This window comes from Zingiber officinale, chromosome 2A, assembly GCF_018446385.1.
Source record: "Zingiber officinale cultivar Zhangliang chromosome 2A, Zo_v1.1, whole genome shotgun sequence".
Classification (NCBI taxonomy): Eukaryota; Viridiplantae; Streptophyta; class Magnoliopsida; order Zingiberales; family Zingiberaceae; genus Zingiber; species Zingiber officinale.
This window is the reverse complement of record NC_055988.1, coordinates 178,100,004-178,171,935: the sequence shown is the minus strand read 5'-3', so window position 1 is coordinate 178,171,935 and position 71,932 is coordinate 178,100,004. Positions and strand designations below refer to the sequence as shown.

The window sequence follows — 71,932 nt, the reverse complement described above, 5'->3', positions numbered from 1 at the left end:
TATCTAAATTGTTTACTTAACGTTCATTTTCTAGTATTATTATATTTTCGAGCGATTGTAATTTTTAATTATTGTATTTCTCATTTTGATTAATATGATTTTTAATTATTATAATTTTGTAAAATAGTCGTTATAAACAAGTCGTTGGAAACTACCTGTTACAACTAGCTATTGGAAACTAGCTGTTACATCTAGTCGTTGGAAACTAACCGTTGCAAACTAGGCGTTACAAACTTACCGTTGCAATTAGCCGTTGCAACGCAACGTTGCATACTAGCCATTGCAAACTAGTAGTTGCTTGAGAAAAACAATATATATAGACCATCATACCATTTCTCAAACACATATACTAAAACGTGTTTCCTCCAAAAATGTCTCATTCTACAGGCAGCTCTAGCTCAAGTTCCAGCTCGACAAGCGAAGACGAAGTCCATGTTGAAATCGATGAGCAAGCTTATGATCCGGGTGAAGAACTGATGTTATTGGTTCTTCAACAACACCAACAACTTATGGAAGCATATCAGAGGAGGGACACGCGCAGAAGAAGGTTCGTCCAAAGAAATCGTGAAGCTGGGCATGAGAGACTCGTCAATGATTATTTCTCTATAACCCCGGTGTATCACGATGAAATATTTCGAAGACGATTTCAAATGCAAAGAGAGTTATTCCTCCGCATAGTGAATGCATTAGAAAATCATTCAGCATTTTTTCAACAAAGGGATGATGTTGTACGAAGAAAAGGGTTGTCACCACTACAAAAATGCACCGCTGCGTTTCGTCAACTGGCTTACGGAGTCCCCGCCAATCATCTTGACGAGTACCTACGTATGGGTGAATCAACTGCCATCAGGTGTCTTTTCAAGTTCTGCGAATACGTTGTTGAAATATTTGGTGATAGGTACTTGAGAAGGCCAAATGCTGATGATGTTCAACGTCTTCTTCAAATGCATGATGAGAGACATGACTTTCCTGGCATGTTAGGTAGCCTTGATTGTATGCACTGGAAATGGAAAAAATTGTCCAGTTGCTTAGAAAGGTCAATTTACAAGGGGACATGGGTCACCAACAATCGTACTTGAAGCGGTCGCGTCTCATGACTTGTGGATATGACATGCAATTTTTGGGGTCGCCGGTTCACGCAACGATATTAACGTGTTATATGAATCTCCCATATTCAACAACGTCTTGCAAGGAAATATGCCGGAAATTAATTTCACGGTGAACGACACTGCATATACGAAGGGCTATTATCTAACAGATGGAATATATCCTGAGTTGGCTACTTTTGTTAAGGCTTTTCCTTGCCCGGATGATCCCAAGAGGAAGTTGTTTAAGGAAAGACAGGAGTCTGCAAGAAAAGATGTTGAACGTGTATTTGGGGTGCTCCAACCTCGATGGGCGATTGTCAGAAGTCCAGCTCGGTATTGGTATAGGAAAAAGTTAAAACAAATCATGTTAGCATGCATTATTTTGCATAATATGATTGTTGAGGATGCGGGAGGGCACGTGACAAATTGGTACAACGAAGAAGGTGACGAACCCGCAAAACCTATCCATGGCTCAAACCGAGGAATTCAGGATTATCTTCGAACAAATTCGGAGCTATGTGACACTCAAGTTCATCACCAACTTCGCGCCGACTTAGTTGTGCATTAAAATATCTAGGGGCAATACAACAACAATCCGTGAATTAATATTTCATATATTATTTTTAATGACAATAGTATGATTTATTTAAGTTATTGTTGCATTTCAATTTCATAATTACATGGTAATTTAAAATAAATTTTGTTTACCCAACTTTGTAATTTTAGTCGCTCAGTTGTAATTTTCGTTTTCCCAACTTTATACTTTCGTTTTCCTAACATTGGAATTTCGTTTTCTCACAAACATCTATTTTATTTAATATATATATTTAAAAAATTAATATTATTTTTGAAAAATAATAAAATTATATTTTTAAATGTAAGATTATTATTAAAAATAATAATAATAATTTAAATATTTTAAAATATATTTAAAATATATTTATTTAATATGATATAATTTTAAGATGAGTGAGTGGATGGTGGAACTCATGAATAATGAACATTAATATTAAAAGGGATGTGGATGAAAGAAAAATGTTGTTATAACCACTAACGTTACAAGGGATGTTGTTCAGACAAGTTGCTCATCCCCAAAATACCAAAATTTGACAACTTCCAACCCACAAAAGGATTCCAGGCAAAACGTACCGTAACATTAAAGCAAAAGGCAGACGAAAATTTGCATTTCACATAGATTTATTCTACCAAAAGAAAGCACGATCAAGAACCATCAGCCTTGGTTGATGAGAATGGCTAAATATATGTTCAGATATGTGCGTGCAGACATGATTCATCAGCAATGTTCATTTGCCCTACGGCTTGACGTAGTTGATATTTACATCTGTGGTTGCTCTAATAGATCTTGTGGTCAATTTTCAGTAGGTGCAAAATATCTTATTAGTTCATGACCTTCTCATGCAAAGGACTGTTGTGTTAGGACAAATATAAAGGGCTGCCCTTCTAGAGAGTAGGACCACCCTGGAGGGGTTGCATGCTAAGATGACAGCTTCACCTTTTGCAACAATCACCAATGTTCATCTGTAAAATACTGAAAATAGGCGAATCTTAATAAGGGAATTTTTCGGAATTTTTGGAAAATTTTCGGGAATTTTTCGGAGCTCGTACGGACGAGTTAACGGGGATAAAAACGGGGTCCGAAAAAACCTGTTTAGGCTACCCTGTTTTAATGAGGAAAAGTTTTATTTTTATTTTTCTTTTCTTATTTATTTCCTCTCGTCACTGTGCTTCTTCCCCCATGCCTTTCCTCCCGAGCCCTCCTCGCGACACCGATCTGCCCTAACCGCTACATTGCGGTTTTCATCTCTTCGCCGAACATGAAATCCCTCAGCCACTTCTTCTCCTCCTTCTCATTTCTTCTTCCCGAGCTCTGCCCTAATCTCCTTGGAGTCCGCCGCACGGAGGAGCGACGACGCCTCCTTCCTCTCGCGTCTCCCGATCGCCACGACCGATGCCGACGCTGTGAGAGCCATCACTAGCCGATTCTCTGTGTCGGCACCCGAGCCCTAGCGCCGACGCCGCCTCCCGATTCCTCTCCCCTCCTCTGGTCCGACGAGACATCGCCGGCCCCTCCTCTGTGGTTGTGCCCTAGCAAGCCAGACACCACTTCCTTGCCACTGTCGCTACACCCTTTGCCCCAGTGCCGAACCGACCCTTTCTTCTGCCCTAGCCGAGCCTCACACTTGTGTGAGTTGTTGTCCTGAGTTCTACCAAGCCTTGGGTTTAGGGTAAGCTGTTGGTTTAAAATTGTGGAGGTAATGTTAGAGTTTACTTCATGTATTGACTACAAATTTTGGGTGTTTGATGTGTAGGTCAGTGGCTCACTCTAGCTACGGCCACAGTTCCGGCAGCAGGTGCTCCATCGACAAATTTACAATGAAGTATATGAATTTGGGTGAGTTTGGATTGAGGTAAATGCATTGTTGTGAGTATAATTGATTTAGGTTTAAATTATTAATCTAATGGGTTGATTAGGGATTAGGTAACTAACCCTAATTAACTGTTGGATTTAATTAAGGTAGGTTGAGGTTTATGGTTTAGGGTTTTGCCCTAAATTGTTCGTAAGGATTTTATTTAGCTATTTATAGGAGTGTAGCTAAATAAAATTTATATATATTCGTGACTCAGGGTTTTGACGCGAAACGAGCATCTCGACGTCATATTTGGACTAGATTTGGATCCTTTCTTTTGGAGGTGGGTACTTTGACTTATGTCTTTTGATATGCATAATAATGTGTTTAACATATAGCAATGATTGTGTTCTCCATTTGTTTCAGTTGGTCACTACATGATCTGTTACATGATGCTTGTTTACTTATTATGCACTGCATGTTATTATTTACCTGATCATACATGCTTTAGAGGTAGTGACACAACCATATTATACATTATGTTCAGGACCTAGGGTTTATTTGATACCCTATCTGATCGGTGTACCTTCCATTTAATACATTGTTCTGTGGTACACACTTTGTATTTATTTATATGGTTATTGTTATGCTGTTCATGATATTGCCATGTTTAGTGTCATGCATCATCTTGCATGATTGCATGCTGTGCGATTGTCTACTCCATTATTGTCGAGCACATCGCCAGTTACATGTATCTGTACACACCACCACTCATGGGTTAGTGGTATATCAGACAGGTATGTGGCAGTTCTGCTGTTTGGCTCCGTTGGTCTGGTGACTCAGCGTGGTAGCCGGCAGTTCCGCTCTGTTTGACTCCGTTGGTTTAGTGTAGCAGCGTGGTAGCCGGTAGGCAGTTGGACTTTGTTTGGCTCTGTTGGTCCGCTCATGGGTAGTGTGACACAGCGTGGTAGCCGGCAGAGATTCCTCCCCGTCATCGTGTACCGGGAGGTGAGAGCATTGCACTCCCCCATTTATGATTTGGGGTAGGAGTATGTGTGTACTCCGACAGCATCCCGTCCACTCGGTCACTCATTAGGGGCAGTGATGTCAGAGTGCACGGTTGTCACAGCCCTATCCACTCGAACTCACCATTGTGTGTGAGATGGCTGACTGGCGTCAGGGGTGACCATATCATTGGAATCATATGCATGATGCATTTATTGCTTGTGTTTGCTGCATTTACTTGCTGCATTTATATGGATGCATATGATTGACATGCATACAGGATTATGACACTTTCGGTCTGATGACCTGCTATCATTATACCTTGGTCCTGGTTAGTACAGTTTTCTCCTGTATTCTTCAGTTGCATTTTATCTTTCTTGTATCAGGAGACTGTACGCATGATTAGTGCTAGTTGTTATATTCCTTATTTTGCATATCAGTTATACCTGCTGAGTGTTGGACTCACACCCTCCTCTGTTGCTATTTCAGGTTGATGCTGTCAGGAGAGAGTTCCAGTTGCTAGTCCCCTGCAGACCATGAGGATATTGTTGGTCTTTTGGTTTTCTTAGTTAGATTATGCTAAACTTGTTCTGTTTGATGGTATGAACATTGTATGGATTTTGTGATGTCGATGGATTTGGTTTTGGATTTGCTTTTACTACATGCTTGCCTAGATGGCAGAAGAGGTAAGTTGGTTTTATCGTCGGATTTGAGCTTTACGAGTGTAGTGGAGTAGGAATATGTTTTGAGCTTTATGGGTGTAGTTGAGTAGGGTTGTTTTCGAGTCATCGTACTACTGTTCAGTTTGATTATTATTAAACTGCGTGGTTGTTTCAGCCAGAGGCTGAAATTTATATAAACTGCGTGGTTGTCTGTGTTGTTGTCTATTTATTATTGTTGTTATTCCAGCCGCATGTGGCTGAGGTATATGATGATGTAGTAAAGTTTCAGATTGTCAGTCGTACAGGGGAAATGCTGCCGAAATTTCTTCGGACAGGGACTCCTCTGGGGTGTGACATCATCTACAAAGTCGGCTCTATTCACCATTCAACATGACTATAGTTCACATGGTAGATTTCCAACCAAAATGGTTGATTCACCATTCAAGCAAAAGATCAGTTGATTTGAGTAGTTTCCATGAGGATGATTTCCTTTTTCCATTATCTATGTAGAGATTAAGAAAAAAAAAATTAATCATATTATTGAATTCAAAATTGATACTTCAAAATACAGAATACAAAATTCATATTAACATTCCTTTCTCATCCATAATATTGTTTGCTTGACACAAACCAACCTTGAGAATGGAGTATCAGAGCTGCAAAGCTATGTCTGCCTGCTGAGAGTCCTTGAGAATGCAAGGAGAGTGCAGAACCGGAGATCCAGGAAGTTGGAAACTAATATTTAGATCTGGAGGGCACATATTCTTGCTATGCTTGTTTTCTGCTTGTGGAACCAGACCTTGTCGTGGACTCTGATTTTGAAATCCAGACATATCATTCGTCACTAGCTGAGGAAAGATGACCAATCCCTTGTCACGAACCTGATGCTCCAAACCTACCACCTGGATAGGTTGCCTAAGAGCTTGAGACATAAGAGATTGTAATGGAATCGTTGGAGATCCTGGGGGATGAATTTGGTGCTCTCCATGAGCCAGAAGAAAATGTTGAAACAGATCCATTTGAAGTGTTGCGAGCATCTACTGTATGCTGTGGTGGTTTAGAGTGTGAGGAAGCTCCAGCAGTCATCCACATTTGTGTTGCAACATAATCTGGAACATTTGGTTTTTCTCTGCCGCTTGGTGGAACAACCGATAACCGCCCAATGACTGAGGGTCATTGGCTATGACTCTTGTTTGATGTGGTGAAAGAAATCTCGTGGTATTATCAAGACTATTGCAAGAACCGTTCAAGATTTTTCCACTACTTAATTGTGTTGAGATGAATATCAACCTATGGATAAGAATAAATATATATGGATGAAAGTAATTTTCTCATTAAATGGATAGGATTTAATATATAGAAATTAGAATGTGGTTGGAAGTATTTCTCTCATTCAATATATAGGATTTAACTTATAAGAATAAAATATGTGGTTAGGACTATTTCTCTTATCTAATGGATAGAGATAAAATTTCTTTATAGATATAATTTAGTTTTCTGATCAACTATGTATCTTGCATGGTGAGTACTATAAATACTCCCCTTACATTCATGTTTAATCATCCAACGAGAAATAAAAGTGTAGAGTCTTCAAGTTGAAAGTTGTTTTTCATCTTCATTTTCTTTTTCTCTCTAAAATTATGAGTGATCCTCAAAAGTGTTGCAGTGTCTTTGAAGTGTGGATATAATACAGGTAATTTATTTACTTATTTATAGTCTAATTTTTTTAACAATTGGTATCAGAGCAGAATGATTGTGCTTGGTGGAGTTATCTTGAATCGTGAGAATATTTATGTTGTACAAGGTTGTTAACGAAACTTGTTTGGTATAATCAAAATTCTTTCTGACATGATGGGTGACCTTCAAGTAGTAAGAGTTAAGAAGCTCAACAATAAAAACTACAACACGTGGACAACATGTATAAAGTCATACCTACAAGGTCAGGATCTTTGGGGAGGTTGTTGGTGGTAGTGAAGCCATGCAACCGGACGAAGATGCCAATGGCATCTTGAGAAAATGGAGGATCAAAGCAGGTAAAATATGTTTGCTTTAAAAATCACAATTGAAGAAGAAAATTGGAGCACATCCGAGATGCCAAAACACCAAAGAAAATATGAGATACCTTTGCTATACTCTTTTCAAAGAAGAATGATGCAAGATTGCAACTCCTGGAGAATGAGTTATTAGCAATAGGGCAATGTGATAAAACGATTGCCCAATACTTCCACAAGGTAAAGTCGATATGTCGTAAAATTTCAGAATTAGATCTAACAACTTCTATTGAGGAAACTAGGATAAAAATAATAATTATCCATGGTTTGAAACCAGAATATCGAGGATTTATTACTGCTATACAAGAATGGCTAACACAACCATCACTTCTTGAGTTTGAAAATTTACTTGCAGGCTAAAAAGCTATGACTAAGCAAATGGGAGAAGTCTCGCTAAAGGGTGAGGAGGAATCACTCTATACTAGTAAAAGTAAGGGCAGCTTTAAGCGACACACTGGTGATGGATCTAAAAAGGATGGTGACAAAGTGAAGAGTTATCAAGAAAATGAAGTCCATCATCCAAGAAGAGCCCCAAAGAATAATGTCGATAATAGAAAGTTTATTGACGAATGTTACAATTGTGGGAAGGTGGACCACATGGCAAAAGATGTTGGTGCGGGAAGCATCCGACGATCGAATCTATGTTTTGATTATGTCAAAAGGTTCAAAATTAAGGTGTTTTGTTTTCTAATATGTTGAACAAGTTTGCAGGAAAGTCCTAAGGTTTCTTAGGCAAAATTCCTAGCTGCGGTTAGGCAAGTGGAAAACCCTAGAGGGTGGTAACCCTAGGTCATAGGGGGTGGTAACCCTATGCGGAAAGTCTTGGTAGGTCGAGGGCTTCAGACAAAAGTCCTAGGGGGTGGTAACCCTAAGTGGAAAGTCCTGGTGTCACGAACCAGGTGAAAGACTGGACGGGTCAGGGAGCGGGCGTCCAGAAAAAAGTCCGGAAGCATCGAACACTGAGCAAAAGTCTAGTTGATCTGGAGGATCGCACTGGCAACAGGTAACTCTCCTGAGTGGAGTAGGTGAGGACGCGATCCCCGCAGAGGGAACAGTAGGCATTGGGTCGACCTAAGGTTTCCGGTCGGAAATTCGAAGTCAGACCCGGACAGTCCGGAGATTGTCAATATTTTGGTTACTATGACTATTATGTGCTAACTTTGTTTTGCAGGGTATATGTTTGGAACTAACACATTTTGCAGGAACAAAGGAGCAAGTCACACCTCGGATGAACAGTATCCGAAGCGCCTCCATGGAGCTTGGAGGCGCCTTGGGTGCAAGGCTGAAGCTGGCTGCAAAGTGAAGCTGGAGGCGCCTTCATGGGGATTGAAGGCGCCTTGGATCACTGCTTGAAGGCGCCTTGGAGCGACGTTGAAGGCGCCTTCAGATGGATAACGAGCAGCGAGCAGGCCTTATCGACAACAGTTGAATCGGGATCGATTTTTTGGGTTGGAGGCGCCTTGGAGCTTGATGGAGGCGCCTTGAACACCCTTTATAAGAGGGTCTTGACCAGCAGCTAAAAAACACACCTTCTAAGCGAACCTTTTGTGACAAGCTGCCAACGAGAAGTTCCCGAAGTGCTGTAGCAACATCCCGACGACCTGGAGCTCCAGATTTGATATTCTTATTGTCGGTATTGCTTTCTTTACAGTTCAAATTGTAAGTAGTTTGTAATAACTTTTCGAGCTTATAGTTGTTGTCCACCGGAAGCGATCAACGATTGCGGACCTTGGAGTAGGAGTCGCCACAGGCTCCGAACCAAGTAACTCCTCGTGTCTTTGTGTGTGATTGCCCTTTTAATTTCCGCTGCGTTTATTACTCGAGTTTTACGAATCTGAAACGAGTGAAAGCCATGAGCGCTATTCACTCCCCCTCTAGCGCTTCTCGATCCAACAAAAGATTGCTAGGCCAAGAAAAAGTTTGTCCAGAGTAATACTGCTAACTCCCATTCTAATCCGAATAGCGAAGATGACTGGGATGCCGAAGCCTTGTTCACTGTAGAGAAAAATGAAGTAGCTTTCACAACAATGCTAGACAAGATTAACTACAAAAATGACTAGATCATAGATTCAGACTGCTCAAATCACATGAGGGGTAACAAAGAAAATTTACAAAACTTGACCGAATACAAGGGAGCTCGTATGATGGTGACAGCCAACAACTCAAGATTACTAATAGCTCACATTGGTAAGACAATAATTATGCCTCGATATAATTCTAACCAGGTGTCACTTTAAGATGTCTATTATGTCTCAGGAATGAAGAAAAATTTGTTATCTGTGACTCAATTAACATCATCAGGTCACTATGTTCTATTTGGTCCTCAAAATGTAAAGGTATATCAAAATCTAAAAATATTAGAAACACCGACAATGGAGGGGCAACAACTAGAGCCGGTCTACGTGATGTTAGCAGAGTCTACATATATAGACAAAACAAGGAAAAGAGAAACATCAAATATATAGCATATGAGATTAGGTCATGTTAACTATTCTAAGTTAAACATGATGATGAAGAATTCGATACTTAAGGGGCTCCCTCAACTAGACATATGAACGGTATACACGAGATATCAATATGGTAAAGCACACCAATTACCATATTGAGAGTCAAAGTTTAAAGCAAAGGAACCATTAGAATTAGTCCACTCTAATGTATTCGGGTCCGTTAAGCAACCATCAATTGGTGGTATGTGGTATATGGTGACATTCATTACCGATCTAGCACCTCAAAGGCCAAGAGATCATATGCTAGGGTGGCAAATGATCATGGCAAGGGAGGATCATCTAAGGCTAAGAGAAAGTCTTATGTTAGGGTTGCATATGACTATAGCAAGGATGATGTGTCCAAGGTCAAGAACATAAGGAAATCTTCTAAGAGACATCATTGTGGTTTAGCCACAATAGATGAGTCACCTAAGGAGGTGACTAAGGTTAAGAGCTCTAGGGGGAGTTCAAAGAGTCAAGTTGGGACTCATGGAAAATGGATCTCAAGTGGGTATTACTTGGGAGTTTAGAAGAGCCATGAAATGTGCCAAAGGGTTTTACAGATTGACTTGAGTCTCAAACCTACGGAATTGGCACAATTGGGTTGTGTTTCATGCTTAGAGATATGACATTGGGGTCATATTGCATGATAATTAATTTTGGATGTATAGATGTCATATAAATCAATGCTAGGGATGCATTGTGGGTTGGTATGGACAAACACATCAAGAGGAAGTCAAAACTAGGACTTTAGGTCAAAGTTCAATTGAACTATTTAGCTAATTTTGGATTTTGTGTTAATCTTGGGATTGGTGATAGATTTTTGTAATGTATTTTTCCCAAGTAGACAAGAGTACAATAGACCTCTCCACAAAATTTGAGAATTTTTGGAGGTCTATGGAATTTCTGGTGCATTTCTAAAGTTGGCCAAAAAGGTTGATTTTTACAGAAATAGGGTACCAGTCGACTGGTGCAGATACTAGTCGACTGGTAACAGCATTTTTCGGCCACAGAATACTTCTGTAAGGTTATGTCAAGGGGGCAATCGACTGGTACTTAGGGGAAGTCGACTAATACCAATCTGAAAGTGTTTTTCAGCACTGTTCTTGACCGTGTTAACTCGTTAAGATGTATAAGATCCATGGGGGATAAATACATGAGTTTAGGATCAGTTTGGATGACAAGTTTTCGACAATTGGGATATTGTTGGAGAACTTTTTGGATGTTAGGCAAAGGTCGAGAAGGTTTAGTTGGGAAAATCTTAAGTGTCTTTGCATAGGAGGAGCCTTGTGATAGGTTCTTAAATATCCCTGTGGTAAAATCCTAGCTCATTGGGGAGCTTAGGTATAGGGGGAGCCTTGGGATAGGTTCCAATGCATGTTTGCATTTTGTTTTGGCGGTGTAAGTCCAAGTGTGTAGTTTTGGTAACGTAAGTCCATTCGGCGGTGTAAGTCCAAATGTGTAGCCTTGGCAACGTAAGTCCATTATTTCTTTTTAGCATGTTTATTTGCTATATGTTTTCCCTAACTTAAACGGATTGCCAAACATAAAAAAGGGGGAGATTGTTGGAGCAATCCCAATGGTCCGTGTGACCATGTGTTTTGGTTTTTGGGAAAGGGTTTAAGTTAGAATTATCTTTGTTATTTGATATGTGTATGTGAGTGTGCATGTTTGCATGATACACATATGATTCAGCTTGATGGCTTTGGGTCCAGTGAAGAATGGAGCATCCGAGAAACCGTGGACAAGATAGCAAGGACAAGGGCCGAGGGAAGCGACTTCGAGACATACGCGAAAGATGACATTGAGGAAAAGCCGCGGGCTTGAATGCATCCGAGGGACGACAGCCAAAGGAAGTAGACTTGAAGGCAAGAGGTCAAAGCTGTGAAGAAAAGTCAAGTGAGTCGTGAGGGTCCGAGTGCGAGAGAAATGTACTCGGGAAGGGGAACCCTAGGTTTAGGGTTGTACCAGTCGACTGGTACTGGGATCAGTCGACTGGTGGTGAGCACAGAGAGGTTCTGTGCCCAAAACGGCTGGGATTAGTCGACTGATGACCAATCTGTTGGATCGTGAAGAATCTATAGAGGGGGGGGGGGTGAATATCGATAACAAAAATTTCGAGGCGAGTTAAGCAGCGGAAAAAGAATAAGGAAAAGAATTGCAAGGCTAACACAAGTTCTTTTTACTTGGTTCGGAGCCTTTGACGACTCCTACTCCAAGGCCCATACATAAGGGTGCTTTTGATGGACAATTCACTAATAATTCGTAAAGTGATTACAAGAATTGAGTACAGGAATTATTAGCAAAGAGAATACCGACAGAAAGTAAGAACTGAAAAAAAAGCGCATCATCCGAGAACTTTCGCAGCGTCGCGGGAGCACAGGAGAACAGATCTTGAATTCTGAGTTGTTGTTGGAGCTGCAGCTTTGACCCTCCTTATATAGGAGGTTCGGGGCGCCTGGAACCTTCAGGACACCTCGACCATAACGTAGCCGACCCAACCAGCGAGCTCCACGTGGCACAACAACGTTGGGGATAAAATTCCGCCTCAGGGCGCCCGGGTACCTCCCGGGCGCCCGGACCCAAGTTTCCAACAGACTCCTTCCTGCAAGAAAAACTTTAGTCCGAGGCAATTATATCTCCTGCAAAACTGAACATTCGCACAGTTCATAATTCAATGGAAAGTGTATGACTTAGATTCCGTCTTTTCGAGACCGGAATCTAGTCACGATCTCGACTTAGAGTTCTGAAATGGTTCTAAGTTGGATCGGCGCCTAAGTTCCCTTCCCAGGAATGCGTCCTCTCAGTCACTCAACTCCAGTGACTTACCTTCACTTACCTGTCAGAAGTCCGGTCAACCCTTCGACCCGTCTGGACTTTGCGCCAGCTATCCGGTCAGCCCGTCGACCTAGCTGGACTTCGTGCCAAACGTCCGGTCAGCCCATCGACCCATTTGGACTTTGTGCCAGCTATCCGGTCGGTCCGTCGACGTAGCTAGGCTTTCGTGCCAGACATCCAGTCAGCCCGTCGACCTGTGTGAGCTTCTCCTGCACACTCGATCAGAGTGTTAGATCAGCAATAAAACTAACTTAACATATTTTGTCATTCATCAAAACTTAGGTTAGACCGTTAGTGCTAACCGCACCAACAATTTCCTCCTTTTTGATGGAATGACAACTTGGTTAAGTTAGTGTAAAATGCAAGTGAAACAAGCATTAGTAGGTTTTTAAGTTAGTGTTTTTGTTTTAGCTAACTTAACCACCTAATCCTCCCCCTTTGGCATTCATCAAACACAAACACATTTAAAAAATTGCAATAAGGAGTATGGACAATTGCAAGAACTAGGTCAGATTGACTTGGGGGAGTTAAAATAATTATTTTTCTTTAAAGAGTACCTTTTCAAAATATCTAAATTAGTTAATTTTAGAAAAGTAACTTAGTAATAAGTTTGCAGATTTTCAACATATAGTTTTTGAACCATAAATTTATAAAGGCTAATTTTCAAATATAAGTATATAAGTTCCAAATTTCAAAACTAACTTAATTTTTAAAATAAGTTTTAACTTGAGACATTTTTCAATCGTAAATTTTATAAAAGTAATTTTTCACAAGTAAGATTAAAAAATCAGATTTAATGTTTAAGATCCAATTCTTTATAATTAAGTTTGTGAAATCAAATTTCCAAAACTAAGTTTTTAATTTCTTAAATTAATTTTCAATATTTAAGTTTGAACAGTGCATAGTTTCAAAATTAAGTTTGTAAAATTCGATTTTCAAAACTAGTTTTCAAAGACCAAAAAAGATATAAAACTTGGTTTTACAAAGGTTAGGTTTCTAAAACATTTTTGGAAGAATATTTTCCAAAACCTAATTTCAAAAAAAAAAATTTAAATGTGAAAATAGTTATTGCTCCCCCTGAACCTGACATTGTTGAATTTGTCTAACCAGTTAATTACTTATTGACTATTCAGAAGATAGCAGCTTTCACTAGGTTAGTCAAGTTAAGTCTAAGTATCAGTTAGTGTTTGACTATACTGAATGACTTAATTTGATTAATGTCTGTTTGGTATTTAACGCCTAAACTTATATCGATGCACTGATATAAACATCTTAAGTCCAGGCAATCTGCCTATGCATCTCACCTCTTTCTATGTTTGACAATCACATACAAGGGAGTCCTAGGGTGTTGGTGAGATGCTCAAATACTAACCCTAAGGGTACATGATTTCTAAGGAATTATTCTAGTCTAAGGCTAAAACATTTTTGAAATTTTAAAAATGGGAAGTTTTGAAAACATAAAAGTATTTTACCTTAGAATTTGAAAATCCTTATTTTTTAAAACACTTTTAAAATTCATAGTCTATTAACCAAGTCAGAATTAATTATATTAAGATATACCTAAGTAGGTGAAGTCCAAAATGTCGTAACTCAAGGTCAAGGTACAATGATAAAATATACATAATGGTCGGGATGTCTATCAAGATGAGGAGGAGGGGTGTGATCCGGGTAGTCTAGCTCCGAAGGAATGGAACATCTCGATCAACTCAGCGTGACGGGTCCGGGCATCCTCGCGGGAACTGGATAGATCGTGTCGAAGATCCGCGATATCCTGTCGCACGTCTCGTCGCAGGTCCGAGATGTCCTATCTCGCGTCTCGTCTCAAGTCTGAGACCTCCTGCCGAAGACTCGTCATGGATAGCTCTAGTCTAGCAACTCGATCTCCTAGAGTGCACTGTGCAGGATGGGGTGCTCGCCTGGAGGTGGAGCTGGTGCCAGAGCTGGAGCATCATCGCCGAATAACGCAACCATAAACTCATCATGCTCGGCCGCGTCCTAGGCATCTAGGTCTAGCTGGTGCTGTGCCCCTCTCTGCCAAGACATGACTCCATCACCCTCATCTACGTTGACACCCGCTAATGAAAAACTCCTGGATCCTATGACGTCGAACTCAGTCATGGCCCGAACATTACCTTGGGTGACGTCAATGCGTAGGTGAGCGAAATATGCCGTCAAAATATGACAATATCGCATATGAACTCGAGCGCTGGTGACATATCCAGCTACGTAGATAATGGTCTGAAATATATGTAGACTGATATCTATGTCTAGTCTATGGCAAAGTGCGTACAAAAGAAAGGAGTGGAATGAACGCATCATCGCTATATCGCGAGTGGATAGTGGTACTATGCAGTAAACTAAGACCCTATACAGTGCATAATCATGAACTCGAAGGTCAACTGACTTAAACATAGTCACGGTGGGTATACGCTCTCCTCTGAAAAAATACGAATAAATCGTATCCAGAGTGATGTGTGAGTAAGGATCACTAAATGATAGATCCCTAGGAGGGTAACACTGAAACCGACACATAGATGGTCGTAGGTCTAAAAAATCCTGGATAGTGGTAGGAGATAGTATAATATCTGTACCAACTACCCTAATAACATAAGTGAGATCATCTACTCTAACCAAGTTATTATAAAACTTAGCACATAAATCTATGTTTACTGAATTGGTACAGTAAACAAGGTTTTGCAAGTTATAGTGACTAATAACCTCTATAACTGGAACGCAAGAACGTAAAAAGAACGCTCTATCTAGACACTTAATCCTAAGAGCCATGTAAATAGTCGACTCAAATTTAATCCTAAGTTCGTCAGTAGGGAACCTAGGGTCTATGCTAACAGTTGAGAGTCCAGCACCAGATCTAGAACACTTTCTACATTATAAAAGAAACTATACTTAAGCATATAATTAATGAAATATTTAAAAAAACTTCGGAGAAGAAAGAGATTTATCGAGGCATCGTGAATAAGATTTTAGAAATGACGACCTCGGTTGAGTGGCGGCAACGGAATAACCGCAGAATAAAATTTTATATTTGATCACTCTCGCAGTAAAGCTCGAAAAGAGCCTTAGCAAGTGCGAAGGGAGGGGGTGCAAAAGCTGAGGGCGCCCCTGCCCCCCTATTTATAGGGGCTCCGGGCGCCCGGGGCTGGCTGGGGCGGGGCGCCTGGAGTCCCTTCCGGGCGCCTCGGAAGGGAATACCAGGGGCGCCCGCCCCTGGTTTTTTACCTTTTTTTTTTAAGGAAAAAAATTTAGATTTTTAAAATGACTTTTTGATAAAACAAATTAAGTTTAAAATTTTAAGATAAATTTTTAAGTTTAAAAAGTTTTAAGTTTAATTTTTAAAATAGAATTTTACGTTAAAAAGATTTAATTTTTAAAATAATTTTTTAAGTTAAAAAATATTTAATTTTTAAAATAAATTTTTAAGTTTAAAAAAATTAATTTTAATTTTTAGGATAAATATTTAAGTTAAAAAGGTTTTAAGTTTAATTTTTAAAATATATTTTTTAAAAAAATTTAAGTTTAAAATAAAAATTTTTAAGTTAAAAAAATTTAAGTTTTTTAAAAAATATTTTTTTTTAAAAAAATTATGTTTAATTTTTAAAATAAATTTTTAAGTAAAGATAAAATTTTTAAGTTAAAAAATAAATTTTTGAGTAAAAAAAATTTAAGTTTATTTTTTAAAATAAATTTTTAAGTTAAAATAAAATTTTTAAGTTAAAAAAATAAATTTTTACGTTGAAACAATTTAAGTTTAATAAATGTTTAAGTTACAAAAATTTAAAATTTTAAGTTTAAAAAATTAAGTTTAATTTTAAGATAAATTAAGTTTAATTTTAAACTAAATTTTTAGGTTTTAATTTTAATTTAATTTAATTTTACTTAATTTAATTTTAATTTTAATTTAATTTAATTTAATTTAATTTTAATTAAGTTTAATTTTAGTTTAATTTTAATTTAATTTAATTTTAATTAAGTTTTAATTATAATTTTAATTTAATTATAATTGAGTCCTTAGTCATCTCACCCGATCTATGTTTTCAATTAGGAAATCCTATAATTTTGTGAGATGAATTAGGTTCGATTTAGAGTTTAGTTTTAACTTGTGTTAGATTCAGGTTTAGCTTTGGATTCAACAGATAGACATTTTATGGATAAATTTCTGGGCTATGATGAGTCACTTGGACATCATTAGAGTAACCATGCCTTCGAGGTTTTCCAAATAGTCCTATTCACTGAACTTAGTACAAAACCTTGGTCTAATTAGTTAGGATCCATAAAGGGTAGCTTCGGTCAGTTCCATAACGTATTATCATCCAAAACTTCACCAGTACTATTTTTCAAGTTAAACTTGAATCCTTTTCTAATTAATCCTAAGTACCCTGCCGGGTAGATTAGTTTGAGTTACCCTTGCGGGTACGTTAGTTTTGGAGGTGCCAGCTATTCTGGAGCCTCCCCTTGAATTATTGGCCTTTAATTTAATTTTTCGTTCTAGGTTTATGTCTATTTCTTTTATAGTTATAATTTACTTGATGATAGTCTGAGTTTTGGTGAGTTTTAAAATATTTAGTTTTTGATTTTTTTTTTTTGTCTAGGTTTGCATTCTAATTTTGGATTTGATTTATTTGACTTTACGTAATAGATTTTGTCTTTAGGTATATAATATTGGTTAAGTCCTACTTGCGTGGTTAAGTACGTTTTCGGGACTCAAGCTTTACTAGTTGGTTTGTGTTGGATTATTAACGATTTAAATGTTTGTTTGAACTTGACTTATAGCCAAGTCCAATTTTGTTGTAGGTTGCTTTTTGATTATTTAAGATTAAATTTAAATTTTTTGATCGTGTAGTAAATTTTTCTAACATATTTTTTAATTTATTAATTTCTAATTTTAGTATCCAATTTTCCTCCTCAATTGTCTGATCTTGAGTTGGATTATTATTTGTGATTTATTCTTTGAAGTTTTGATTTTCCTCAAGGAGCAATTTGTTTTCATTTTCTAATTTGACTAATTTATTATTTAAACAAGAAATAATTTTAAAGAACTTTCTATTTAGATTTAGGTATACCTCTTTGGAACATTCGGAAATGAGTACAGACTCGTGGCTCGATTCGAGTTCGGACTCGTCTTCCAATTCGTCCTCCGGCTCTGCTTCACGGGCCATCAGCGCGAGGTAACTCTGGTTCTTGTGATCTTCGTCCTTCGATTCTTCCGAAGACGAGTCATCCCACGTTACCTTGAGGGCCTTCTTTTTGGTCGGCTTCGTTTTGTCGTTCTTCGATCTCGAACACTCATTCTTGTAGTGCCCCTTTTTGATGCATCCGAAGCACGTCATGTTCTTTGATTCCATTGGAGAATTGATCTTCTGAAGATCCTTCTTGCTGAAGCTCCTTTTCCTCCTGGTGAGCATCTTCCTTACCAGGTTCACCAGGTGCTCTTCATCTTCAGAGTTCTGGTCAGAATCTTCTTCAGGTTCAGGCTTGTTCTTCTTTTCTTTGGAGGAACCTGCAAACAAAGCAATACCTTTCTCAGATCTAGCATTAGTTTGTTCGTGTAGTTCTAATTCACTAAAAAGTTCGTCTAATTTTAATTTAGATATTTTTTTTGAGATTTTGTAGGCATCTACGATAAATGCCCACAAACTATTACGCGGAAAAGCGTTTAATGTGTACCTTATCAAATCCCTGTTTTCCATCTGGTGGCCTATTGCGTGGAGCCTGTTGAGGATGTCCTTGATCTTCGCGTGGAGCTGACTAGCCGTTTCTCCTTCCTGCATTTTTACATTAAATATTCTATGTAATAAAAGGTCTCGTTTCGTTACCTTAGCGTCGCTGGTTCCTTCGTGCAGTTCAATCAACTTATCCCATAGCTCTTTAGCGTTCTGGTGCGGTCCCACCCGATTCAGCTCTTCCCTTGTCAGTCTGCATTGTAACGTGTTGATCGCCTTGTTCTCCGTTGATGCTTTATTCTTCATGTCCAGAGTCCACTGTTCCGGGTCTAGTGGAATTCCGGAGTTGTCAATGGGTGTTTTGTAGGCTTTTGCGACGCTCATCCACTGGTCGAAATCCGTCTTGAGATACACCTCCATCCGCTTCTTCCAGTACGGGAAATCATCCCCGTTGAACAGGGGAGGTCGCACTGTGCTGAAGCACTCAAGTTGCGACATTTTAATCTGCACACAGGAAAACAAACAAACAAGAGAGGTCCCAAGACTTGGTCTTGGATTAGTAGTGCAAGAAGAATTAAAAATAATTAAATTGGTGTTGCACCAATTTAGATTTAATTACAACAGAAAGAAATTTCTAAAAAGGTAATAATACCAGTTTGGAATTATACGAAAAAAATGAAAAGTCGGAAGAAAAAAATTGGAAAGAAATGTCACCCCCTTGTCTGGCTGATGGTTGCACCAAGTCATAGCGGTACCTACTCTAATACCACTTGTTGGATCGTGAAGAATCGATAGAGAGGGGGTGAATATCGATAACAAAAATGTAGGTGCAGCGGAGGCCAACAAGAGGAGGGTGAATTGCTTCTGAAAAATAAAACTACCCTCCTCGGATCTTTCAACTCAAAAATAAATCAACTATAATAAAATTAAAAGCAGAAATAAGAAGAGACAGAATTTTAACTTGGTTACAACCAAGACGGTTGTTAATCCAAGGCAGTCGAAGATCGCACTAGCAGAATCTCCTTCACTGTAGGCGGAGAAGCCTTTTTACACACTTAGAACACTCACTAGTTGCTAGGAATGACTACAGAATTGATTGCTTGAGTTGTTATTTCTTTCCTAGCTCCAGGGGCCTTTATATAGCTACTGGAAAGTCTATCTCGAGGGTCCAAGGTGCCTCCAACAAGGTCCAAGGCGCCTCCAATGAGAGAGGGGATAAAACTTTATCCAAACAGCTCAACGTTCATTTCTGCCGGGTCCGAGGCGCCTTCAACAGGGTTGAAGGCGCCCTCAAGCTGGAGGCGCTTCCAAGCCTGATTGAGATGCCTCCAAGCTGGTTGGCAGCTTTTCCAGCTTGCTTGCTTCTTTGCTTCGTCTTCCGAAGTTCCGTTCTTTTGGGTGATTCCGTCCAACCGAAATATGGGTCACCCAAACCCAATTTTCAACCTTCTCCTTGAGCAGGCTTCCGTCCGGCTTCTTGTCCCTTGAACGCCGCACACGTTCTTCTCGTCCACCGGAATACTCTTCCGCAGCTCTCTCGTCCTTCGGACGCACCGAGCCCGTCGGCTCTCTTCGCGTACCGTCCTTCTCGCTAGCTGCGTCTTCCGCTCGACTTCCTGCGCTCCTAAGCTCCTGCACACTCAGACACAGGGCTCAAACACAAAGTAGGACCTAACCAACTTGGTTGATCACATCAAAACACCCACGGGGTCCAACAATCTCCCCCTTTTTGATGTGCATCAACCCAAGTTCAAGTTAGGGTAAAAATAGACACAAAAGTAATTTTAAAGAAAATTACTAAACTAACATCTTAAGAATAAATTTGCAATAAATAAAATTGCAACACAGTTTAGAAAAATATTTAAAATATTTTAATTTTCCTAACTCCCCCTAAACTTGTACCTTTTTCTCTTCTCCTTTGATCACAGCAAAAATGGGGTAAAAATAATATTTAGCAAATTCTTAAGTTAGAAAATTTTCTGAGTAAAATGAATTTTCTAAAAAATAATTTCTAAGTAAACTGTAGAATTTTTAAAAAAAATTCTAAGTGAACTGACTTTTTGAATAAAAAAAATTCTAAGCAAGAATGAATTTTTAGAATTTTTCAAGAAATTGTTTAAAACCAACTTTCAAAACATTATTCTATTCTAATTTTAATGCTTTTACCATAAAGTTAATTAAACCTTTCATTTCTATATTTGGCTTCCAGTTAGTGGCGAGGTACTAGGTCTTCTTGGTTATTGGAGCAACAAGCACTTTCTAGTCAAAGCCGCATAAGGACATTTTCTATTTAATTTTCTTCTCTGAAAAGCGCTAAGTCTAATTAACATTTCAATTTAAATCAAAATTCTCTATGATTTTTAAATTTCCATTTTAGCTTCTCATAATTTCTCAAATCACAGTTTTTTATAATTGTAGCGAAAAATATTGAGCATGCAAAAACTTGTATATTTTCTATTGTTAGTTTGTCGAAATCTCTTAATTGACAAATTGTGTCTTTTAACTTAATATTCTTTAATAGTTTTTCAGTTCTTAATTCAAAATATTCTTTCGATATAATAATTCGTAATTCACGAAAACCTTTCGACAATATTTCAATTGAATCAATTAATTTGCCAAGAGGTGGAGACCATACCTGACTTATCTTGTCGGCGGTTGATTCTCCCCCTGTTGAGTTGTTTTCTTCCGAACATTCTCCCCCTTCATCGATGCTCATTTGTGATGAGCATTCTAGGTCTTCAAGTTGGAGTTTGGTTTCTTTTTCTATCTCGGCACTTACCTCGATTTCAGACTCTTCTGACGTCGGATCAGTGTCCATCGAGGAGTCGAATTCAACTTCAATTAGTTCTTCGTGGAGTTTTAAGAACTTTTCCCAAAGTTCTTTTGCACTTCGGTAGTTGCCAATTCTATTGAGATCTTCATCTGACAGTACGCTTAGGAGGTGAAATTCAGCTCGAGTGTTTGCCATAGACTCGTCACGTTGCTTATTGTTCCAGAGGTATATCTCGAGTTCTTCTCCATTCGTTGTCTTTGATGCTTCATATCCAAATTGCATTATTGATAAAATATTAAAATCTGTGTTAAGATATACCTCCATTTGTTGTTTCCACGTCATGAAGTCTCTGTCGAACTTCGGGGGATCAATGCTTGTTTCGGCCATTGTCTTGATCTTCGTGCTTCAGCCGGCGGTTAGTCCTTCTGAGGCGGTCAGACTCTGATACCAATTGTAGGTGCAGCGGAGGCCGGCAAGAGGGGGGTGAATTGCTTCTGAAAAATAAAACTACTCTGCTCGGATCTTTCAACTCAAAAATAAAGTAACTATAATAAAATTAAAAGCAGAAATAAGAAGAGACAGAATTTTATCTTGTTTACAACCAAGACGGTTGTTAATCCAAGGCAATCGAAGATCGCACTAGCAGAGTCTCCTTCACTGTAGGCGGAGAAGCCTTTTTACACACTTAGAACGCTCACTAGTTGCTAGGAATGACTACAAAATTGATTGCTTGAGTTGTTATTTCTTTCCTAGCTCCAGGGGCCTTTATATAGCTCCTGGAAAGTCTATCCCGAGTGTCCAAGGCGCCTCCAATGAGAAAGGGAATAAAACTTTATCCAAACAGCTCAACGTTCATTTCTGCCGGGTCCGAGGCGCCTTCAACAGGGTTGAAGGCGCCCTCAAGCTGGAGGCACCTCCAAGCCTGATGGAGGCGCCTCCAAGCTGGTTGGCAGCTTTTCCAGCTTGCTTGCTTCTTTGCTTCGTCTTCCGAAGTTCCATTCTTTTGAGTGATTCCGGCCAATCGAAATAGGGCTCACCCGAATCCAATTTCCAGCATTCTCCTCGAGCAGGCTTCTGTCCGGCTTCTCGTCCCTCGAACGCCGCGCACGTTCTTCTTGTCCACCGGAGGACTCTTCCGCAACTCTCTCGTCCTTCGGACGCACCGAGCCCGTCGACTCCCTTCCTGTGCCGTCTTTCTCGCTAGCTGCGTCTTCCGCTCGACTTCCTGCGCTCCTAAGCTCCTGCACACTCAGACACAGGGATCAAACACCAAGCAGGACCTAACCAACTTGGTTACGTTGATCACATCAAAACACCCACGGGATCCAATAAAAAATTTCGAGGCGAGTTAAGCAGCGGAAAAAGAAAAGGAAAAGAATTGCAAGGCTAACACAAGTTCTTTTTACTTGGTTCGGAGCCTTTGACGACTCCTACTCCAAGGCCCGCACACAAGGGTGCTTTCGATGGGTAATTCACTAATAATTCGGAAAATGAATACAAGAATTGAGTATAGGAATTATTAGAAAAGAGAATACTGATAGAAAGTAAGAATTGAAAAGAAAAGCACGTCGCCGGAGAGCTTTCACAGCGTCACGGGAGCACAGGAGAGCAGATCTTGAATTCTGAGTTGTTGTTGGAGCTTCAGCTTTGACCCTCCTTATATAGGAGGTTCGGGGCGCCTGGAACCTTCAGGCCGCTTCGACCATGATGTAGCCGACCCAACCAGCGAGCTCCACGTGGCACAGCGACGTTAGGGATAAAATTCCGCATCAGGGCGTCCGGGTACCTCCCGGGCGCCCGGACCTCTGGGCGCCTGGGTACCTCCCGGGCTCCCGGACTCAAATTTCCAGCAGACTCCTTCCTGCAAGAAAAACTTTAGTCTGAGGCAATTATATCTCCTGCAAAACAGATCATTAGCACAGTTCATAATTCAATGGAAAGAGTATGACTTAGATTCCGTCTTTTCGAGACCAGAATCTAGTCACGATCTCGACTTAGAGTTCCGAAATGGTTCTAAGTCAGATCGGCGCCTAAGTTCCCTTCCCGGGAATGCATCCTCCTAGTCACTCAACTCCAGTGACTTATCTTCACTTACCTGCCAGACGTCCGGTCATCCATTCGACCCGTCTGGACTTCGCGCCAACTATCCGGTCAGCCCGTCGACCTAGCTGGACTTCATGTCAAACGTTCAGTCAGCCCGTCGACCCATTTGGACTTCGTGCCAACTATCCGGTCAGTCCGTCGACCTAGCTGAGCTTCGTGCCAGACATCTGGTCAGCCCGTCGACTTGTCTGGGCTTCTCCTGCACACTAGATCAGAGTGTTAGATCAACAATAAAACTAACTTAACCTATTTTGTCATTCATCAAAACTTGGGTTAGCCTAGCACCAGTCGACTGGTGCAAGGACCAGTCGACTGGTAACGGTAAAATAGCAGGATTATTTTCTTCTAAGCTCTGTAAGAAAAAGCTTGGGATGGCCAGCCAAGGTGACGAAATTAGAGGTGGTCAACCCTAATTAGTAGTCACCAAAGTTCTCAAGTGTTTGTGGAATCCAAGAGGTCTTGGTGTGTTTTGTGGTAAGGTTTCTCCACCCACAAGGAGCGACTTGAGATAGCCAGAGTTTGCCGAGGACTAATCCACCGACGGATAGGGATCGCCCACCTTACGGACAATCGTGGAGTAGGAGCCATAATCTCCGAACCACGTTACATCGGCATGTCGATTGGTTTGCATTTGCTTTTTTATTGTCTTTAGTATTTAGCTTTCGCACTTATATTGTTTGTATTATTTCGCCGCGCAAGCTAACATATGTAGGGAGCGAGTATTTGGAGGCACCGTCCATTCAACCCCCCTTCTATCTGGCCGCAAAATCCTCCAACAGGCTTTAGGCTGAAGCAATGAGGACTGCAACTTTTGTCATTAACAAACTTCTTCAACCAAGGTTAGCATTCACACTACAATAAATATGACTTTCCGCAGCGCATTATCAACGGTTAGAGCACGCTGTTAATAATAGTTTTTACGACGCGCCCAAATTATATGTGCTGCGGATAGTATAATATTTATACAAATGACGGCGTGTAAAAAAAGTACGCTGTTAATAAACTTTTCTATGGCGTGCAAAGTGCACTGTTAAAACTTAATATTAACGGCATGCAGAGCGCGCTATTAATATTATTATACTTATATCAATGATGATGTGCAAAAAATACACGCCGTTAATAAATATTATTTACGACATTATTAACATGAAATATTAATCATTTTAGTTTTTTTTTTAATTTTTAAATCCTAAAATTCTAGCCGAATTCTTCGACCAAATCCCTAAAGCCACCTACGACTCCCTCTTCGCCCAAACTTCTCTGCCGCAAGTCTAACTTCCTCTCCGCCGAAACCTTCCGCACTCCGCCTCCCTCTCTGCCTCCGCGCTCTGCCTCCACGCTCTGCATCCATGCTCCACCTTCATCTCTGCCGTACTCCGCCTTCCTTCAACTTGACGCCCAAGATCGGTCCACCATTTACCATCTCTGGCCAACTCTCTACGGGTTAGAAGAGGGAGAACCGGAGTTTCATTTTCTTATTCCTCTCTTTGGGTTAGAAGAGTCGAAGCTCTTCCTCCACTTCTTTCATCCGGACTAGATTTGGACAGAACAAGCTTCGATTTCTGATCATATCTGCATTCATCAATGCAGCTACCCCGTCAGCAGATTCGATATTCTTTGCGCATCCAACAACAACTTCTTCGTCACCAAGATTGGTATATTTCTTTGATTGTTGATTGCTTCTTTGGTTTTTTATGTTTTGAATGAGTTCCTGATGATTGATTGTAATCGAATTCAAGCTTCCATGTTCTAAATTCCCTACATTAGGCTAAAGATGAATGTTGCTCACAAGTTGTTTGATGTAATTCCCCAACACCTTTGACAATTTTATTAATGCATTTTAGTTCCTTAATTTCTTTCAATGTCTATTTGGTTAACCGTTAGTGATAATTTCTCTTTGATTTAATGCAATCTGATTAGATTAAGCATAGACTTCATTAAATGCTTTCCTTCCTTTATATGAGTGCTCGTAGGTTAGGTGCAATAAATTTGGTTAGCTTAAGATATTTTCTTTATGTTGTCTTTAATTTCCTTGCAATCATAGTTTAAGTTAGACTAAATTTTCATACTTGCATTGCTCTTCATTTGTTAGGTTTAGCACTAAAATCCAAACCCCTATTTTAATATAAAAACCTTATGCAATAACATACGATCCTAAATTTATCACTTATCATTACATTAGTTGGGAGATGACCTGAGCCATCTCTATATTACCTTAGTGTAGAGGGGTTTGGTAAGTTTAATTATAATTTAATAAGTTCCCGTAGTATGGGTTTACTGCATATTTCTTGTATATGCCTTTGACTTGAGAGAAAAAAATGCATACTTTGTCATGTATGGAACTATGTCTCCTCATTGAAATATATTATTTTACAAATATAATGTATATCCATTTTACTTTTAAGTCTCAACTCTTTTGAAATTAGTTGCATGTGTGGTGCTTTTTATTGTAGATCTTTGGAATTGACATAACCACACAAGATACTTTGCCATCAATCATGTTGTTTTTTTGACAGATAAAGGTTCATCTTCAATTCTGCGGAGGTATGATAATCCTAAATGTAATACTTAAATCTATTTGTGCTTCTAGTCCTTAAGTTAATAATAATTTGGGGGATCTTACAACAAGTGATAATGATAACAATTAAAAAAGGATACTTTTACTTAGAAGGTAAAAGGAATTTTATAACTGAAAACTTGCTCATATAATCACTATGCTGTTGTATTTCTAATTAGTCTATTTCTACATAGTAGGTAAAAGGAATTTTGTAGTTCTACTTAGTCTTGTTATATTTCTAATTTCTGTGATTCTATACTTGTGTATTATGGAATAGCAACGCTATGTTGTTGCTTTATTTCCATTTCCTACCATGCTACAAATAGAGGTAAGCAAATTTAGGAGAGGGCAAATTCAAAGAATAAACACATGTAGTTTTAACTTTTTAACATATCTGAACTTTGGAAGTATTCAAGAAAGTGATTAAGAGAAAATGTTGATTATCAAACGAGATTAAGAAAGTTGTTTGTGCTTAGGAGTTAGAAAGAGTATGGAACCAAAATCCATGGTTTTTGATGCTCTATTAGAAAGATTATGTTGGCTTTCTTTTGAAGATATCATGTATCTGTCTAAAATATCTACTACAAAAATTTCAAGCTAATTGGCAAATTCATCAAATTTCCTTTTTTTGGATATACAGACTACTTGAATTTGTAAGATGGGATTCAGATGGCATTCCAATCCAGGCAGTGAAGTTTCACTTACCCTTTTCATTTATCCCACATAATTGGTTTAGCACATTGAAATTTTCAAACATGCTTGGTTGTAGCATTGCATCGTGCTTCACACACCTGATATAATGTGGCTCTATAATATGTTTCTGTTATGCTCAATATTTATTTCTACTGTATATACCTTGAAATGAGTACCTATGCAGGAGAATTAGGATCATTTTGAAGCTACTATCTCATCTTCTGAAGGAAAGGGATTTGCTACAAAAGAACATTTTGAAGCATTTAGTAGAGCTTGTTGCTCTTCTTGGGTGAACTACGACACTGCTGTGCACCATCTGCACGAAGTTTTGCGCCATATGCAAAAGGAAGCATCACCGCGACGATAGATCCAGATGGTCCAACCATGTAACTTTTGTACTGGGCAATAGACTTAGGGTCTTTCTTTGGTTCATGTCAATATTTATATTGTTGTTTAGAGAAATTGATGAGCTTTGTAAAATGATTATTAGATGAATAAAAATTATGTATTCACATTTTGATTTTATTTTATAATTTTTATACTATTTTAAGTGGTGTATGAATTGTGATAATATCTAAATTTTAAATTTGTATTATATATTTTATATCAATATTAGTGATAATTATATGGTATTTTAACTGTGGCGTGCAACGCATGCTGCGGATATTATTTTCCGCGGCATGCAATGCATGCTGTGGATATTATTTTTCGCGGCGTGCATTGCGCGCCGCAGATAATAATATCCGCAACATGCAAGGCACTTTTCGCAACGTGCAATGCATGCTGTGGATATTATTTTCTGCGGCGTGCGTTGCGCGCTGCGGATAATAATATTCATGGCATGCATTGCACGCTGCCAATAACCTAGAACTTTCAATAGCTTTCAATTGTGCAGCTTGCAATGTGCTCTACAAAAAGTGAATTTGCACACTGCGAAAGCTATTTTTGTTGTAGTGTCATTTCAGCTTTTGAGAAATTATGGAACATAAAACCCATAGTTAGTTACTTTCGAGTTATTTAGTTGTGTATGTTATATATTTGTTTCTGATCACTTACGAACCAAGTTTGACAAGAAAAATATTAGATGTATCTTTGTGGGATATGATAGTCAAACAAAGAGGTGGAAATGTTGCGATCCAACAAGCGAAAGATGTTACACTTCACGAAATGTAGTATTCGATGAAGCATCTTCTTGGTGGAACCCAGTTAAGGAGGTGTTGTCAGATTCTAAAGACCTCGAAGACAAATTACAACAAAAGATGAGAGAGCATATTGTTCAACTGCAACCAAGTTCAAATGAATTAGGAGATCTAAATGACAATGATATTGAACAAAGAGTGGCTCAGAGTCCTTGGCAAACCGTCATATATCAACAACCAAATGAAGAAAAGAGGCCTAGTGAAATGAAAGAATTAACTCCACAATCTCAACTCCGAATGTCAATAAGAACACGAAGGTCGAATTCAAAATATGTCAATGCAGTCATAGTTGAAGAAGCAACATAGTCGACGTTTGAAGCGTCGCAAAGTCCAGAGTGGGTGATAGCTATGAAAGAAGAGATTGATGCACTACAGCAAAATCAAACTTGGGATCTTATACCAAAACTAAGAGATGTGAAATCCATTTCTTGCAAGTGTGTTTTCAAAATAAAGCACCGTCTAAATGGGTCAATCGAGAGGTACAAGGCACGATTGGTAGCTCATGGTTTCTCTCAACAGTATGGACTAGAGTATGATGAAACATTTAGTCCAGTGATGAAACTTACAACTGTACGAATCCTACTTGCACTTGCATCCAACAAAGACTGAAATCTATGACAAATGGATGTGAAGAATGCTTTTCTTCACGAAGAATTAGATCAGGAAATTTATATGACCTAACCAATAGGTTTTCAGAACCAACATCATCATGAATATGTGTGTAAGCTACGGAAAACGCTCTACAGATTGAAACAAACATGCAGGGCATGATATGATAAGTTTGTTGAATTTTTAACCCAAAGTGGTTATTTAGTAATATATGCAAATTCCAGCTTATTTATCAAAACAAATAAAGGAAAATTAGCTATCGTGCTAGTATATATGGATGACCTAGTCATAACAGGCAATGACAAAGCAGAAATTCTTCAAACGAATGAGAATTTATCAGTTCAATTTCACAACTTAAGCACTTTCTGATTTAGAGATTGTCAATAAAAATATTCCAAAGACTTGTTGAAAAGGTTTGGAATGCTTGAATGCAAGCCAATCTCGACACCTATAGAACCAAATGTCAAAATGTGTGCACATGAAGGGAAAAGTTTAGAAGATGCAACTATGTATCAACAATTGGTAGATAGTATCATCTACTTAACATTAACTTGACCTGATATTTCCTATGCAATCAGTGTGATAAGTCGGTACATGTAAAATCCAAAGAAGCCTCATTTGGAAACAACTTAACGAATACTAATATATGTAAAGAGTACAATTGATTATGGTTTTTTGTATTATGGTTTTTTGTACAAAAGAAATGAAGAGTGCAAGTTAGTTGGCTACTGCGAAACTGACTATGTTGGAGATTATGACACTAGAAAATCAACAACTAGTTATATATTCAAACTTGGTTCTCGAACGATCTCGTGGTGCAGCAAAAGACAACCAACTGTATCATTGTCAACCACTAAAGCTGAGTATCGAGCAAGAGCAATGGCAGCTCAAGAGAGCACATGGTTAATACAACTAATGAATAATCTACATCAACAATTAGATTATGCAGTTTTAGTATATTGTGGCAATCAATCAGCAATTCGTTTGACGAAAAATCCGATCTTTCATGCAAGAACTAAGCATGTTGAAGTGCATTATCATTTTATCAGAGAAAAAGTTCTGCAAGAAGACAGATGATCAAGTTGTAGACGTGTTCACAAAAGGCTTGAGCGCTAACAAATTCAAGATGTTTTGTTATCAACTCAGCATAGTACAAAGGGTTGGTGTTGAGAGGGAGTGTTGAAGATCAATACCAACCCGTTAATGGATAAGAATAAAAACAAATGGATGAGAGTAATTTTCTCTCTTCCAATGGATAGGGATAACATTCTTTGTGGATAGAATTTAGTTTTCTGATCAACTATGTATCTTGCATGGTGAGTACTATAAATACTTCCCCTGCATTCCTGTTTAATCATCCAATGAAAAATAAAAGTGTAAAGTCTTCAAGTTGAAAATTATTCTTCATCTTCCTTTTTTTTTTTCTCTCTAAAATTTTGAGTGATTCTCAAAAGTGTTGCAATGTCTTTGAAGTGTGGATATAATACAAGTAATTTATTTACTTGTTTATAGTCCAATTTTTCAACAAATTGACCAACAGTGACATTTTCATTAGATTAATTTCCTGCTTGGTGCCACTGATGATTCCATTTGTTTTAGAGTTTCTGGCTGCATCATGTCTTCCAATCTCATCATCTACAACAGCAACAAACATATGTTTCTTCCATGAAAGCAGTAGGTTGAAGATCACATACCCGTATTGAAGCATGTGGGTTAAAAAATGATGTATAGATAGCCAATGAAAGGAGGAGAAAGCATACCAAAACTAAGCAGCTACTTCAACTTTTGATATTATTGTTATAGCATTTGTATGACTTCACTGTCGATGACTATGTAGGGAATCAGTGCAATCTTTGGCCAGTCAGGTCCGTCATCCTTTTGGCACCGATCTTTCAATTTCCTACATCCATAAATCTTCAATTCTTTGAGTAAGATCGGCAAGCCATTCTCTGGCAGTGAGTCAATACTGGGGCAGTGGGTGATGGTTAACTTCCTGATGGAGAAAACAGTTTCCAGATTAGCGGGAAGCCTTTGCAGATTTGGACAACTCACAAAATGCAGTTCTTGTAGCGATGTTAGTTGCTGAAACCATTCCTCCTGCTCTGGCTCGAAGTTTTTAAGATGCTCGCAGTTTGTGAAAATTAACGACTTCACAGTTTGTGTCCTTCCCACTGTGACCCATACATGGTTGATAATGCTCTCATCAGTATCAAGATGAGAAAGAGATCTCAAACCCTCTTCCACATATGGTTCCTCTAAAGGCTGTGAGGATTCATTTAGCTTGGGGCATTTTGATACTCTCAAATATTTCAGGTTAACAAGGGACTGAAATCCACCAAGTAACATCAACTCCAGGCAATTGCACAGCTCCAAATTTTTGAGGGTCGTAAGGTTGGACAGGCAAACAGATACTCTGTGAGGGTAATTTTCCAATAATAAGTCGACTAGGGAGGTTAAATGGAGCAGATACCGAGGCAGTGTGGAGCTAATGTCACCGCAATTCTGAATTCTAAGATTACCCATTGATCCCAAAGGAAGAAGAGGTATTTGTCTTAGTTTGACACAATCTTGGATTTTGATTTCAGAAAGGCGAGGAAAAACTGACTTTTTATCTGTGCCAGACCACTCCTCCCATTCATTCAACTGGTTAAATGTTAGTTTCTCCAGCGAAGGAAAGACTGTATCAGTGTCGCCATAGAACTCACTTCCAATTCGTCGTATTGAAGGCATCATATTGAATACCAAGTTCTTGAGAAATGGAAGTTTCCCAAGAGGAGGAAGAATGTCCCACCTAGCGCATTTATTTAGATAGACAAATTCAAGATTGGTGATCTGATTGTTCTCCAACCAACTTGGGGACTTCATTCCACCGTAATGATGAATTTCAAGTGATTTGAGATTGTGGTGTGGTTGAAGGCCATCAAGTATCTCCTTTTCCTTGTCTCCTTGGCTTCTAATATCAGGCTTTCGGTTCAACATCAGTTCATGAAGGTTCTCCTTGTCATCTAAGTTTGCCCCCACTGCCTCTTCCTTTGATTCAACATTCTGAATATCTTGGATAGTTAGTCGTCTTCGAAGATATCTTAGGTCCTTCAACTCTTCTATTTGACGCCCTCTCTTATTTGAAACATGGAATTCTTCCAACTCCTGCAGCTCGGTCAACTTCCCAATCCCATGTATTAGAGATATTGTGTTAGCATCAGCATATAAATGTCGCAATTTGATTAGCCTGTTCATTCCTTGTGGTAGAATACTGAAGGTGCCACGCCTCTTCAAATTCAGCACTTGCAGATGATAAAGTTTTGGAAAACCTTTAGGCAACTGCTTGATCTTAGTCCAAGAAACATCCAAGTATCGCAGATGAGGCAGATCACAGATAGCATCTGGTAGTTTGTTTATCCCACTGCGATCTTGTGATAAATCTATCACTCGGAGAATCTTCATATCTTCCAATAGTCCTTCCAGAAATTTGAAAAACTCTTTAGAACCATCCCTTGGTAAGAGTAGAAATTCACTATCATACTCAGGATAGAATATAAGTGTTCGCATTTTCTGCAACTTTCTCAATTCTGGTAGCGCATTCATTTTAACAACCCTCAGTGTCAAGTGGCAAACAGTTGCTGGAATTTTGACATGTTCATCGTGGAGCACTAAACATTCATCAATGGAAACACACACTGCTAATTCCCTGATCAGATCGTGCATGACATACCTATCGTTGACTGTACGCATAAAGAAGTATCTGCTGGTTAATTCATCAAAAATCTGGCTCCCAATATCCTCCAATGTCATTCTCCCTCGCAGAGTTTTTTCCTGGATAAAACCTTGAGCTATCCACATCTGGACTAACCGTTCTTTGTTGAACATGTGGCCCTTTGGGAATATGGAAGTGTAGGCAAAGCATTGTTTATAATTTGAGCTCAGATGTTGATAACTCAGCCCCAGTGATGGAAGTATGTTATCCACAACAAAATCATGCTCCCACCATTCACTTTCTTGAATGGCTTTCCAATATTGCTCTTCTAGTCTGCAACGCAACATACTACCGACTGTCTTCGCTGCTAAAGGTAAGCCATGCATTTTCTTAGCTATCTGTTGACCAAGTAACTCCAACTTCCTTCTTAAATCCAGATCGATCTCCTTATCACCTAATGAACAATGCTCAAAGAGTCTCCAATAATCATCTTCCTCGAGAAGTTCTAGTTTGATGTGCTTCACAGTCCCCATGATCTCTGCGACTAATGGACTTTGTGTTGTGATCAGAATGGTACTTCCTTTGCTCCCAAATGTTAAGGCACTCCGGAGTTTTGTCCAACTGCTTTCTGTCTCATCCCACACATCATCAAGCACAAACAAAAACCTTTTATTTGCAGTGGCGTCCCTGAGCTTGCTTAGCTGTGCATCCAAACTAGCGTCGCGGAAAGGGTGGGAATCAGAAGTCACGTTGGTTTCCAGCTCCATGGCGATCCTTTTGACATCAAAATTGTCCGAGACATACACCCACTTCCTGAGCTCAAAATGCTGAGCGACCCTTTGGTCACTGTAAACAAGCTGCGCTAGAGTAGTCTTCCCTACGCCTCCAATGCCTAAAATTGGTAGCACATCAAGATTCGCGAGGTGGCGGCTGCTCCCGCTCTCTTTGTGTCGTCATAATCAGGACCATCTCTTGCACTCAGAAGGATCTCCAAGATCAAGTCCCTCTCTTTGTCTCTCCCAAACACCACCTCCTGCGTGCTGAAGGAGCTGGTCTCCCTGCTTTGATGCCTTGCGTGGTTGTACTCTTCCAGTTCAGCCTTTCTCTGGTTGATCTCTAAAGAAATCTTATCGAGATCCCCCAAGATATTCTTCAACCTCCTCAGTTCGTCATCCGAAACAAACAGATTCTTGAGAAATCTAAGAGATGAGGAGGCGAAAGCACTCACCTTGCTCCTGTCCTGCACCCGAGCTTCCAGTTGCCTGTAATCCAACTCGTCCAGTAGGTCATCCGCTTCGAAAGCGGCGTCTTTGAGTTGCCTCATCCAACTGGCAAGCGCAGGGTCCCTGATTGGCCGCCCCTCAGCGGCGTGGATCGCAGCGTGGATCCGAGGAAGTCTGCCCTCCATCTCCTTCAGCTTCTCATCGACGACCGAGAAGACATCACGGTGGGCGTCAGCGAGACGGGAGGAGGCGAAATCGACCAGCTTCTCCATCACGTAAGTCGCAAACCAATCGCCCACCGACATGCCCACGCCGGCCATGTTCCTCAGGCTGATGGCGGTGAATTTGTTGCTCGGGATCGGAGAAGGGGATTTCTTGCTCGCAAGTTCTGAAATTAAGTTTAAATATCGTCTTTTAAATAAAATTATTATGGAAAATTTTCATTTACTTCTCTAATTTATATACTTTCCAAAATTTCCTTTTAAAGTTTTAAAAATATTAAAATGAACTTTAAAATGTTTATATTATTATCATTTCACCTTCTAGTATCAATATTTTTTATTTATTTTTACTTGGCATGAGTTATTAATGTACACCGACTAATTCTATGATAAGTTAATTTTATTATAAGTGATTGTTTTCATAAAAATTTTACACCTATCATTAGAATAAATCGAAAAGTATTTATAATGGGTAGTCTATGAATCATGCGTTTAAGTTGATGAATTAAGTTTATTCAGTTGGATTAAAGAGATCGCAAGTTAGATTAAATTAAGCTTATAAAAACATTTAGTAGACTAGTTGATCAGACTGGGTAGGAGTGTCAGTTTGGTTAAGTTGATCCGACCGAGTAGGGCACTTAGATCGATAGAACCGATCTAACTAAATCATAAGAGATGGTCCGACTGAGTAAGGTGATCGGATCAGTGGCACCTAATCCGATTGAGGCGACTTCAACTCTGTCGGAATGTCTCGTCAAAGATAGGTAGATTGGGGGTAATTAATCTCGTTAATCTATGACTTTGATCCCCATCTTAACATTGACCATTGATTTTCTTGGAAGTTTCTATATTATATTCCCCAAATCACCTATGAATGTATTGTTAAAAGAAGAATAGAAAGAAGATAAAATAGGAGAGTAATAATTAATCTTATTGTTTTGTTGATACTTGTCCTCGAGATAATACAATAAATAGGATTTAAACAAGTACTCGATCAATTAACCAATTAATAAATAACAGAATAATTCTAAAAATTATTCTGAGAATTATTCTAATAATTATAACAGAATTATTAGAATAATCCTAAAACTAATTTGATTTATTTTGATGATTTGATCCGGTCAATTCTGGTAATTCTCTTTTATCTCTTTTACCCCCGACAAACTTAACGGGAGATCTTTGACGTTGAGTTTGCTTGCTAACTTGTTGAAACGTTGTCTGGATAATGGCTTAGTAAAGATATCAGCAATTTGATCCTCAGCAGAGATATAAGAGACGGATAATTGTTGAGTTGCCACACGTTCACGAACAAAATGAAAATCAATTTCCACATGTTTTGTACGAGCATGAAAGATTGGATTTGCTGTGAGATATGTTGCTCCAATATTGTCGCACCAAATTTTTGGTGCAATATTTGATGCAAGATGAAGTTCAGAGAGAAGTGATTGAAGCCAAATAATTCCAGACGTTGTATTTGCTATAGCTTTATATTCTGCCTCAGCACTTGAACGAGATACCGTAGGTTGCTTCTTCGAATTCCATGAGATAAGATTTCGTCCAAGAAATATTGCATATCCACTAGTAGAGCGTCTATCTTCAGGAGAACTTGCCTAATCCGCATCACTATAGGCATGTAAATCTCGAGACGATTAACGATATAAAAGAAGACCATGTAGAATAGTACATTTGAGATAGCGAAGTATTCTTTTTACATTATCCCAATTTTGTTCAGTTGGAGCATGCATGAATTGACAAGCACGATTTACTGCAAAAGTAATATCAGGGCGTGTGATAGTGACATATTGTAAGGCTCCAACAATGCTTCGATAAATCTGTTAATCAGACAGAGCAGGAGAGGATGAAGATGGAGAGTTGTTTATAACAATTGGTGTAGAGACCGGACGTGCTCCATCCATTTTGGCTCTTTGAAGAAGTCCAGTAATGTATTTGCTCTGAGAGAGAAGATAGCCATCCTCATGTGGAATAAGCTCAATACCAAGAAAAAAACGAGCAATGCCCAAATCTCGGGTAGGAAATTCTTGATTGAGAAGACTTAATAAATTTATGATGCTCTTGTGATCATTACCGGTTATCAGGATGTCATCCACATAAATAAGAAAAAATATCATAGACCCATCATTATATTTGTGAAATAGAGACGAGTCAGTCTTTGATCCAGAAAATCCTTGAGATTATAACCAATTGGATAGTCGATGAAACCATGCACGAGGAGCTTGTCGAAGACCATATAAGGATTTCTTAAGTTGACAAACATGAGATGGAAATTGTGGATGAATGAACCCAGGTGGTTGCTCCATAAATACAGTTTCCTCAAGATGACCATGGAGAAATGCATTTGAAATGTCCAATTGGTGTACAGGCCAATTGGAACTAACAGCTATCGATAATAATAGTCTGACAGATGTAATCTTGATGACTGGACTAAAAGTGTCATTGAAGTCAATACCTGGTTGCTGACTAAAACCTTTGGCTACAAGTCGAACTTTGTATCGTTCAAGAGAGCCATCAGCTCGATACTTAAGACGGAATACCCATTTAGAGCCCACAACATTCATTGAGGAAGTACGTGGAACTAGACTCCATGTTCCATTGCGAAAAAGTGCATCAAATTCTGTAGCCATTGCACTACGCCAATTTGGATCCTTGTTTGCTTGCGTAATACAAGTTGATTCAATAGATTTTGAAGAAACCACTAGAGCCCGTGGAAGAGGATATCGAGTCGCATTTGGTGGGCAACGTTCATAAATGTCACTAATGGGAAGCATGCGACGAGGAGCATTATCATCTGAATCACTTGTTGATGGTGATGAGGAAGTAGGCTGACATAGTGATGTAGATGGCGGACTTGCATTATCCGAGGATTCAGAACTAGAGAGCATATTATCTTCGACCGGCGAGGCTTCCAAGATTGGAGCAGCATCCTGAGGTGATTCTGATGGTATAGGGGAGTTATTAGAGAGCGGAGTAGGACCTAGGATGCCATCATTTCTGACAATATTAGGTGGTGTTAAGAAAATGCCACCTGTATCTGGAGGAGAGATTGAAGAAGATACTGAAAAAGGGAATAGAGTCTCATCAAAAGTAACATGTCGTGAAATATAAATTCGACTTGTTGGTATATGTAAGCAACGATAACCATGGTGCAAATTGTTATAACCAAGGAAAACACATTGTAGTGAACGAGAGTCATGTTTGTGTTTAGAGTAGGGGCGTAACCATGGATAACACGCGCAACCAAAAATTCGAAGGAAAGTGTAATTAGGAGTTTGATTATAAAGTGTTTCAAAAGGACATTTATGATTGAACAATGGAGTAGGGAGTCGATTTATGAGATATACAGCAGTGGTAACAACTTCATCCCAAAATTTGCGTGGAACTGATGCATGATGAAGAAGAGCTAAGGCAGTTTCGACTATGTGTCTATGTTTTCTCTCAGCAAAGCCATTTTGTTCTGGAGTGTGAGGACAAGAGACTCGATGAACAATTCCACAAGAGACAAGATGACGATGGAGAGCTTGATATTCGCCTCCCCAATCAGAATGAAAAGAAAGTATTTTACGATTAAAATATCGTTCAACTTGATTTTGAAATTTACAGAATATATCCAATAAATCAGATTTTCTTTTCATAGGATAGAGCCAAGTATATTTACTAAAATGATCAATAAAGGTAACATAATATTAGAAACCTTGGTTAGATAAAACAGGTGCAGGGCCCAAAACATCAGAATGAATTAATTCAAGTGGGAAATTAGAAACATAATCGAATGAATAGAAAGGTAGCTTATGACTTTTAGATTCCATGCAGACCCTACATGAATGAGATGGAGAGGAGGTAATGGAAGTAGGTAAACCATACCTATTGATGATTGACTGGACAATATGAAGAGAAGGATGACCAAGTCGAGCATGCCAAGCTGGTTTATTTGTGCGTTCACCAACAAAAGCTTTGATTGAAGAACTTTGAAGATAGTAGAGGTCATTTTTTATTCTCCCATGAAACACAATAGCATTTGTTCCTTTATCTTTTATAAGATAATGATTATGATGAAACTCAAAAATGACATTGTTATCAAGACAAAACTGACAGGTAGAAAGTAAATTTTTAGTGATAGATGGAACATGAAAGATATTGCGCATGTGAAAAGTTCGATTAGATAAATGAATATATGTGTTTCCAAGATTAGCAATTTGCAAACCTGAGCCATCGCCTACTTGAACCGTATCTGAGCCATAATACGACATTACGTCTGTAAGGATATTATAATCCGATGTGACATGATGAGTTGCTCCAGTGTCAATATACCAATCAGTAGATGAAAACTCTGGGGTTTTACCACAAGTAGGCATAGATGAGAGAGCTTTAGGATATGTTTGTGAAATAGACGGTTGTCTTGAGACTATAGAACCACCAATGAAATTTGAGGCAAATCTTTGAGGGCATAAATTTCCAGGATGACCAATGATGTGACAAATTTGACATTTTACCCGAGAGTAATCAAATCTTTTAGGGCATAGATTTCCAGTATGGCCAATGATGCGACAAATTTGACATCAGACTGAATTTTGTTTTTGGCCTTCTTGATAGTGTTGAGTATTTGACATCTAAAGTAAAATAACTTATCTTGTAGAGAGACTGGATCACCAGAAAGGGGGCCTTTCGCCTGGAGAAACTCCCCTTGGAGGAAATAGAAGCCTTGGCTGGAGCAACCACTTGTTGTCGACGTCGAGGTTTGGTCGGCATTCGATGGACAGCGGCGGTAGCACAAAAGGAGAAGTCCTTTTGTCGTCTTGTTTTGCGGCTTCAAAAAAAAGAAACTCTTCTTTTGTCTTGGGTGGCGGCAGAAAAAGGAAGGGAAGAGGATTTGTGAAGGAGAATTAAGAGAAAGAGAAGGAACGAAGGATCATGACTCTGATACTATGTTAAAAGAAGAATAGAAAGAAGATAAAATAGGAGAGTAATAATTAATCTTATTGTTTTGTTGATACACTACAAGAAAAAAGTTGATAGACAACGCTTTAAAAGCATTGTCTATATGCTTGAAAAAGCGTTGTTAAAAGCACTGTTGTTAAAAGTCTGCTCAACGACAACGCTTTAAAAGCGTTGTCGTTTGTAGCAATGACAACGTTTTTGTAACGTTTTAAAAGCGTTATTGTTTTTTTTTTTTCAAAAACAACATTATTGCAACATTTTAAAAGCGTTGTTATTTTTTGCAAAAAATAATACTTTTACAACATTTTAAAAGCGTTGTCTTTTTAAAATAAAAAAAATCTATTTACAAAATTATTATTTTTATATTTACAAAACTATTATTTTTCTTTTACCATAATAGTAAATTCGAATGTTTACAAAAACTATAATATTTACAAAAAAAATTCTATTTACACAATCACAACCTACATAAGATTATGAACTCCTCTACCCAACAACAAAGCTCCCAAGTTAGTATATGTGGCAACTAAGGCTCTTAGAGCATCCTTACAAGGCTTAATTACAGACTTTTGCATTCTTTCAAACACGTTGACAGCTTCCAAGAACTCATCATTCTGAATAAGGCCCCACATCATGATGCTCCATATGGTGCTGCTCTTCACTTGGCATTCATCATGCAACATGACTGCTGATTTCAATTCACCACATTTAGTATAGAAATCGACGAGAGTGGCACGTAGAACTGAGTTAATCTGTCTAGTTTTGATGACATCGCAATGTCCCTCTCTTCCACCAGGGAGATGCTCACACTTGGCGAATGCAGAGATGGGCAAAGTTAAGAGTCTCATTGTTAGGAGTCACCTCTAGTCTCATCTTCCTTTAGCACTTGACTAATTTATAAATGGCTTGCTTCTGTTTAAAAAATGACAAAAGCACCATAAGGTAGTTCTTCTTGTAGTAAAATTTAGGGCTAAAAAAATACATCTCAGACACCTAAAAGTTTGGAATGTTCAACTTGGAATATCTCGAAGCTAAAGATGAGATAAAATTGTGATTTTCACAAAGTAATCTACACTGCGAAAAGATGATATAGAATCTGCTGCTGCAAACTAATTTGCAAGTGAGCTGAAGATAAAATTTAGGGTTAGACGATATATTTTTCAAGCCTTGGAAGTTTAAAATATTCAACTCGAAATTTCAAAGCTAATATGAAGTAAATGTGTGATTTTCACAACATAAACTGCTTGTGGCTTTTGGTTGAAAAAATTTCACAACAGAAATTTAATCAATTATAGGGAGGTGTTACAATCTAGTTGATACAACAAAGGATGAGTGATTTAAAATAAGCATTGAAGAAATCAGTATTTAGCAGATCTTTACTAACCAGTTCTGGAGCTTTATCAACAGATTTTGTAGCTGAAAAATAGAGGGAAATTTTAGACGACTACTAGTGCAGCTATTATGAGAAAGTCACATCAGATTATTCTTAATGGTAATGAAGCCTCACATGACTGAAAATTCTTGTGGAAGTTGCCAGATTCCTTGAAGAGTTGTTCAAAGTGAGGCTTGTAATACAAAACACCTTCCATGGATGAATATGTACTTAGTTGAGAAGAAAAAGAAAGGAATTAGAAAAAAAACTACTATTTTCCCGACTTAATTTTATCATTGTCATCAAAAACTTTATAATGTTCAAATAAATTAAATGAATTTTTATCATATTAACTAATGCTTTTAGAACAAAAGGTGAAGAGCATAGAAGCTTCCCTTTTCTTTTCTGTATGGTAAAAAGTTATTTCTACAATTCCCTTCTGCTTTCAATAGAAAAGAAGGATGAATGGTTACTTCTCATTGTTTAACATAGAAAGCCCCATCTCAAACAACATGATTAACCCAAACATGTAAAATTCTCAAATTGAGAGTGGTCAATTATTATTCCCAGTAAAATACTATTAAAAATTAAGGACATTGAAAGTTGAAACCCAATGGAGCTATAACTTTGCGGGCCTTCCCATCACCAACACCTCAACATTCAAGCGGTTGTAGATGATGCAATCATGCTACAATTTCTTCCTACTAGTGGCATAAACTAGAAACAGGTTTCTGAGAAAAAGCTCGCCTTTTGTCCTTGCAGTTCTAAACTATGCAAGAATTTATCCTGATGGTAAAGATTCAAAGCGCAGGCTTTGTGCTCTCAGTTAAATAGTAATCTTGCTAACTAGATACCATCAATCAATAAATCGCTCCCGACTTATTCTGTCTTGTGGTTTGTGATTAGCCTTACCAAATAAACAATAGACAAACCAACATTTAAAAGTAGCAGATTTAGAAAGGAATCGACTATTGGATTGCATGACCTCGAGTAATTGATGGAGGCAAAATCGCTATGCTTTTAACATGATCTGAAAATAGCATATTGAATAGTTGCTATGCAGGAGTAACTCGAATATCAACTCTACAGCATCAACCATTGACCTGGAATCCTAATCTTCTAAATCATTCAGTACAATGAAGTACCCATCCTGATCAAACTCTCTACTTTGAGTATTATAAAAAAAACGAAGTTGAAACCCCCCAGAACAGAAAAAAAAACTACACAGGGAGGTGAACAACGATACCGTGAGGGTTCCTTTGCAATGATTGCACTTGAAGCAGGACTTATGGAAGACGATTCCGTCGGCGGTGAGCTGATCCACGAGGTAGACAGTCTTGTCACAGGCCTTGCATTTGTGCTGCGTGCTAGTGCATTTGCCCACCACGATGTGCTTCAGCATCTCCACCACGAAGAAGGAGGCGGCGTTGTCGAGCCCGGTGGTGGGCTCGTCGAGGAAGAGGGCATGAGATGAGGTTTGTTCGGCGAAGAGGGCGTAAGATAGGTTTGTGTGAGAGGGGTTCTGGAGGAGATTGAAGACGCGTGAGAGCGGTTCGGTAGGTATTCGGGAGATAAGTGGGTGCTGAGTGAAATCTAGGGTTTTCTACTTCTTATCCTACGGTTCATATCATCCCAAATTTAGATGAGAATTTGACAATAGACAACGCTTTTTAAAAATTATTTTTATACACATTAAAAAAATGCTAATAGACAACGCTTTTCAAAAAGCGTTGTCTTTGATCTACAAAAATTAGTAATAAACAACGGTTTTTAAAAAAGCATTGTCTATTAGTAAGAAAATAAAGAGATAGACAACGTTTTTCACTAAAAACGTTGTAAAAAGAAAAAAGACAACGTTTTTTTAAAAAAAACGTTGTCTTTCAAGTGTTGTTAAATTCAAATTTTCTTGTAGTGATACTTGCCCTCAAGATAATACAATATATAGGGTTTAAACAAGTACTCGGTCAATTAACCAATTAATAAATAACAGAATAATTCTAAAAATTATTCTAAGAATTATTCTAATAATTATAACAGAATTATTAGAATAATCCTAAAACTAATTTGATTTGATTTGATAATTTAATCCGGTCAATTCTGATAATTCTCTTTTATCTGTTTTATGTATGGCGCTTGGAATTTCACATAGTTTTAGATGTTCGGTAAAACGCTATGTGAAAATGTATTCTGATGAATTTTAAAAGAATTAAAGAGAAATATAAAACTAATCCAAGGTGAATCAAACAAAACTCAAAACGAATTTAATAATAAAAAAAGACGACCACAAAAATAGCATCCCAAGTCAGTCTCTATATACCATTAATGAATCTGCAATAGAAATCAACAACTGTAATTGCTAGGTTACTTCCTGATCTATTAAAGACTTGAAGTCAACCCATAAATTAAAACTATTTTGGATATTTTGACAATTCGATGTGGATTTGTATTTTTAATCGCAATTTCGACGAAGCGATCGATGAGAAGGAGAATTAGGGTGGTTTAGGGCAATTACAGCTAGCTAGCAATTTGAAGCTGCTGCAAGCAGAAGCATGCCAACGGAGAAGAAGAAGCCGCGCTCCGAGAGAGACGACGGAGCGGTCGCCGTTCTCCCCCCGGAATGCATCGCCCACGTGCTCTCCTTCACAACGCCACGGGATGTCTGCCGGGCCTCCTTGGTGGACAAGACCTTCCTCGCCACCGCGGAAACGGACGCGCTGTGGGAGCGCTTCCTGCCGTCCGATCGCGTGGAGATCCTGTCGCGAGCCGTTGATCCCGTCGAGTACGCCTCCAACAAGGAGCTCTACTTCCGCCTCTGCAACCCGATCCTCGTCGACCAAGCCAAAATGGTAGGCAGCTAGCTAGCTAGATTATATTATCTGACCGGCTACAAATTAGGATATATATCCTGCCGACGATTCTTACATATATAGATATATATCCTGCCGACGATTCTTACATATATAGATATATATCCTGCCGACGATTCTTACATGACGAGTGTGCGATTTATTGTAGCAGTTTCTGTATTTTTTTTAATAATTTTTTATCATAATAATGTTCCGTCAGAATTAAAGAAATCACGTATTGTTTGTCTCTCATATGATCTAACATATATATTATACCGTAATTATAGTTTCTTAGTTGTCATATGATCTAACATATATATATTATCCCGTAATTATAGTTTCTTAGTTGCTATAATTATAATTATTTTTCATAATATAATAATTATAATTTTATAACAGCTACAATATAATAATAACTATTATGTTATAATAGTTATTATATAGTAATTGTTAATATATTATAGTAGATATTGTATAGTAGCCACACTACTTTTAAAAATCAGTATCACTTTAATTATTATATGTAATTATAGAAGAGAAGAGTGAATTTTATTTTAATTTAAAAGAAAAGAAAAAAAATTCTTATATACAGATAAAAAAGAGATTAAACAATTAAATTTTGACCGTAACACCCAGAGTCATCTAACGATACAATGCTTAAATTTATTGTGCATGATATATATATATATATATATATATATATATATATATATATATATATAGAGGATATTCTATCCATGGATTAGATGATCGATCATGAGCAACATCTACGTGAGCAATTTCAATTTGAATTAGTTGGAGAGGTATATATATACATGTATATTATTTTTAATTCTGTGGTTGTGATAAATGATGATGCAACTTTGAGCAGAGCTTCCAATTGGAAAAAGCAACGGGGAAGAAGTGGTACATGATATCTGCCGAGAAGATGCAGGTGACGTGGGGAGACACCCCGCAGTATTGGAGATGGGTTTCTCTAAAAGAATCGAGGTAATTAAACGGACAGCGGAATTTAATTTAAATGAAATGTTTAGTTTATAGAATAATATTTTATTTTTTTATGATTTATCAAAAAAAGAAAGAAGCATTTATTAATTTCTTGTAGAAATATTTATTAATATATATTTTTTAATTCTATCATTTAAATAACATGTTCAATTGGTCCAAACAAACTAAATTAAATTAGATAAGTTACATAAACGAACCTATCTAATTAAATAGAATGAGAATGATTCGATTGGGTGAACACGATAACTGGGTCCATTGTGATTAGACAATCTAGTTGAGTTAGATAGTTAATGGTAATTAATTGAATTAGTCACTCTAATAGGTCAATCAATTAAGACAAATTGATCAACATTCTGTCAATTTAATTTGGTTAATAATTAGGCTAGATGATATAATTGTTTCAAATTAATTGAACTAATTAGTTTGGATGGGTCAATCGATTTAATTCATTGAGTTAGGATATGCTAGTCAGTCAAGTCAAATTGGCTAAATAGCTAGATTTATCAGATCGATTGATAACGAGTCAAATAATTAAATTATTTATCTATTGCCTAAATAATTGTTCTTTGTTTATTTTAATCTATAAACCATGCACTTTTTTAAAGAAAAAAATCCTAATCTATATATGCTTTATATGCATTCATTTGCATAAGTTTTGCTCATATATGAATTTTGATTTATATATTGGCCTGGTTTCAGATTTGCTCAAGTGGTAGAACTTTTGGCTGTTTGTTGGCTACATATTTCTGGTTGGATCGACAGTCGACTCTTGTCTAATAACACCACATATGTTGTTTACCTCGTCTTTAAATTGACTCCGGATGCATTTGGCCTTGATTCAGCTTCCCAACTTGCCTCTGTGAAACTAGGGGCCTATGCATCAGAAATGCATGTCTCTTTAATGCTAGACGATGACGACGATGAAGAAGATGACAACCAAGGCATGGAAGAGACAGAGAACACAAAAAACATAAGGTTGAGAGAGGATGGATGGCTACAAGTCGAGTTGGGCGAATTCTATAACAATGAAGGGGATGAAGGGGAAATGGAGGCTACATTGTGGGAGACCCAAGAACTACATTGGAAACAAGGCCTTATCATCCACGGCCTTGAGATCCGACCAAAGAAGGGAGAATAAAGTATGTATGCGGTTATAGTAACTCATTATTAGTGTAGTTTTACATCATTATATGTGCACTTTTATATATGTTGCTATAGTGGTTTAGTTACGTTCTAAACTTGTTCAGTAACAAAATTCTAGACCTAATTTGTTCTAAAACCTTCAGAGATTTCATGATAATTAAGGTTTTGTTTGCTTAATTAACTGCATTTAATCAAACATTTAGCTCACTGAATATTATACTTTTATTGGTCTAGTGTCTTATCATTTTTGTTATAAGAGAGTTTACTCACTTATTATTTATTTTTAAAAAAAAAACAAAACAATGCATTTGTTTAATTTTAATCATTATTCAATTATATAAAATTAATTGTATATATAATTGACTAAGATAGAAAATTAGAATTAATTGAATAGGAAAAAAATCGTTGAGAAGTGGCAATAAATTGACACCAAAATATTGAGTATTTACCCAAATTGGAACTCTCATTTTGAGAAATGTCCTTCATTATTTCACCGAACAGCAACCATCACTCAGATGAGATTTTAGTAAAAAATTATTAAATTAAAATTAAATAAAGTTAATTCTAACTTGTTTGTTATGATGATCTGAATGGATAAGCTTAGACTATCAACAGGGCTAATTCTGTCAAGATTCCGGTGGTCCGAGTCACAGAGTTGATGCAGCTCACAATCGAATCAGGAAAGGAATTTGTTGAGGAAGATGTCGAGGCCTGCGCTCAACATAATTTTCTTAAAACAAATTCGCCCCACCTCCTGCTATACTTCGAGGTTCTATCGGATCGTCTGTTTCTAAGAATACAACAGCTCAATCACGTATACAACCAAATACTGGTTGTTTGTGACGAATTAGAATGCACCTCAATATTATCACGAATAGTTCAACTGAGCGGATGCACGATTGAGAGAAAAAAAATTAGGGAACGATGGTGGAAGAATTCTTTTATTATTGCTCATGTTTTAGTTTTCACTTATCTTTCGCTCCTCTCCCCTTTGCTCAAGATCCAGCCTCATTATATATGAACTCTCACCTTGTCTGTAATGAATGACCAAATTTTGATCATTTAATGCTGGATGTAATTTCATCATTAATTGATTTAATATCTTCATTAATGTCGAGACGTTACGAAATCATTATTAATGGGTTTAATATCGTCATTATTGTCGAGATTTACAAAATCATCATTAATGAGTTTAATGTCACTATTAATGTTAAGATATTACAAAATCACCATTAATTTCATATTAATGATTATGTTACACTCTTGAGCAAGTATCAAAAAGAAATTTAGGTGGTAAAACGTTCGTTCATTCTTTTGGGTAAATTTTGCTTCAACCAGTACGACATTCAACGTGCCCAAGTCATGCTCGTACACTAGTCAACTTAGTTTAGTGTAATCTGGGACCTGGATTTGCACTCATCCTTGTGCACCCACGCCTGAGAGAGTCTCTCCTCATGCATATATTTACAATATTAATGTATGTATCATAATTTAAACTAACAATAAAACTAAGAGATTTCTAATGTCAGACTAAAAATTCATGCACAATAGAGTCTCTTCGTTTCCATCTCTTTATTGCATTTACATTTCCAAAAAATCTCCCACATGAATGGAAAATATGATATGTAATAGTATTCAACAGTTAAATCTAGTATAGGATAGGTAGATTTTACCCTTTGAATCTTCCCTTGTGAAGATCTGTTTGCATACTAGCTGATAGTAGACATGATGTCCTTAAACTGTTTTACCGTTTGTGTAAGCATTGATATATGTCACCTAAAACTCTCCCTGATACAACTCAGTTCTCATGAGTGTGTTCATTTTTTGTCATAAACACGTTTGATTTTATGAGAAGCTCTAAGAATTGCGCCTCTAATTTTTTTCGAAGCGACCCCACTTCTTTCTCACATAGGTGATCCCTCGAGAGTAGTCATCTGCTCTTTTTTATCATTAAAAGTTTATCGGCTTACCCTTATCCGGTCACTATTTTATTGGGTTATCCCTCATAATATGTCTAGTCAGTGCAAATTGGTTATCCATTTGAACCTAGTTCTAAGGATCTCTAGTCAACATAGGTTGGGTGTCCTTTGCACTGAACGTTGATAACAACATCAAACTCATTCTTCGTAATGAGCTTACAACTAACTCTCGATTTAACCCTTTAGTTAGAGGATCTACTAGGTTATCCTTTGACTTCACATAATCAACAGTGATAATTCTTGTTGAGAGTAGTTGTCTAATGATATTATATCTACAACGTATATGTCTAGACTTACCATTATACAGATGACTTTGTATATGACTAATTGTCGATTGATTATTGCAATGTATGCAAATTGTCGGCATAAGTTTCGGTCATCTACGAATATCTTCTAGGAATTGTCATAGTCATTCAACCTCTTAACCACATTTGTCAAAAGCAACACACTCAGATTCCATCGTTGATCTAGTTATTATAGTTTGTTTAGAAGATTTCCATGAAATGATTGTACCTCCCAGAGTAAATACATATCCACTCATAGATTTAGAGTCTTTTATGTCAGATATCCAACTCGTATTGTTGTATCCTTCGATCACAGCAGGATACCTCATATAGTGCAGTCTATATTCACGAGTATACCTTAAGTACCTCGGTACTCTTGTTATCCCTTTCCAGTATTCAAAACTGGGATTACTCATGTATCTACTCAGTTATTTACTTCATAGGTTAATTCTGGTCGTATACAACTCATTAGGTATATTAAACTTCCAATCACTATATCTATCTGAGAGATACTTTTATCTCAATTTTTCGATAGATATTGACTCGTATCTATCAGCGTTCGGGCCAATACTGTAATGACCGCACTTCTTAACCCTGACTCAAGCCACGGACGTTACTCCTTTCCATACTACTAAGGACATTATTGTATGTACACTGTTGGGTTCAGAGATCTACTCTGAACTTATTTCGACTGTTAAGTCATGTTTGGGAGCGAAACAGAGCTAAGATGATGAAGTTTAGAACTGCTTGAGGATCTAGGCCATGTGGTGATGACCGACCGTGTAGCCTTACTAAGCCCTAGTTTGGGCACGGCCGTGTGTGTCACACGATCGTGTAAGGCCCTCCCAACTGGAGAAAGGCACGGTCGTGTGTGCCACACGGCCGTGTAAGGTCCTCCCTGCTGGAGCAGGGCACGACCGTGTGGCTTCCACACGGTCGTGTCACCTTGGCCGTAACGAGGGACATGGCCATGTGGCTCACACGGTCGTGTCACCTCGGCTGAGTCAAAGGGGTGCACGACCGTGTGAATCCACACGACCGTGTCATTTTGCCCGAGGAGGAGAGCTGCATGGTCGTGTGTGGCACATGGTCATGCAACCTTTCCAGAGGCTAAGCCTGGCATGGTCGTGTGTGGCACACGACCATGTAACTTTTCCAGAGGCTAAACCTTGCATGACCGTGTGTGACACACGACCATGCAACCCTGGCCGAGAGGGAGAGAGGTGTGGTAGTGACTCCACATGGCCGTGTCACGGCCGTGTGGGGGTCACGCCCTACACCCAAAAAGAAGTGGTTCTCCCCCTTTGTACTCCTTCTTGACTTATCATTTTATTCTACAACCTTAGGGAGAATATTTGACACTTCAACTACTACCAAACTGCAAATTCATTGTACACCATTCTTAACAGTACTTTTATACTAAGCGAAGATAAGAACATATGTCCATCCGCACTACAATCTAACATGGTTAGATACTAGCAAATTCCAGGATCGCTTCCCATTGTTCCGTCACCCATACCATCAAACATTGCTTCTGTTGCTCCTTCCTACTCGAGCTTTCTCTTACTTTTATCTGCAGTATAAGGAAATGCAAACTATAAGAAAAGGCTTAGTAAGTACCATCTACTCACAAAACTACGCATTAAAGAGAACATGCCTTTTTATTGTAAAACTGCTTGGAAAGAGCACGACAAACATGCACTTGAGTGTAGTTCACGCTAAAACATATGCTTTGTAAATGTACACATGATATGTATTTTTAAACAGTTTTAAAATGCTAAACACCAACTTAAACCTTGCTAGTAATGTAACGAAAACAGAAATCCTGGCATATTATAGAATTCACCAACATTACACTTTATAACTCAAGTTCTCCACTTAATGATGGTTTCACTTCAACAAACCAATGCACTTTAAAAACTTTATCATACATATTAGTGAACATAATAATCAACTTTCTTGGGCCCGACAATGTACCACTTGCGTGCATCCTTAACAAAATCTGAGGTAGCTAATCCCGAACCTATTAAGGTACTACTAGGCGAACTTATGCCTAGGGACAATCTAGGAGCCCATCCCATGGACCTTGTGTCCAGTACATGCCATTTTAAAGTAAAATACTTTCTTCTACTCGGTACTTTCTTATAATTGCACTTGTTGTCATTTCGACAAACACCTTATGTGTACTTAATCCCCCACACATATTGGGAAACATCTTAGGACACTTGATTTTGCTTCTTAGTCCCAGAAACTTAATGGGAAACAAATCAAAGTACTCACATGCTCTTAATCCCAAAACTTAGAGAGACATCTTTACATATCATGCATTATATCTTCTTTAACATGCACTTTAACATGAAATCTCTTAACCATGCATATAAGCATACAAACCTACCACAATTAGGTTCCTTCATTCATAATCAAAACAACTTATACTGCAGGTGAGGAGTACTTACCTTCTTTCGCTAGATCTTACTCTTATAGGGTGTAAGAAAAGCAACACCCTCTTTTGTATGCCTTGATCTCCAAACCACCCACTTCGTATGTACGAATCCTGATGAAAACTCCCCTCTAGATTCTCTTCTTGAAGAACCTAGAACCTTGGAACCCTAGAGTTCTTGGCCAAAACTACAAGAGAAGAAGAGGGAAGGAGTTTCGGCTAAGTATGGGAGAAGGGAAAATGAAGAGATTTAGGTTTTGATCTCATCCCTCACCTTTTATACTAAGTGGCAGTTGAAGCATCTCTTTTCCCAAAATCTGCTTATAAGGAATTGTTTCCTATTGATAATGTGATGCTTTACCACCACCCTAATGGAAACTTTAACCAATTATATATAAGAGGTCTTAGGTTTAATCTTACCTAAGGTCATTTTTAAATCTATTTTTTTATTTTTTTTTTCTTCTTCTAGTTCTTTTTGCCTTTTTGAATAGAGAAAATTTATGGGTGTTACAAATACAGTGTTGTTGGTTAGTCCTAGGAAAACGTACCGGTTTCACTGTACAAAATTTTTATACAAGTGTCGAACCTTTCCTTAAATAACCTATTGTGTTCTTTTAGAAGTTAAATTAGGAATCGCAGACGGAACTTAACATCATTGATTACAAATTTAACTTATCTGTTTTTAATGGTTTAGATTTGAATCGCAAGCAGAACTTAACACTATTGATTCAAATCCACCTATGTTATTAATTCCATTAAATATTAATTTCTAAAATTGACTTCCAGGATTGCATGGCGAGGCACATGACCTTCTTAGATATGGAAGCAACCACCACCGCCTAGACAAAGCCTTTTAAAGAAAGCTAATATTTAATTTCCTTAAATAACTCTAGGTTTAACCAAAAAGAACAATTGAATCACAAATTCGAAAATTAAAAGAAAAGAAACACAACTTCGAAACAAATCCGAAAAACTCTAGAATCATATGCCTCTTGTGTTTGGTATTTCCAAAAATAACTTATACAAAGAAAATTAGTATGATGCGGAAAACAACTACTAGTTATACCTTTCTTTGTAAGCAAAAATAACCTCTTGATCTTCTACCGTATTCCTCTTCTAACCTCAGACGTTGTGTGAGCAACGATCTTCCAAGATGAGAACCACCAAACACCTTCTTCTTCCTTCTAGGTTTCGGCCACCAAGAGCTCCTCCAAAGATAAAGAGGTTCGGCCACCACCAAGCTCCAAGGGATGCTAGAAATATCGCCTCATTTTCTCTCCTTCTTCTCCAAGCAAGATCCGGCCACCACAAGGACTCCAAGGATGAGATGAGGTTCGGCCACAAGATGGAGAAGAGAGAAAGAGGAGGGGCCGACCACACCCAAGGAGAAAAATAATAGAGTCGTTAGCCATGAAGACATCTCTATCCCTTCTTTTATAATCCTTGGTCTTGGCAAATAAGAAAATTTAAATAAAAAACTTCCTTAATTCTTTTGCCATGAAAAGGAAAATTTATTTAATTAAAAATAATTTTCTTCTCATTAAACATTGTGGTCGGCCATATTAATCTCCAAAACAAGGAGAATTTTAATTAACACAAGAATTAAAACTTCCTAATTTGTCTCCGGAAATTTATAAAAATTTCTCCAATAATTTTTCCCTTCATAGTGGATTATAAAAAGGAAATTTTATAAATTAAAATCTTTCTTTTAAACATATGGATGATTTCCAAAAAGGAAAGTTATCTCTAAAAATTAAAATCTCCTTTCAATCTACAAATAAGGAAAGATATCAATTCTTTTCTTAATCTTTTGTAGAAACTTATAAAAGAGAATATTTAATTTTTAAACTCTCTTTTAAATCATGAACATGGTTAAAAAAGAAAAGTTTTCTCAAAATTAAAATCTATCTTTCAATCTACAAATAAGGAAAGATTTCAAATCTTTTCTTAATCTTTTGTAAAAAGCTATAAAAGGAAAGATTTAAATTTTAAACTCTCTTTTAAAACCATGGAATCCGCATAAGAAAAATTTATAAATAAAATCCTTTTTAATATGATGTGGTCGGCCACCTAAGCTTGGGCTCCAAGCAATTGGCTGGCCACCTTAAGGCTCAACCTTTAGGCTTGGCCGACCCTAAGCTTGAGCTTCAAGCTTGGCTTGTCCGGCCCCTATAGGTTGGGTAAGAAGGTGGGTATGTGATGGGTATAAATCTCTATATACAAGAGGCTACGATAGGGATCGAGAGGAGGAATTGGTTTTGGTCTCCTGATGAAATTAAGCATCCCATGTTCGCCCCGAACACATAACTTAATTTCATCAATAATAATTCATTCCACTAAAGAACTATTATTGAACTACCACACCAATCCCAAATTACATTTTGGGCTCCTTCTTATTATGAGTGTGTTAGTCTCCCTGTGTTTAAGATAATGAATGTTCACTAATTAAATGAGTTACTGATAACTCACTTAATTAATATCTTAGTCCAAGAGTAGTATCACTCAACCTTCTCGTCATGTCGGACTAAGTCCACCTGCAGGGTTTAACATGACAATCCTTATGAGCTCCTCTTGGGGTCATTCTCAACCTAGATTACTAGGACACAGTTTCTTTCTATAATCAACAACACACACAATAAGTGATATTATTTCCCAACTTATCGGGCTTATTGATTTATCGAACTAAATCTCACCCATTGATAAATTAAAGAAATGAATATCAAATATATGTTCTTGTTATTATATTGGGATTAAGAGCACACACTTCCATAATAACTGAGGTCTTTGCTCCTTTATAAAGTTAGTATAAAAAGAAATGACCTCTAATGGTCCTACTCAATACACTCTAAGTGTACTAGTATAATTATATAGTTAAGATAAACTAATACCTAATTACACTACGACCTTCCAATGGTTTGTTCCTTTCTATCTTGGTCGTGAGCTACTGTTTATAATTTATAAAGAACTGATAACATGATCTTCTGTGTGTGACATCACACACCATGTTATCTATAATATAAATTAATTGAATAACTACATTTATCATAAATGTAAACATTTGACCAATGTGATTCTTATTTCTAGATAAATGTTTATACCAAAAGCTAGGCTTTTAGTATACATCCTAACAATCTCCCACTTATACTAAAAGACTGAGCTGCCATACATCTGATTCCCAACCCTTCAACATGCCCATCAAAAGCTCTTGCCTTAAGGGCCTTAGTGAAAGGATCTTCCAGTTTATCACTTGATGCAATCTAAGCAGCAACAACTTCTCCTTGTTATACGATTTCTCGTATTGGGTAGTACTTGCGCTCTATTGTGTTTACTTACCTTATGGACTTATGGTTTCTTCGAGTTTGCTACTGCACCAAATTATTTTGGGCAAACCAGAAATCATTTCTTAGTCTATCTTGAAGTATCTGAGTCATACAACTTCTATGGCTACCTCAGAGGCTGTCATATACTCAGCTTTTATGGTGGAGTCCGAAAATCACCTATGCTTATCACTCTTCCATAGTTAAGACTTTACCTCCTAAAGTAAACACAAAACCCCGAGGTTGACTTACTATTATCCCTTTTCCGATTGGATGTTAAAATCTATGCTGTTGGGGTTGCTAGGTTGCAAACATAGTCCCATATTGGAAACACATGGGAAAGATCATGGGTTTATAAGAGAAAAGATATCTTCGTTGGCATGAGGCCTTTTGGGGAGAGCACAAGAGCAAAACCATGAGGGCTTAGACCCAAAGTGGACAATATCATGTCATTGTGGAGATATCTAAATTCTTTTCGATCCTACAATTGGTATCAGAGTCCGGACTACCAGAAGGTTTAACCGCCGACTGTACATAAGAGCTATGGTCTGATTGAGCCATGTGGGTACAATATTGACCTCGAACAAAGAAAGTGGGGGCTCCTATGTTCGGATCAAAAGGACCAGACACCAGGCAGGAAGTCCTAGTAGGTCGAGTGAACCGAGGGGCAGGAAGACCTGGTGGGTCGAGGATCGAACGTGGGAAGCCTATGGTCCTTTGTTTGAGGGGGGGGATTGTTGGGGTTGCAAGGTTGCAAACATAGTCCCATATTGGAAACACATGGGAAAGATCATGAGTTTATAAGAGAAAAGATATCTTCATTAGCATGAGACCTTTTGGGGAGAGCCCAAGAGCAAAACCATGAGGGCTTAGGCCCAAAGTGGACAATATCATGTCATTGTGGAAATATCTAAATTCTTTTCGATCCTACACATGCAACCCACAGGGAATAAATTATCTGTCTTGTAAGCTAGCATATAATCTCTAGTGCCTCTAAGGTGTTAGAATGTATACTAAAAGCCTAGCTTTTGGTATAAAACATTTATCTAGAAATAAAAATCACATTGGTCAAATGTCTACATTTGTGATAAATGTAGTTGTTCAATTAATTTATATTATAGATGACATGGTGTGTGGTGTCACACACAGAAGATCATGTTATCAGTACCTTATAAATTATAAACAGTAGCTCACGATCATGATGGAAAGGAACAAACCATTGGAAGGTCGTAGTGTAATTAGGTATTAGTTTATCTTGACTATATAATTACACTAGTACACTCAGAGTGTATTGAGTAGGACCATTTGAGGTCGTTTCTTTTATACTGACTTTATAAAGAAACAAAGACCTCGGTTATTATGGAAGTGTGTGCTCTTAATCCTAATATAATAACAAGCACATATATTTTATATTTATTTCTTTAATTTATCAATGGGTGAGATTTAGTTTGATGAATCAATAAGCCCGATAAGTTGGGAAATGGTATCACTTATAGTGTGTGTTGTTGATTATAGAAGGAAACTGTGTCCTAGAGATACTAGGTTGATAATGTCCTCAAGAGGAGCTCATAAGGATTGTCATGTTAAACCCTGCAGGTGGACTTAGTCCGACATGATAATAAGGTTGAGTGGTACTACTCTTGGACTAAGATATTAATTAAATGAGTTGTCAGTAACTCACTTAATTAGTGGACATTCGATATCTTAAACACAGGGAGACTAACACACTCATAATAAGAAGGAGCCCAAAAATGTAATTTGGGATTGGTGCGGTAGTTCAATAATAGTTCTCTAGTGGAATGAATTATTATTGATAAATTAAGTTGTGTGTTCGGGGCGAACACGGGATGCTTAATTTTATCGGGAGACCAAAACCAATTCCTCCTCTCGGTCCCTATCGTAGCCTCTTATTTATAGAGTTCTATACCCACCTATACCCACCTTCTATACCCACCCAATAAGGGCCGGCCAAGCTAGCTTGGGAAACAAGCTAGGGCCGGCAGGTGGCCAGCCCTAGCTTGAACCCAAGCTAGTGGGGGCTGGCCAAATTAAATTAAAAAAGAATTTTAATTTTAATTTTTATTATGTAGAAGAAATAATTTATTAAAGAGAATTAAAATTAAATTATCTCTCTTGTAAAAGATCTACAAAAGATTAAAGAAAGAGATTAGATCTCTTTCCTTATTTGTAGATTGGTGAGATATTTTATTTTCTCTTTAAAAATTATTCACATGTTGTAAAATTAAAATTATGGAAATTTCTTTTTATCAACCATGAAGAGATTTTTGAAGAGAAATTTTAATTTTAAAATTTTCGAAAACAAATTAGGAAGTTTTAATTGTTGATTGAAACTTGTCCAATTTGTTTTTCATGATGTGGCCGGCCACTTGAATTTAATTGGGGAAATTTTATTTTATTTTTCTCAATTAAATCATGTCAATGAAATTAAGGAAATTTTATTGTAATTAAATTTCCTAATTTGCCTAGGCCAAGGAATATAAAAGAAGGGGTGAGGGTGCCTTCATGAGACACAACCCTCTATTATTTCTCTCCCTCTTTTGTTCCTTGGTGTGGCCGGCCATCCTTTCCCTCTCTTCCTCTTGTGGTGGCTGAACCTCTCTCTTCCCTTGGAGCTCTTGTGGTGGCCGGATACTACTTGGAGAAGATGAAGAAGAAGGAGAGGAAGCTAGCATCTCTTGGAGCTTGGTTAGTGTTTTGATTTTCTTCCTTGGTGAAGCTTCTTTCTTTGTGGCCGAACCTAGCTAGGAGGAGAAGAAGGTGGTTGGTGGTTTCTCATCTCGGAAGATCGTTTCCCACACAACGTCCGAGGTTAGAAGAGGAATACGGTAGAAGATCAAGAGGTCTTTCTAGAAGGTATAACTAGTAGTTTTTCCTTTTCCGCATCATACTAGTTATTTATGGAAATAATACCAAATACAAGAGGCTTACGATTCTAGTATTTCGAATATGTTTTTCGATGTTGTGTTCTTTTGTTTTATTTTCCTTGTGATTTGATTGCTCTTTTCGGTTAACCTAAAGTTATTTTAGGAAATTAAATATTAGATTTCTATAAAAGGTTTTGTCTAGTCGGTAGTGGTTGCTCCCATATCCAAGAAGGTCATGTGTCTCGCCACGTCAGTACTGGGAACCAATTATGGAAATTAATATTTAATGGAATTAATAACTTAAGGTGATTTGGGTCGAACGTGTTAAGTTCCGCAGGAGATCCAAGTCAAAACCTAAAAGAACAAATAGATTAAGTTTTGGATCAAACGTGTTAAGTTCCGCAGGCGATCCAAAATTTAATTTAAAAGAACACATGGTAGCTAGGAAAAGGTTCAGACTTTTGTACAAAATTTTTGTACAGTGGAACCTCTAGGCTTTCCGAGTAGCAACCAACAATTGGTATCAGAGCTAGGGTTTTGCCTCTGTGTATTTGGTATTAGTTTAATTATGCACATGTCATACATAATTTAGGCAGGTTAATAGTAGGATGTGCTAACTTTGTGGATGCAGGATCCAACTATTATGGCTTATAGTTATTATGTGTGTGATTGGACCCTTGGACATGTCAAGGGCATTTTATTGTGTGTGCATGATTGTATTATAAAATACAGCAGGAGCTGTATTTAGTTTTATTAGGATTTTATTTTTTTTTATCTAGTTACATGTACATTTCTTTTATGGAATATAGGATCGATGGATGTAAATTTTATTTTATGTTCGATCTAGTTTACATACATTCCTTCGAGGAATATAGGATCAAAATGTAAAATTCTATTTATGTCGCGGATCGAATCTTGCAAAGCGTGGAACCTTCTAAGGACCAGAGGCGTAGCGGAACTAGGGGCAAGATGGATGCGACAGCTAGACCCGGTGGCAGTGGCCAAATATGGCAGCAACTTGGGATGACAACACACGGAGGACAACTAGAGATAAAAGCCATAATAGTTGAAAATTAGATTTTCTATTTATTGCTTTTATATTGTGCTGTGTGTGCATGTTAGTTTACATATTTAGTAGGCTAACATAGTTAAAATTCCTCATTTATAAATAACTAAGTGGGAGAGGGATTTTTAAGTAAATCTCATGGTCTCCATTACTGGTTTGTAAGTGATGCAAATAAGCTTGCGCGTTGGCTCTGAGTGCCTTCCTCCATAACGGATGAGCTTGTTTGTGGATCACTAGAACAGACTTCCATTTTTGGATGACTATATGAAGTTAATTAAGAGCGTGTGATCTTCCCCAATGGAAGGGGCATAATCTTATTAATGGACTTAGTGTCAAGTAATGGTATACACTTAGACACATCTAATAGTATCCTCCCCATCGGAGTCACTGCTATTATTTGTGTGACCAAATGATACCAACTATTAATTTTATTTGTCAAAAAGTTAGGTTGACAAGATAATAAAATTAATGGGTTAAAACTCTCCTTTTACAAATGTTGAATTTGTATACGTCCACACTAACGTGGCATGCAAAATTCACGGTGTTTGAGGTGTTGGTGAATTTAAATAATATTGTTTGAGGAATCAATATTTATTTTTTAAATTCAAAAGTTTTTGACCAAATATTTGATCAAAGACAGATCAACTATTAATTTTATTTCGTCATAAAGTAAAGTTGACGAGATAAGAAAATTAATGAATAAAATCTCCTCTTCAATTTTGTATACGTCCACACTATCGTGGCATACAAAATTCATGGGGATTTTTAAGGAGTTGATCTTGACCAAGTATTTTTGTGATTTAAAATGTTTGTCAATCCCCTAGTAGTCATACTATAGAAAAGACTTAGTAATCCCAATTGTAATGATTGGAAATAGGACTTGGACATTAAGGTAGACTGTCTTCTTAGAACTAAGAACAATATAGGTGTATTTAATTCATTAGTTGAAACATGTTTAGTGGTGTTATCTACCAGAACCTGGAGTGTAGATACAGATGCCATTAATCATGTCCGCAATTCATTGCAGGGTTCCAGGAAACCCGGCAACTAAATGAAAATTAAAACACCGTCTACATGGGCACTACTGTAAAAATGGTAGCTGTTGCAGTGGGAGATGTTTATCTTTTGATAAGAATAAAACATGGATTTTTGAGTAATTGTCTTTACGCACCAAGTTTAGAAAGAACTAGTTTTCAGTTTCTAAACTATTCAAAGAACTTGATATTCTGTCTCTTTTAATAACAAAGTTGTTATTAAGAAAAAGAGGGAAGTTATCTGTTCTGGTACGTTGGTTGGCAATTTATAAATCCAATAACTCTCACGATGCAACAAATGGAAATTAGTAACACATCTTCTAACTTTAAGAGAAAGTAACCTTCGAAAATGAACCAATTATATCTTTAGCATCTAAGGCTAGGTTATATTAACTTGAGTAGGATTCATTGGTAGCTGATGAACTTTTGGGTTCATTAGTAGTGGAAATCTTTCCAACCTACGAGTCTTACTTGGAAGGAAAAATAACCAAGAAGCTTTTAAGTTTAAGGGGTATGGAGTCAAAGATATATTGGAATTGGTTCATTCTGATTTGTGTGATCCTATGAGCATCCAGGCAAGAGGTTGTTTCAAATATTTCATCTATTTTATAGACAACTATTTGAGATACGGATATATTTACTTGATGTGCCGCAAGTCTAAGTGCTTTGATTAGTTCAAAGAGTATGAGGTTGATGTGGAGAAACGACAAAGTAAAAGTATCAAGACACTACGATAAAATCATAGTGGCAAGTACCTCTTGGGAGAATTTATGAGTCATTTATCAGAAGTAGGGATTCAATCCCAACTAACTGCACCTGGTACACCCCAACAGAATGACATAGGAAAAGGAAGGTATAGGACTCTTATGGAAATAAGTAGATTGATGAGTTATTAAGAATATTATCAAAATCATTTTAAGGATGTACTCTGGAAACGGGAGTGAATATAGTACCTTCTAAAGTCAGAACTCTCTACTCATACAGAATTGCTGAATAGGCGTAAGCCTATTTTGAAGCATATTCGGATTCGGGTAGTCCAGCACATATGCAGAAGAGAGACAATGATAAGTTGGACAGGAATTCACTTGTTTGTGGGTTATCCTAGAGAAATGAAAGTAGGTTTATAGTCTTAAAAATCAGAAGGTCATTGTTAGCATCAATAACCGATTTTTAGAAAAGGACTATGTAATAAACCATGTGCCCATAAGAAAATTTGTTCTTAAGGAAATAATAAAAGACATGTCTAATCTAGTACCAATTGTACAAGATGAGATACCACAAGGAAACTGCAACACGTATCACAAATGATACACAATTGCAGAAAGTGCCTTGTCGTAGTGGGAGAGTTGTTAGGCAACCTAAAAGGATTCATGTTTTGGGAGAGTTTTTGGACTCGATCCCTGGAGGACATGAACCTGATCTCTGGATATATGACGAAGCACTCCAAGATAAAGATGCAACATCTTGGCAAAGAGTAATGAATAACAGAATTAGAATATATGTATTCTAATAAAATCTGGAAGCTTGTAGAAACACCAAATGGTGTAAAAGCCTTTGGGTGCAAAAAGGTCTATAATAGGAAAAGAGGGATAGACAGGAAGATAGAAACTTTCAAAAGCAAGGCTAGATGAAAAAGGAAACTTTTTCACTGGTAGCCATGCTTAAGTCTATCCAGATTCTTTTATCTATTTGGCAAGTGGATGTCAAGACAGCATTCCTTAATGGAAGTCTTGAAGAAAGCATCCATATAAAGCAACCAGTAGGGTTCATTGTAAAGGGCTAAGAGCATCTTGTGTGCAAGCTCAATCAGTCTATGGACTGAGGCAAAGCTTCAAGGTCTTGGAACATCCAGTTTATCAAAGTAATCCAGACCTATGGATTTATTGAGTAAACGGATAAGTCTTGTGTATACAAAAGGTGTGATGGAAACGTGGTGGTGTTTTTTGTACTATACGTAGATAACATTTTTGGTAGTTGGAAACAATATCAAAATGTTGTCAGAAGTAAGGGTATGGTTGTCCAAATAATTCGATATAAAGGACTTGGGAGAATGTATATATTTTTGAGATCAAAGTAATAAGGGATCGCAAGAAAAATATATATATATATATATATATATATATATATATATCCCAAGCTTAATACATCGGAAAAATCCTTGCTCGTTTTTAGCATGCAAAACTCCTAGAAAGGTTTCTTACCTTTTAAGCATGGAGTGTCTTTATCTAAAGAGATGTCTCCGATGACATCAAAGGACATTGAGGACATGTAGGCAGTTCTTTATACTTCGACAGTTAGACAACCTAATGTATGTTATGCACGAGATCAGAAATCTGTTTTGCCAAGGGCATAGTTAGCAGATATCAAAGTAACCCTAGACAAGGACATTGGACTGTAGTAAAGCATATATTAAAAGAGGCACTAGAGATTATATGCTAGCTTACAAGGCAGTTAATTTGGTTCTTGTAGGTTGCACGGATTTTGACTTCCAATCAGATAGTGACAATAATAAGTCGACCTTGGGGTTTTTGTGTTTACTTTAGGAGGAAAAGTCATAACTATGGAAGAGTGATAAGCATAGGTGTTTTTCTGGACTCCACCATAGAAGCTGAGTATATGACAAGCCTCTGAGGTAGCCATAAAAGCTGAATGACTTAAAAACCTCAAGATAGACTTAGATATGATTTCTAGTTTGTCCAAAGATTATTACAATTTATTGTAATAATAATGGTGCAGTAGCAAACTCGAAGAAACCATGAGTCTATAAGGCAAGTAAACACAATAGAACGCAAGTACTACCCAATACGAGAAATTGTATAACGAGGAGAAGTTGTTGCCACCTAGATTGCATCAGATGATAACCTAAGGTCCTTAAGGCAAGAGCTTTTTGAAAGGCATGAGAATCAGATGTATGGCAGCAGATATCACAGCTTAGTCTTTTAGTATAAGTGGGAGATTGTTAGAATGTATACTAAAAGCCTAGCTTTTGGTATAAAACATTTATCTAGAAATAAGAATCACATTGGTCAAATGTCTACATTTGTGATAAATGTAGTTGTTCAATTAATTTATATTATAGATGACATGGTGTGTGGTGTCACACACAGAAGATCATGTTATCAGTACCTTATAAATTATAAACAGTAGCTCACGACCATGATGGAAAGGAACAAACCATTGGAAGGTCGTAGTGTAATTAGGTATTAGTTTATCTTGACTATATAATTACACTAGTACACTCAGAGTGTATTGAGTAGGACCATTTGAGGTCGTTTCTTTTATACTGACTTTATAAAGAAACAAAGACCTCGGTTATTATGGAAGTGTGTGCTCTTAATCCTAATATAATAACAAGCACATATATTTTATATTTATTTCTTTAATTTATCAATGGGTGAGATTTAGTTTGATGAATCAATAAGCCCGATAAGTTGGGAAATGGTATCACTTATAGTGTGTGTTGTTGATTATAGAAGGAAACTGTGTCCTAGAGATACTAGGTTGATAATGTTCTCAAGAGGAGCTCATAAGGATTGTCATGTTAAACCCTGCAGGTGGACTTAGTCCGACATGATAATAAGGTTGAGTGGTACTACTCTTGGACTAAGATATTAATTAAATGAGTTGTCAGTAACTCACTTAATTAGTGGACATTCGATATCTTAAACACAGGGAGACTAACACACTCATAATAAGAAGGAGCCCAAAGATGTAATTTGGGATTGGTGCGATAGTTCAATAATAGTTCTCTAGTGGAATGAATTATTATTGATAAAATTAAGTTGTGTGTTCGGGGCGAACACGGGATGCTTAATTTTATCGGGAGACCAAAACCAATTCCTCCTCTCGGTCCCTATCGTAGCCTCTTATTTATAGAGTTCTATACCCACCTATACCCACCTTCTATACCCACCCAATAGGGGCCGGCCAAGCTAGCTTGGGAAACAAGCTAGGGCAGGCCTAGGTATAAAATTGGGTGGCCAGCCCTAGCTTGAACCCAAGCTAGTGGGGGCTGGCCAAATTAAATTAAAAAAGAATTTTAATTTTAATTTTTATTATGTAGAAGAAATAATTTATTAAAGAGAATTAAAATTAAATTATCTCTCTTGTAAAAGATTTACAAAAGATTAAAGAAAGAGATTAGATCTCTTTCCTTATTTGTAGATTGGTGAGATATTTTATTTTCTCTTTAAAAATTATTCACATGTTGTAAAATTAAAATTATGAAAATTTCTTTTTATCAACCATGAAGAGATTTTTGAAGAGAAATTTTAATTTTAAAATTTTCGAAAACAAATTAGGAAGTTTTAATTGTTGATTGAAACTTGTCCAATTTGTTTTTCATGATGTGGCCGGCCACTTGAATTTAATTGGGGAAATTTTATTTTATTTTTCTCAATTAAATCATGTCAATGAAATTAAGGAAATTTTATTATAATTAAATTTCCTAATTTGCCTAGGCCAAGGAATATAAAAGAAGGGGTGAGGGTGCCTTCATGAGACACAACCCTCTATTATTTCTCTCCCTCTTTTGTTCCTTGGTGTGGCCGGCCATCCTTTCCCTCTCTTCCCTTGGAGCTCTTGTGGTGGCCGGATACTACTTGGAGAAGATGAAGAAGAAGGAGAGGAAGCTAGCATCTCTTGGAGCTTGGTTAGTGTTTTGATTTTCTTCCTTGGTGAAGCTTCTTTCTTTGTGGCCGAACCTAGCTAGGAGGAGAAGAAGGTGGTTGGTGGTTTCTCATCTCGGAAGATCGTTTCCCACACAACGTCCGAGGTTAGAAGAGGAATACGGTAGAAGATCAAGAGGTCTTTCTAGAAGGTATAACTAGTAGTTTTTCCTTTTCCGCATCATACTAGTTATTTATGGAAATAATACCAAATACAAGAGGCTTACGATTCTAGTATTTCGAATATGTTTTTCGATGTTGTGTTCTTTTGTTTTATTTTCCTTGTGATTTGATTGCTCTTTTCGGTTAACCTAAAGTTATTTTAGGAAATTAAATATTAGATTTCTATAAAAGGTTTTGTCTAGTCGGTGGTGGTTGCTCCCATATCCAAGAAGGTCATGTGCCTCGCCACGTCAGTACTGGGAACCAATTATGGAAATTAATATTTAATGGAATTAATAACTTAAGGTGATTTGGGTCGAACGTGTTAAGTTCCGCAGGAGATCCAAGTCAAAACCTAAAAGAACAAATAGATTAAGTTTTGGATCAAACGTGTTAAGTTCCGCAGGCGATCCAAAATTTAATTTAAAAGAACACATGGTAGCTAGGAAAAGGTTCAGACTTTTATATAAAATTTTTGTACAGTGGAACCTCTAGGCTTTCCGAGTAGCAACCAACATAAGGTACTTCAATATATGCTTTACCGCAGACCAATGCACTTGTCTAGAGTTGCTTTGATATCTGCTAACCATGCCCACGACAAAACAGATATCCAGTCTCGTACACAGCATTGCATACATTAGACTTCCTACAACCGAAGCATAAGGAACTGCCTTCATGTCCTTTATTTCCTTTGATGTCTTCTGAGACATCTCTTTAGATAAAACTGTTGGTGCAACATCCCTCAGGTCAAGGTTAACCTGGTTGACCAAGCTTGAGTCTTGGTTTGTAGTGTCGATGTTTGACAATACAAGGATGATTGAAGAAGAGTCAAGTAGGTCAAGGATGACCGGATACTTGATTGGAAAGTCCTAACTGGGATGTTAGGCAGAAGGAAAATCCTAGTAAGTGAAGCTAGGTGAAAGTCCTGGTGAGTGAAGCTAGGCAGAAGAAAGTCCTGGTGAGTGAAGCTAGGCAGAAGAAAGTCCTGGTGAGTGAAGCTAGGCAGAAGAAAATCTTGGTGAGTGAAGCCAGGTGAAAATCCTAGTGAGTGAAGCTAGGTGAAAGACCTGGTGAGTGAAGCCAGGCAGAAGAGAAGTCCTAGTGAGTGAAGCTAGGCAGTGAGGAAAATCCTAGTAAGTGAAGCTAGGTGAAAGACCTGGTGAGTGAAGCCAGGCAAAAGAGAAGTCCTAGTGAGTGAAGCTAGGCAGATTGGAAGTCCTGGTGAGTGAAGCCAGGCACGGGGAAATCCAGATGGGTCAAGGTTGACCAGACATCTGGTGAGAGTCCAAGTAGGTCAAAGGGATTGACTGGATACTTGGCACGAGGAAGAAAAGTCCAATTAGGTCAGAGGGATTGACCGGATACTTGGCAAGAAGAGAAAAATCCAAGTGGGTCAAAGGGATTGATCAGACACTTGGTGAGAGAGTCCTAGCTGGTCAAGGGTGACCGGATGCTAGGTCTTATGTACCAACAAGTCATGGTTGACTAGATGTTGGTTTAGAGGGCTTTGGACTTGGTTTTGGGCAAAAACCAAGATCTGGATTGATCAGCGGATTGATCCAGCAGATCTGAATTGATCAGCTGATTGATCCAGCAGATCTGGATCGATCAGCGGATTGATCCAGCAGATATGGATCGATCAGTGGATCGATCCAGCAGATCTGGATCGATCAGCCGATCGATCCAGCAGATCTGGATCGATCAGCCGATCGATCCAGCAGATCTGGATCGATCAGCCGATCGATCCAGCAGATCTGGATCGATCAGCCGATCGATCCGGTGAGTCCCCGCGCACAGAAAGCCTCTGGATCGATCAGTGGATCGATCCAGAGGTCCCAATCGATCAGTGGATCGATTGGGATGCTGCTGCTTCGCGCGATAAGCGCTGGATCAATCCGTGGATCGATCCAGGCATTTTTCCAGATCACAGAGGCACTCTGGATCGATCTGTGGATCGATCCAAAGCCTCCCCGATCGATTGGGAGCATTCCAATCGATCGGGATTCGACCGTTAGCGTCGATTTAAGCCGCAGGCGTTCATTTCCTTCGGCATCTCTTTACCGATTCATTTCAGATCTTCACCAGCTTCTACACAGCTCTCCTCAAGCTCTAGATCGCCAGTTCTTGAAGGTTCTTGGAGGCTTTTCCAAGTCAAGAGGCGGATCAAAGCAAGAAGAAGAAACTAGGGTTAGGGTTTTTGCTCTCATTGTAAGCTTGTAAGCTTGTATTTCATTACCTTTCCCTTTCTTCTTGTATTGAGTTTTGTAGGGCTTCTCCGCCCTTGGTAGTTACTATAAAGGAGAGTTTTATTAGTGGAGGGTGTGTGTGTAGGTGTGGATCCTTGGACTAGTCACCTCTTGTGAGGTGGATACCAAGTAAACCAACCTTGTTAGCGTTGTGTGGTTTGTTTCTGTATTTTCCGCTGCGCATCTTAGAAGAAACAAGCAACGCCGAGCAACGAGCAAGCGACGAGCTATTCACCCCCCCCCCCCCCTCTAGCTACTTTTGGTCCCAACAAAAACTACTCCATGCCTAAAAGGTAAGAAGCCTTTCTTGGAGTTCTGCATGCTAAAACGAGCTAAGATTGTTTCGATATATGAAGTTTGGGATAAGTAAAATATATTCTTTTCTTGCGATCCCTTTGATCCCAAGAATATATGCATTCTCTCAAGTCCTTTATATCAAATTGTTTGGATAATCATACCCTTATTTCTGACAACACTTTGATATTGTTTCCAACTACCAAAAATGTTATCTACGTATAGTACAAGAAATATCACCACGTTTCCATCATACTTCTTGTATTACACAAGACTTATCAGGTCACTAAATAAATTCATATAACTGGATTACTTCATTAAACAGGATGTTCCAAGATCTTGAAGCTTTGCTTCAGTTCACAGACTGATTGAGCTTTACACAAGATGCTCTTTGCTCTTTGCAATGAGCCCTTCTGGTTGCTTTATATGGATGTTTTTTTTAAAACTTCCATTAAGGAAAGCTGTCTTGACTTCCACTTGCTAAATCTCATAGATAAAAGAATCCGGATAGACTTAAGCATGGCTACGGGTAAAAAAGTTTTCTTTTTCAACAAGCCTTGTTTTGAAAGTTTCTACCTTCCTGTCTATCCCTCTTTTCCTATTGTAGACTTATTTTCACCCAATGACTTTTACACCATTTGGTGATTTTATAAGCTCCCAGACTCTATTAGAATATATATATTCTAATTCTTTACAAAGATGTTGTATCTTTATCTTGGAGTGCTTCGTCATATGTCCGGAGATTAGGTTCATGTCCACCAGGGATCAAGTCCAAAGACTCTCCCAAAACATGAATCTTTTAGGTCGCCTAACAACCCTCCCACTACGACGAGGCACTTTCTGCAATTATGTACGTATTGCAGTTTCTTGTGATATTTCATCTTCTACAGTTGGTACTAAATTAGACGTGTCCTTTTTCTTTTAAAAATAATTTTACTTATGGGCTTTGGTTCATTACATAGTCCTCTTAAAAATCGGGCATTGATGCTAATAATGACTTTCCGATTTTAAGGACTATAAACTTCTTTTCGTTTTTCTAAGATAACTCACAAACAAGTGAACTCATGCCCAACTTATCAGTGTCTCTCATGTGCTAACCACCCAAATCCGAATATGCTTCAGATTAGGCTTACACCTATTCTACAATTCTATGGGAGTAGAGAGTTTTGACTTAGAAGGTACTACGTTCACTTCCGTTTCCAGTGTATATCCTTTAAAACGAATTTGGTAATTTTGAATAACTCATCATCGATCTAATTCTTTTCCATAAGAGTCATATACCTTCTTACTACTACACCATTCTGTTGGGGGTGTACCAGATGTAGTTAGTTGGGATTAAATCCCTACTTCTGATAAGTGACTCCTAAATTCTCCCAAGAGGTATTCACCACTATGATCTTACCATAGTGACTTGATACTTTTATTTTGACATTTCTCCGCATCAACCTTGTACTCTTTGAACTAATCAAAGCATTAGTCTTGCGGTGCATCAAGTAAATGTATTTATATCTCAAATAGTTGTCTATAAAATAGACAAAATTTTCGAACCTTCCTCTTGTCTGGATAGTCATAGGACCACACAAATCAGAATAAACCAATTCCAACACATCCTCGGCTCTATACCCCCTTAGACTTTAAAAGCTTCTTAGTTATTTTTCCTTCCAAGTAAGACCCACAGGATTGGAAAGATTTCCACTACCAATAAACCTAAGAGTTCATTGGTTTTTATCCTTTGAATCCTACTCAAGTTAATATAACCTAGCCTTAGACTGCCAAGGATGTGATTGGTTCATTTCCGAAGGTTCCTTTCTCTTATTAAAGTTAGAAGATGTGTTACTAATTTCTATTTATTGCATTGTAGGAGTTATTGGATTTATAAATTGTCAACCAACGTACCAGAACAGATATCTTTCCTATTTTCTTGATAACAACTTTGTTATCAAAATAGACACAATATCTATTCTTTAATAGTTTAGAAACTGCAATAAGGTCCTTTCTAAACTTAGTACGTAAAGACAATTTCTAAAAGTCCATATTTTATTCCTATCATAGGATAAGCATCTCCCACTGTAATAGTTACCACTTTTGCAGCAATGCCCATGTAGACGGTGACTTCCCCTTCATATAGTTATCGGGTTTCCTGAAACCTCTGCAATGAATTGCAGACATGATCAGTAGCTCTCGTATCTACACACCAGGTACCGATAGATAACACCACTAATCATGTATTAACTAATGAATGAAATATACCTATTTTGTTCTTAGTTTTAAGAGGACAGTCTACATAAATGTCCAAGTCCTATTTCCAATCATTACAATTGGGACTACTAAGTCTATCCTATAGTATAACAACTAGGAGATTGACAAACATTTTAAATCCTAAGAATCACAAAAATATTTGGTCAAGACCAACAACTTAAAATCCCCATGAATTTTGTATGTCACGATAGTGTAGACGTATACAAAATCAAAGAAGAGATTTTATTCGTTAATTTTATTATCTCGTCATCCTAACTTTATGACAAATAAAATTAATAGTTGGTCTATCAAATATTTGGTCAAAAACTTTGAATTTTAAATGATATTGATGTTAGAGTGTATACTAAAAGCCTAGCTTTTGGTATAAACATTTATTTAGAAATAAGAATCACATTGGTCAAATGTCTATATTTATGATAAATATAGTTGTTCAATTAATTTATATTGTAGATAACATGGTGTATGGTGTCACACACAGAGGATCATGTTATCAGTACCTTATAAATTATAAACAGTAGCTCACGACCAAGATGGAAAGGAACAAACCATTGGAAGGTCGTAGTGTAATTAGGTATTAGTTTATCTTAACTATATAATTACACTAATACACTTAGAGTGTATTGAGTAGGACCATTAGAGGTCGTTTCTTTTATACTGACTTTATAAAGGAACAAAAACCTCAGTTATTATGAAAGTGTGTGCTCTTAATCCTAATATAATAACAAGCACATATATTTGATATTTATTTCTTTAATTTATCAATGGGTGAGATTTAGTTCGATAAATCAATAAGCCCGATAAGTTGGGAAATGATATCACTTATAGTGTGTGTTGTTGATTATAGAAGGAAACTGTGTCCTAGTGATCTAAATTGATAATGTCCCCAAGAGGAGCTCATAAGGATTGTCATGTTAAACCCTGCAGGTGAACTTAGTCCGACATGACGATAAGGTTGAGTGGTACTACTCTTGGACTAAGATATTAATTAAGTGAGTTGTCAGTAACTCATTTAATTAGTGGGCATTCGACATCTTAAACACAGGGAGACTAACCCACTCATAATAAGAAGGAGCCCAAAATGTAATTTGGGATTGGTGCGGTAGTTCAATAATAATTCTTTAGTGGAATGAATTATTATTGATGAAATTAAGTTGTGTGTTCGGGGCAAACACGGGATGCTTAATTTCATCGGGAGACCAAAACCAATTCCTCCTCTCGGTCCCTATCGTAGTCTCTTGTATATAGAGATTTATAACCACCACATACCCACCTTCTTACCCACTCTTTGGTGGCCGGCCAAGTTAGCTTGGAGCCCAAGCTAGGGCCGGCCAAGACCCAAGGATTGAGCCAAGTTAATTGGCCGGCCATGGCTTGGAGCCCAAGCTTGATTGGCCGGCTATATTAAAAGGGAATTTATTTTATTTAAAAATTTTTCTTATGTGGATAACATGGTTTTAAAAAAGAGTTTAAAATTTAAAATCTTTTCTTTTATAGTTTTCTACAAAAGATTAAGAAAAGATTTAAAATCTTTCCTTATTTGTAGATTGAAAGGAGGATTTTAATTTTTAAGAAAACTTTCCTTTTTGTAACCATGTTCATGATTTTTTTTAAAAAAAAGAGAGAGAGTTTAAAAATTAAATATTTTTTTTCATTAGTTTCTACAAAAGATTAAGAAAAGATTTGATATCTTTCCTTATTTGTAGATTGAAAAGAGATTTTAATTTTTAGAGATAACTTTCCTTTTTTGAAATTATCCACATGTTTAAAAGAAAGATTTTAATTTATAAAATTTCCTTTATACTAACCAATCATGAAGAGATAAAAATTATTAGAGAAATTTTTTATAAATTTCCGGAAGCAAATAAGGAAGTTTTAATTTGTGTTTAAAATTTTATTTGCTTGGAGATTTTAAAGTGGTCGGCCATTGAAATAATGAAAAGAAAATTGATTTTTAATTAAATAAATTTTCCTTTTCATGGCAAAAGAATTAAGGAAGTTTTTATTAAAATTTCCTTATTTGCCAAGACCAAGGATTATAAAAGAGGAGGTAGAGGAGTCTTCATGTGGGACAACCTCTATTCTATTTTTCTTCCTCTCTTTTCCTCCTTGGTGTGGTCGGCCCCTCCTCTTTCTCTCTTCTCCATCTTGTGGCCGAACCTCATCTCTTCCTTGGAGTCCTTGTAGTGGCCGAATTTTGCTTGGAGAAGAAGAAGAGAAAAGAAGGTGATATTTCTAGCATCCCTTGGAGCTTGGTGGTGGTCGAACCTCTTCATCTTTGGAGGAGTTTTTGGTGGCCGAAACCTAGAAGGAAGAAGAAGGTGTTTGGTGGTTCTCATCTCGGAAGATCGTTGCCCACACAACGTCCGAGGTTAGAAAAGGAATACGGTAGAAGACCAAGAGGTTATTTGCTTACCAAGAAAGGTATAACTAGTAATTGTTTTCCGCATCATACTAGTTTTCTTTGAATAATTATTTTTGGAAATACCAAAAACAAGAGGCATTAGATTCTAGAGTTTTCGAATTTAATTTCGAGTTTGTGTTTTTTTTTTCCTTTGTCGAATTTGTGATTCGATTGTTCTTTTTGGTTAACCTAGAGTTATTTAAGGAAATTAAATATTAGCTTTCCTTAAAAGGCTTTGCCTAGGCGGTGGTGATTGCTCCCATATCCAAGAAGATCATGTACCTCGCCATGCAGTCCTGGAAGCCAATTTTGGAAATTAATATTTATGGAATTAATAACTTAGGTAGATTTGAATCAATAGTGTTAAGTTCCACTTGCGATTCAAATCTAAACCATTAAGAACAGATAAGTTAAATTTGGAATCAATGTTGTTAAGTTCCATTTGCGATTCCTAATTTAACTTCTAAAGAACGCAATAGGTTATTAAATGAAAGGTTCGACACTTGTACAAAATTTTTTGTACAGTGGAACCAATACGTTTTCCTAGGACTAACCAACAATTGATATCAGAGCTAGGGTTTGCCTCTGTGTGTTTGGTTTTCAAATTAGGTTATGCACATCTCATGCATAATTTAGGCAGGATAATAGTAGGATGTGCTAACTTTGTGGTTGTAGGTTCCAACTATTATGGCTTATAGATGTTGTGTGTGATTGGACCCTTGGACATGTCAAGGGCATTATTTTGTGTGTGCATGATTGTATGTAACTAATACAGCAGGAGCTGTATTAGCCCTAGGATTTTAGAATTTTATTTTCGATCTAGATTACATGTACATTCCCTCGTGGAATATAGGATCGATATATGTAAAATTCTATTTTTTGTCGCGGATCGGATTCTTGCGAGGCATGGTACTTTTGGAGCACCAGAGGCACAACGGAATAAGAAACAAGATGGATGCGACGACTCGACCCGATGGCGGTGGCTAAAGATGGCAGCAGCTAGGGTTGGAGCACACGGAAGACAGTGCTGGAAAAAGGCCATAATAGTTGGAAAATAAATTTCCATATTTATTGCTTTTATTTACTGTGATGTGTGTGTATGCATGTGATGTATGCTAGGATAGTTTAAAATTCCTCACTTTAAATAACTAAGTGGGAGAGAGATTTATTTTAATAAATTCCACGGTCTCCATTACTGGTTTGTAAGTGATGCAACAAGCTTACGCGTTGGCTCTGAGTGCCTTCCTCTATATCGGATGAGCTTGTTTGTGGATCATTAGATCAAACTTCCATTTTGGATGACTATAGGAAGTTAATTAAGAGCGTGTGATCTTCCCCATCGGAAGGGGCACAATCTTATTAATGGACTTAGTGTCAAGTAATGGTATACACTTAGGCACGTCTAATAGTATCCTCCCCATCGGAGTCACTGCTATTATTTGTGTGACCGAAGAAAACCAACTATTAATTTGTCAAATAAATAGGTTGACAAGATAATAAAATTAAAAACCCCTCTTACAAATGTTTGATTTTGTATACGTCCATACTATCGTGGCATACAAAATTCACGATGTTTGAGGTAATTTTATTTGTCATAAAGATTTATTGACAAGATAATTAATGGGTAAAACTCTCCTCTTACAAATGTTTAATTTTGTATATGCCCACACTATCGTGGCATGCAAAATTCACGGTGTTTGAGGTGTTGGTGAATTTAAATAATATTGTTTGAGGAATCAATGTTATTTTAAATTCAAAAGTTTTGACCAAATATTTGATCAAAGACAGATCAACTATTAATTTTATTCGTCATAAAATAAAGTTGATGAGATAATAAAATTAATGGATAAAATCTCCTCTTTGATTTTGTATACGTTTACACTATCGTGGCATACAAAATTCATGGGGATTTTAAGGAGTTGATCTTGACCAAATATTTTTGTGATTCTTAGGATTTAAAATGTTTGTCAATCCCCTAGTTGTTATACTATAGAATAGACTTAGTAGTCCCAATTATAATGATTGGAAATAGAACTTGGACATTAAGGTAGAATGTCCTCTTAGAGCTGAGAACAATATAGGTATGTTTTATTCATTAGTTGATACATGATTAGTGGTGTTATCTACCGGTACCTGGTGTGTAGATATGGGAGCCATTGATCATGTCTGCAATTCATTGCAGGGGTTCCAGGAAACCCGACAACTATATGAAGAAAAAATACCGTCTACATGGGCACTGCTACAAAGGTAGCAACTGTTGCAGTGGGAGATGTTTATCCTTGATAGGAATAAAATATGGATTTACAGAAATTGTGTTTACGTACTAA

General features: G+C 37.5%; 6 protein-coding genes across 7 annotated transcripts in view; 4 read left to right on the top strand and 2 right to left on the bottom strand.

Moving 5' to 3' along the window:
• The window catches only part of LOC122044329, a 940-nt gene extending 933 nt beyond the window's left edge, over nucleotides 1-7 (top strand). Inside the window, exon 3 of the mRNA XM_042604833.1 lies at nucleotides 1-7. This exon is cut by the window's left edge and continues 549 nt beyond it. Coding sequence (XP_042460767.1) covers nucleotides 1-7 — 7 coding nt within the window.
• Nucleotides 8-371: 364 nt separating this feature from the next.
• LOC122044328 lies at nucleotides 372-1,079 on the top strand. The gene has a single exon (XM_042604831.1). The coding sequence runs from the start codon at nucleotides 372-374 to the stop codon at nucleotides 1,077-1,079; it is 708 nt and encodes a 235-aa protein (XP_042460765.1).
• A 118-nt stretch (nucleotides 1,080-1,197) lies between these two features.
• LOC122044327 lies at nucleotides 1,198-1,656 on the top strand. Its single transcript, XM_042604830.1, has one exon. It carries the CDS (start codon nucleotides 1,198-1,200, stop codon nucleotides 1,654-1,656), a length of 459 nt encoding a protein of 152 aa, XP_042460764.1.
• Nucleotides 1,657-29,871: 28,215 nt separating this feature from the next.
• LOC122044326 (putative disease resistance protein RGA1) lies at nucleotides 29,872-33,348 on the bottom strand. The gene is made up of 2 exons (XM_042604829.1): nucleotides 32,836-33,348; nucleotides 29,872-32,755 (listed from the first exon to the last, which is right to left on the bottom strand). Exons 1-2 carry the CDS (start codon nucleotides 33,346-33,348, stop codon nucleotides 29,909-29,911), a joined length of 3,360 nt encoding a protein of 1,119 aa, XP_042460763.1. The 3' UTR covers nucleotides 29,872-29,908.
• A 5,266-nt stretch (nucleotides 33,349-38,614) lies between these two features.
• On the bottom strand, nucleotides 38,615-41,144 carry LOC122043496 (LIM domain-containing protein WLIM2b-like). The gene is made up of 4 exons (XM_042604121.1): nucleotides 40,821-41,144; nucleotides 39,710-39,809; nucleotides 39,587-39,618; nucleotides 38,615-39,114 (listed from the first exon to the last, which is right to left on the bottom strand). Exons 1-4 carry the CDS (start codon nucleotides 40,974-40,976, stop codon nucleotides 39,082-39,084), a joined length of 321 nt encoding a protein of 106 aa, XP_042460055.1. The 5' UTR covers nucleotides 40,977-41,144; the 3' UTR covers nucleotides 38,615-39,081.
• An 808-nt stretch (nucleotides 41,145-41,952) lies between these two features.
• Nucleotides 41,953-44,748, top strand: LOC122040337 (putative F-box protein PP2-B12). Of its 2 annotated transcripts, XM_042599662.1 has the most exons (4): nucleotides 41,953-42,420; nucleotides 43,292-43,410; nucleotides 44,128-44,177; nucleotides 44,271-44,748. In XM_042599662.1, exons 1-4 carry the CDS (start codon nucleotides 42,124-42,126, stop codon nucleotides 44,564-44,566), a joined length of 762 nt encoding a protein of 253 aa, XP_042455596.1. In that variant the 5' UTR covers nucleotides 41,953-42,123; the 3' UTR covers nucleotides 44,567-44,748. The 2 variants fall into 2 exon arrangements, with proteins under 2 accessions (XP_042455596.1, XP_042455595.1); XM_042599661.1 differs by having other exon boundaries at nucleotides 41,955-42,420; nucleotides 44,128-44,748.
• Nucleotides 44,749-71,932: the final 27,184 nt, after the last annotated feature.

What these genes read in the sequence shown, in the direction of transcription:
- LOC122044327 (XM_042604830.1), top strand. Translation starts at nt 1,198, where the DNA reads ATGCCGGAAATTAATTTCACGGTGAACGACACTGCATATACGAAGGGC.
- LOC122043496 (XM_042604121.1), bottom strand. Translation starts at nt 40,976, where the DNA reads ATGCTGAAGCACATCGTGGTGGGCAAATGCACTAGCACGCAGCACAAA. An exon ending in ATTGCAAAGGAACCCTCACG is followed by an intron (nt 39,810 to 40,820) that starts GTATCGTTGTTC and finishes TTTTCTTCTCAA; the next exon opens with CTAAGTACATATTCATCCAT. An exon ending in CCACAAGAATTTTCAGTCAT is followed by an intron (nt 39,619 to 39,709) that starts GTGAGGCTTCAT and finishes TCTATTTTTCAG; the next exon opens with CTACAAAATCTGTTGATAAA.
- LOC122044328 (XM_042604831.1), top strand. Translation starts at nt 372, where the DNA reads ATGTCTCATTCTACAGGCAGCTCTAGCTCAAGTTCCAGCTCGACAAGC.
- LOC122044326 (XM_042604829.1), bottom strand. Translation starts at nt 33,348, where the DNA reads ATGGCCGGCGTGGGCATGTCGGTGGGCGATTGGTTTGCGACTTACGTG. An exon ending in GCTCCTTCAGCACGCAGGAG is followed by an intron (nt 32,756 to 32,835) that starts GTGGTGTTTGGG and finishes TGATTATGACGA; the next exon opens with CACAAAGAGAGCGGGAGCAG.
- LOC122040337 (XM_042599661.1), top strand. Translation starts at nt 42,124, where the DNA reads ATGCCAACGGAGAAGAAGAAGCCGCGCTCCGAGAGAGACGACGGAGCG. An exon ending in TCGTCGACCAAGCCAAAATG is followed by an intron (nt 42,421 to 43,291) that starts GTAGGCAGCTAG and finishes AACTTTGAGCAG; the next exon opens with AGCTTCCAATTGGAAAAAGC. An exon ending in GTTTCTCTAAAAGAATCGAG is followed by an intron (nt 43,411 to 44,127) that starts GTAATTAAACGG and finishes GCCTGGTTTCAG; the next exon opens with ATTTGCTCAAGTGGTAGAAC.